At 37.3% G+C, this 65,581-nt stretch overlaps 2 protein-coding genes across 2 annotated transcripts in view; one reads left to right on the plus strand and one right to left on the minus strand.

The window, feature by feature from the left end:
* The window catches only part of LOC121386949 (vacuolar protein sorting-associated protein 45-like), a 42,170-nt gene extending 40,495 nt beyond the window's left edge, over positions 1-1,675 (minus strand). The window contains 1 exon segment of the mRNA XM_041518009.1: positions 1,547-1,675. Coding sequence (XP_041373943.1) covers positions 1,547-1,639 — 93 coding nt within the window. The 5' untranslated portion in view covers positions 1,640-1,675.
* Positions 1,676-3,575: 1,900 nt separating this feature from the next.
* LOC121378922 (structural maintenance of chromosomes protein 5-like) lies at positions 3,576-52,879 on the plus strand. Its single transcript, XM_041507311.1, has 25 exons — positions 3,576-3,854; positions 6,209-6,403; positions 8,225-8,324; positions 9,564-9,689; positions 13,016-13,228; positions 14,467-14,628; positions 17,472-17,543; positions 18,990-19,051; positions 20,710-20,785; positions 23,840-23,957; positions 27,596-27,750; positions 30,730-30,938; positions 32,230-32,413; positions 33,120-33,178; positions 34,421-34,487; positions 35,515-35,616; positions 35,861-35,928; positions 37,271-37,394; positions 43,931-44,053; positions 44,973-45,098; positions 46,604-46,699; positions 47,501-47,728; positions 49,577-49,756; positions 51,416-51,511; positions 52,515-52,879. The coding sequence occupies exons 1-25, from the start codon at positions 3,712-3,714 to the stop codon at positions 52,647-52,649; spliced, it is 3,219 nt and encodes a 1,072-aa protein (XP_041363245.1). The 5' UTR covers positions 3,576-3,711; the 3' UTR covers positions 52,650-52,879.
* Positions 52,880-65,581: the final 12,702 nt, after the last annotated feature.

Consider the following 65,581-nt stretch of genomic DNA (forward strand, 5'->3'; position numbering starts at 1 on the left):
AATGATAACTCTAGATATGATACATGTCTGTAAGCACCAATCACTGGAGATTATTAATAAAATATCAACAGATATATTGGTAGCTGTCAGTGGATTTAATAATGCATATATAAAAACCAACTAGGTTGATGGGTTTGAAAATATTGCATTCAGTGACTTGACATCCAAGCATAGTTCATACCTTGGGTGTTTACCCCACCATGATGTGTACCACATTAATTTACTACTATTTGTGGATACAGTGATGTTCATTTCAGATACCACATGTAATATGGGTTTTTTCTAGTGAAGTTCATATCATATGCCCATTAAAGTCTTTCAAAACACAGGGTCACTGCAATAAATGAGTTTTAAGGTAATTATTTATTGGAAATGAGAGACTAAGCATATACAACCAACCCATAGTATGTATCTTCAAGAGTAGTATTTTTATTTATTATTTGTTTTAAATATGATACATTGCATTTGTATACAACTTTGCATAACACTGATGCTTCCTGAGGTGTACATTAAATCAGGTTGCACTGTAGGAACAACACTTTCAATTATGCTGTCACATCATATCAGAACACAAAAGATCCTGATAGTCATGAAACCACCCAATTGGACACTTTTTGACAAATATATTTTGTTGATATAGGTTGCATAGTACCAAAGAAGAGAGTACCGTGTCAAAGTTCGACGTGCACCGTCAAATATTTGCGGAGTAAAAGCAGCTGTGGGTGTGATTGGTAGTAATATGTGACATTGATTATTTGTGCAAATACTATTATCCATTGACAATAAATAAATACACTTTTATTTGTTATACAGTTGTTATGCAGTATATACCAGAGGTTGAAACTAATGCGGGGTACCCCCAAAAATGGAACTGCAATTTTCAGCAAAAATGACGGTTGCTATTAAAAACATAAATTAAATGTCTTAAATGATACGTGACTCCCCATTTTCTTGCAGCTAGATTAGATGTGAGGTGCCACACATTCTATTGCTGTACTTCCTGGGTGTGTTGAAACGCTGCTTATATCAGTTTTATTAGTAAACGTTAACATTATCGGCAATAGGAATTGATTTGGTCTAATGGAACCTATAATGAGAGAGGAAACCCGCTGTCGCCACTTCATGGGCTACTCTTTTCAATTAGCAGCAAGGGATCTTTTATATGTGCACCATCCCACAGACAGGGTAGTACATACCACAGCCTTTAAATATATCAGTTGTGGTGCAATGGATGGATGCGAAATGGTTTGGAGTTCTTGAGCAAGGTTTTGTGTGTAGAGTTGGAAGGCGGAGATTTATGGAAAAGTCTGATGTTAATTTGAAATCTTTTAATCAGTATAAAGCATAATTAAAAAGTATCTTTATAATTAATGCATTCTGACATGTGATTATAATAAATGTTGTGTCAACACAGCGGCATTTATACATAATTGTTACAAAGATTAGAATCCGGAAATAAAAAACAACAAAATACCACGACTTTCGAAAGTGGTGCGATGTTCGCATACGAAATGCGATTCAATGTTTTGCAAATTCATAATATTACCGTGTCTTTATCCATTAACAGAACCTTCATGCCAGGCCCACTGTCATCTATCATTTTACTAACATACTGCTTCACTGCGAGAATTACGTTCATTTTTGTGTGTTTACGAAGACGAAAAACGAAACTGAAATATATTTATTATCTCCCTTATCTTGACTCATTTCTTACTGGATTTAAATTCCTCCAAAACTTGACGTCTAGTGTGTACTGTTTTAGATTCCAATGTACCAAATCAGTTCTGGTTGCCGACAAAGTTAACGGTTACTAATAAAACTGAAACACGTATAAAATACATAAGCAGCGTATGGAAACACATAAAAACTGTTACACCTCACATTTAATGTACCTGCAACAAAATGGGGGCGGGGGTCACATACCACTTTGAGATATTTTATGAATGTTTTTTGTTTGTTTTGTCTGTCTGTAGCCTATGTATGTGTGCATCTCTCTCTTTCTGTCTCTCTCTTTCTGTCTGTCTGTCTGTCTGTCTGTCTGTCTGTCGTACACACTTTATACAACACCAAATTGTCAAAACGCGGTTCTGGACATCTTTATTTGAATGTAGGCCTATAGTTTATCTGAAACTTGTCCCCGAACCCACACCCCTAGATATCCTCCATTTGAGAGTTCGGCAAACTCAAGCTTGCCTTTTCAGAATTGTGTGATCCACACCCTTTACAAAATCATGGATTTACCCTGCAAGTCCGCACGAAGAATATTTCTTAAACAGAATGGAAGTGCGTATATCCACGTACGCCACACCTACGTCATTTCAATATACGAGATAGTTTGTTGTAAATAAATGTATAATTTGAGGGTTTTGGGTTGTTGTTTTTACCAATTCTATCTAATTAACAGACAAAATATATTTTTAAAAAAACCCCAGATACCCACACAAATCACACACATGCGTTCGCGCGCTCTCCTCTCTCTCTCTCTCTCTCTCTCTCTCTCTCTCTCTCTCTCTCTCTCTCTCTCTCTCTCTCTCTCTCTCTCTCTCTCTCTCTCTCTCTCTCTCTCTCTCTCTCTCTCTCTCTCTCTCTCTCTCTCGCTCTCTCTCTCTCGCACGCACATACAAAACCCGCACAAAACAAAATCCCACACAAACAAACAAACAAGAACACGTTTAACTTAGGGGGGGGGGGTGTCAATATTTCGTATATGTGTATGTTTGTTGATATTCAAAAATGATATATGATGCATGTTAATTTAGTACGACTATTACATGGATGTCTAACATGGCTATATGCTGACATTTTGGTCCAAAGTCTGAGAGAACATTCGCTGTCACCAAATTAATAAGCTACTACTACCGAATAGCAGCAAATGATTTTCTACTTGAACATTACTTTAAAAAACAAAACAAAAGCACACAAAAAAAAAGCACAGCAATTACCAATTAATATCGTCGCCATCATCATTTATTTTATTTTGTATTATTATTATTATTATTATTTTTTTTTTTTTTTTTTTTTTTTTTTTAAATAATCCAATTTAAATGAATTATACCTTGTTCGTCTTTATAAGCAAATCCATATTTTGTATACTTGATGTTCTTTGATTGGACTAACCGGTGTCTGTTCCAGTCCTTAGTACCATACTGAATCGAATGAGGGGAGTAATGACAAGTAGTTCGTAAATTACATTATACCTTTCATATACATCTAAAAATCACAACTCGAATATTTTAACTAATAACTGTATAATTATATAAAATGTCTTATTTTAAAGGTATATTTCGTCAAAATATTATTATAATTTGTGTTAGGTCTAAAGGTCCCGAGTACTATGCAATTATCGGTGTAAGCATATGTCATAATTCTATAATAACAACATTCCGTCAACTTAATTTTAATTTTTAGCTTTTGGAAGCTGGCGTTACTAAATTTTATTTTATTTGTGTTCTTTATTTGTGTTAAGCTCATGGATATTAGCCTCGTGTTGGAACTGGAACAATTGATGAATCGGCATTGGAGGTTAATGTGTTTAGACCATCTCTTGCATCATCAGTTACGCGCGTTCGATTTGATGTTAGTAATCATTGCTAGACAGCGTATTCGATTTATTTGCAGTGAAATAGAATACGTTCTGGAACACTAATCAAACACAATGCTGAACATGAAAAATGGGCAAAAGCTAAAACCGCGAAGTTGAGATTGCAAAAGATGATGTCAAGAAAACGTGCACCGTTGAAAGATAACGATGTTTCCACTAATGTACAGACAGAAACATCGGCCAAGAAGCAAATGGTTAAAAAGTCGCCCTATGTTGAGGGCGCGATTGTTCGAATCCAGCTTCGTAATCTTTTGTACGTAACAACTGCTTTTAATCGTTTTCTTGGCGCGTTATTTCCTCCCATTTACTTTTCTGTCATACATTGTGACAAAATTAAAAAAATAGTAATAATAATAATAATAAAAATATATATATATTAAAAAATTTTATGATAATAATTAATTAATTAATAAGAAAAATAAGAAAAAAGTAGGCCGAAAACCCCCCCCCAAAATAAACAAGACCAGACACCACAAAAACCCAACAAAATGAACAATAAAATTGGAAGTTAAAAAAATAAAAGTACAGTATGAGTATGGGTAACATTACTCGTCCACTCCCGAACATTTAAAAACAAACGAAAAATTCAGTAAAATGCACTCGAATATAAAAATATGAAGGTAAATTAATTAAAAGCAATAGAAAGACATTTGAAGAAAATGCACATAAACTGTAGTTGGTATTGAAAAAAAAGTTGAAAATTATTTTGTATTATTATTATTATATATAATATATGCATGTATATAGCCAATTTGTTCAGAGAAATCTCACCTAATATTAATAACCTCCCTTTTAAGACGATCACTCCACTATAAGACTGATCAATATAGGGCAGTTCCACGGTAACTGATGGTAAAAGTATTCAATAAAATTCTTAAGTCTTTTTGATTGCAGTAAATCTGTCGTGTCAAAGTCATGTCAAAAGAATATTTCATTGCATACAATCTCAAAGCAGCTATAATCACAAATGAAGTGTGGGTAACTGACAACACAAAAAGTCACTTGTATTTGACATGTCTTTGAACTTGCTAAAATTCTCTGAATCTAAAGACTTAGTAAAGTGCATCAAGTTTTCAGGTACGTACAGAAATGTGTAGTGCACAGGTAATCTCTGATCACAAGAACAAGAGACCAATGCTTTCTACAAGGAATTTTTTACTACCTTTTTTTTAATGGCTAACTGACGCAACACTAAAAGTAACATGCAACATTTGTGAATAATAAAAACTTACAAGAGCATATTTTAAAAATGAAACATTTGTCTTTGGCAACTGGTTCATATGAATTGTAACAAATACATAAATTTCAAAAGGGAATTAAAAAAAAGAACAGGGACATATTCAGGGTTGGGGTGTCGACCCCCCCTCCCATCCACACCCCATCCTTACTCTAAGCAAATTAGTATTATTTTAATATGCATATACCTGAAATGTAGAGAATGTAGAATACAAGAAATTGCATTTTAGGACATAAGATTTGTTTACAATTTTTCAACCCACCCACCTAAGTAACTTGGGCACTTACACCCTCAATCACAGCCAGTCAGTCTTGACCCTCCCCTTAAAAATTTCCAGCACACGTGCCTAAACAATGAGACAACAGCTTACGCTTATATGTACATCTTGATTGGAAGTGTAATGATTTCTTTTCGCAATTTCCAAGTATATACACATCCACTTTCTAATGATTTACCAAATGACAGAACTGTGAAACCAAATGTGTCATAAGAAATCGACGTCTTCAGTTTCCATTAACATGTAGTTAATTTTTCATGTATGAAATTCTGAAAACTCAAATTTGTAAAGAACTTGATTTTTATTGTAATTTTGACATATTTATAGAGTGCTAAGCCATATTTTAGACAAATTTGTAGTTTTATGGAAAATTTTAAGTAAATTTGAAGATTCTTTTTACCAAAGACATAAATTAAATTTGTTGTCACTATTGTGCCTTCTGTTCTTATTTATACCTAAAAAATAAGATCTGGGTTTTTTTATTTTAAATAATCACTTAGTTTACTCTCATGAAGAGCATTTTAAGTTTAAATTGTAGTTTTAGAGAGGAAACCCGCTACATTTTTTTCATTTGTAGCAAGGAATCTTATATGCACCACCCCACAGACAGGATAGCAAATACCATGGCCTTTGCTATTTCATTCGCGGTTCATTGGCTAGAATGAGAAATAGCCCAGTGGGCCCAATGACTGGGATTGAGCCTAGACCGACTGCACATCAAGTGAATGTTTTACCAATGTGCTACATCCCTCTCTGTTATAGTATGACATATACATGTATATACTCCTGCATCGCTTGAGCTGCTTGTGTTGCAGGATCAAACCACCTCGGTTGATCTATTCAGCTGATTGGACAAAGACTGGTATGTGCTTTCCTGTCTGAGAAAGTGCATTGCATATAAAAGATCCCTTGCTGCATTAGGAAAGATGTAGCGGGTTTCCTCTGATGACTACAAGTCACAATTACCAAATGTTTGACATCCATTATAACCGATGATTAGTTAATCAATGGTCACTTGTGGTGGTGTTAAACAAAACAAACTTTTAATAAAAACATTTTATATTCCTGCAAGTATTTCTTCTTGTTTTTACAGAACCTACGACAATGTTGAATTTAACCCAGGACCATATCTGAATGTGATAATTGGACCGAATGGAACTGGAAAATCGACAATTGTTTGCGCTATTTGCCTTGGACTAGCGGGAAAGACAAGCTGGCTCGGTCGAGCTAGCCAGCCTTGTGATTTCATCAAATATGGATGTGATAAAGCCAAAATAGAATTAGAGTTGTGAGTAACTTAAAGCAAGGGCAGACAACCAGAATTGGTTTTTAAAAAAACAAAACAAGTTTGGTGTATGTGTGGTATGTTTGGTGTATGTATATATATATATATATTTATCATATATCTTACATTTTCAGTGCAATCAAAGTATGTGATATTTTCAGATCACATACTTTAAGAATTTGATAACTTTGCAAATTAGATGTAAATTAATCGAGGTTACGGCACTAGGTTTATTGACATTTAAGCAAACATACTTTGGTGATACTCCATAATTGACATATGCATTCATATTCCTTAAATAAAAACATTTCAATGGCAATTTGACATGCATTTGGCTACATATTTTCTGATCAAATTCACCAAATTGCTAATTTTCTGCATCCTCTTAAAAATGTACAGTACAAAATGGGTTATTTTGTTTTTGTATAATCCATAAATTGTATATGGTTTACACCAGTTTTCAGTCATCAGAGGCCTGTACGCGCTAACCAATTTTATTATATAACATTTAGTGAAATATCGTAAAATATCAGTGAAATAAGTGTTATTAGTCACTCAGTGACGATAACACACTTTAGAGTGAAAATTTCACTCTCAAATGTGTTATCGTCACTGTAGAAAGTGTTATCTTCACTGTAAAAAAGCTGGAACTATTTGGTGTTGGCATTTTAAAAATAAAGGTAAATTGCCAAAAGTTATATAATAAATAGAAAATTTCATGTTTTTTGTCAAATATGATTTATATCTCATCTCATGAAGTTTGCAATCATATCAAACTCGCGACTCATGAAATATGATTGCAAACTTCACTCGATGAGATAAAAATCATACTTGACAAAAACCATGAAATTAGAGCTGGGCGGTATTGAAATTTGAGGTTCGGTATCGATATCGGTATTATTTTAGGGGTGATTTACCTCGGTATCGGTACGGTATTCGGTATTGACATGATACCGATATCGAGTGCTATTTTTGGTATACTCGGCTTTAAATGCATGCCTGTGTTATGGCTCACCCGCTAATTTCATCTAAATACAATTAAATTCCATACACAAGGCTCTCGTCTGATTTATACCACCCCATTTTTCAATACCGAAATTTCGGTATTTTGAAATTTGCTCGGTACGGTAAATCGGTATTGACATAATACCGATACCGAACGGTATATACGGTATACCGCCCAGCTCTACATGAAATATCCTCTTTATATCACTGGTGATCAAGGATAAAAATCAACTATGACTCCCAACACAAATTATGAGTAATGATCAGTAATAATTATATAAAAAATTATTTTACTACCAGACACTTGTTTTTATCCATTTACCCCCAAAATTGAATGGAAATCTATAGATAACAATACAGTCAACCAAATATACCATAACCCAAAATTAAATTATATTTAATTTTATAATCACCTTGCAATTTTGTGTGCAAAGGCAACTTGGCTTTCGGGCTAAATTTTGGTTCTTACTGACAGTGACAGACAAAAAATTTCAGACCACTTTCCTCAAATATATACATTAATTGTCTGCATTTTATTTTATTTATGAACCATGTAAATTTTTGCTCAAATTTTAAACTAGTGCACATTTGTTTGGCTGAATTAAAATTTGTTTTTAGACTAAATGTATTTCATATTTCTGTCCATCGCATTTCCTCTTCCTCTTTTCCCCTCCTCCTCTTACTATGGGAACAATCCCTGATTTTAATCAGAGGCTGTGCCCAAAATAAGCGTGTTTGAATCCTCGGGATATAAGCTCCTTAATCAAATGCCTACCAAACAAACGAACAGACAGACATTTGTGTTTTTGTAATTTGCAGACACAACCCCAATGGAGATAACTGGTTCGTACAGAGAGAAATCTCCAAGAACAATCAGTCAACCTGGACAGTCAACAAGAGACCCGCAACTCAAAAAGCTGTATGTTTTTATCCTCCCATCTTTTTATTTGTAAGGGCAAACCTCGCCATTTAAGAGGAACTATCACTCCCCTGAGATTAGCTGAAGGAGATAAATTTGTGGCTCCCCTTAGCATGTGAATTCATGTGGTACCTATCAATATTTCATATGACTCCTCATAATCTAATGTAAGTTAGGGAAGGAAGGAAATGTTTTATTTAACAACGCACTCAACACATTTCATTCATGGTTATATGGCATCAGACATATGGTTATGGATCATACAGATATTGAGGGAGGAAACCCACTGTCACCACTTCATGGGCTATTTTCAATTAGCAGCAAAGGATATTTTATGTGCATCATCCCACAGACAGGGTAGTACATACCACAGCCTTTGATATACCAGTCATGGTGCACTGGCTGGAACAAGAAATAGCCCAATGGGCCCACCAACGGGGGTTGATCCCACACCGACCACGCATCAAGTGAGCTCTTTAGCACTGCGCTATGTTAGGGGAGAAATTAATGACTTTTTTTTTTTTACATCAAGGTCTGTAAGGGGGTGGGACCTAGTTCTTTGGTAGAATGCTCACTTAAGCAGGAGACAGGTTTTTAAATATATGGAAGTTGCTTCATATGATTTTGACCTACTAGGTTTGACCAGACATGTCATTCTCAACTTGGACTAATTTTTTTCCAAATTCCGCCCACCTCAAACTTAACCCACTTCCCATTCCTGTCCTGGAATTAGTCACTGGCGAAGTCAGAGGTTGAGTCCGGGATGGGCGTGCCTGAACCTTCACTGGATGTTGGCACATTAAAAGTCCCCCCATACCCATACCTACTACGTAACTGATTGTTCCGTTACATGTATTAATTTGTTTTGTGTTACCTAATCAGGTACCTCATCCTTGCATTGAACTTACATTTGTAACTGATATTATCAGTTTAAAGCTAAATAAAATATTTATATAAAACAAACATTTTATTGCCAATCATTAATCTACTTGAATGTACACCGTTGTCAACCAGATAAACAGTGGTAAAGCTAAATCTGTGTGATTATTACACTAGTAAAATAAAATCTCATTTTAATATTTTTTTCAAAAAACCTTTTTAAGATAGAAGGTTTTTTTAAATATAGGAAAAAATCTGATTGGCTATTATACTTTTTTCCAAGTCTTATTATCCATGTACATTTATGTGCAAAATGTTTTTACTTATGTTTTCTTTACAATTGGTTTCTATTATACTTAGGTTGAAGAAATGGCAGCCCGTCTCAATATCCAAGTTGGAAATCTCTGTCAGTTTCTACCTCAAGAAAAAGTGGCAGATTTTGCTAAAATGACTCAGCAGGAGTTACTTGAAAATACTGAAAAAGCTGTAAGTATGATGAATAATAAAAAAAAACCCCACCCGAATGATAGAGAACTGACCTGACGCGTCTTGGTATGATGATAAAATACCCTTGGCAGGCCTCTCAGAATTGAACATAGAACTGACCTGACGCGTCTTGGTATGATGATAAAATACCCTTGGCAGGCCTCTCAGAATTGAACATAGAACTGACCTGACGCGTCTTGGTATGATGATAAAATACCCTTGGCAGGCCTCTCAGAATTGAACATAGAACTGACCTGACGCGTCTTGGTATGATGATAAAATACCCTTGGCAGGCCTCTCAGAATTGAACATAGAACTGACCTGACGCGTCTTGGTATGATGATAAAATACCCTTGGCAGGCCTCTCAGAATTGAACATAGAACTGACCTGACGCGTCTTGGTATGATGATAAAATACCCTTGGCAGGCCTATCAGAATTGAACATAGAACTGACCTGACGCGTCTTGGTATGATGATAAAATACCCTTGGCAGGCCTCTCAGAATTGAACATAGAACTGACCTGATGCGTCTTGGTATGATGATAAAATACCCTTGGCAGGCCTCTCAGAATTGAACATTTGCGTAAACCATCTATGGGTTATGCAATAACAAATTCAGCTAACCCATTTAGTTTTTACACAACCCGTCACGACCATGTAAATGATGTCATAAATGTGCAAACAAAAACATGGGTGATGCAAAACTATTACTTACGTGAGCGACATGCAAACGGAACTATCGCTCTCACAATTTTCAGAGGCCTGTTTGGTAGACCTATTAGTTTTTTACCAGACCCAACCAGTGCTCCATGTCAGTATATCAAGGGCTGTCGTGTCTATGCAAAATTGTATATAACAGATCCTTTGGTGATAATGCGGGGCGGGTCGTAGCCCAGTGGTACAGTGCTCGCTCGATGCGTGGTCGGTGTGAGATCGATCCCCATCGGTGGCTCCATTGTGCTATTTCTCATTCAGCCAGTGCACCACGACTGGTGTATCAAAGGCCATGGTATGTATTACCCTATCTGTGGGATGGTGCATATAAAAGATCCCTTGCTGCTAATCGAAAAGAGTAGCCCATGAAGTGGCGACAGCGGGTTTCCTCTCTCAATATCTGTATTTCTTTCTTGGTGATAATGTAAAAATGTAGCAGCCCTTTTGTCAGCGACAGCCAGCAACACTAATGTCTGTGGACTATCTGACTGGTCGTCAGTGTGGTCAGTTGGTTTAAACAGGGCTTGTAGAATTTTTATAAAATCCACTAGCCATGGGATCAGTGATTTTTTTTATTTTATTAGCCACAATTAAAAATTCACTAGCCCTACTTTACTCTAAGTTAATACAATTTTACTAAATAATAATAAAAATTGGATATATTACCTAAAGAGGGAGATAGAGTTTAAAAACACTAACATTGGGGTTGGGGCAGGATATTCATATTTACAAAATAGACTTAACTGCAACATTTGACAAATGTTTTTCACTAGCCGTCGGGCATGGTAATAGTAGTTATTTACTAGCCCAACATTGAATATCACTAGCCATGGGAGTAGGGCTACCACAATCTAGAAGCCCTGCACTAGCTGTCTGGCATAGTAATAGTAGTTATTTACTAGCCCAACATTGAATATCACTAGCCTTGGGAGTGGGGCTACCACAATCTAGAAGCCCTGCACTAGCTGTCTGGCATAGTAATAGTAGTTATTTACTAGCCAAACATTGAATATCACTAGCCTTGGGAGTGGGGCTACCACAATCTAGAAGCCCTGCACTAGCTGTCTGGCATGGTAATAGTAGTTATTTACTAGCCCAACATTGAATATCACTAGCCATGGAAGTGGGGATACCACAATCTAGAAGCCCTGCACTAGCTGTCTGGCATGGTAATAGTAGTTATTTACTAGCCCAACATTGAATATCACTAGCCATGGGAGTGGGGCTACCACAATCTAGAAGCCCTGCACTAGCTGTCTGGCATGGTAATAGTAGTTATTTACTAGCCCAACATTGAATATCACTAGCCATGGAAGTGGGGCTACCACAATCTAGAAGCCCTGCACTAGCTGTCTGGCATGGTAATAGTAGTTATTTACTAGCCCAACATTGAATATCACTAGCCATGGGAGTGGGGCTACCACAATCTAGAAGCCCTGCACTAGCTGTCTGGCATGGTAATAGTAGTTATTTACTAGCCCAACATTGAATATCACTAGCCATGGGAGTGGGGCTACCATAATCTAGAAGCCCTGCACTAGCCGTCTGGCATGGCAATAGTAGTTATTTACTAGCCCACCATTGAATATCACTAGCCATTGGAGTGGGGCTACCATAATCTAGAAGCCCTGCACTAGCTGTCTGGCATGGCAATAGTAGTTATTTACTAGCCCACCATTGAATATCACTAGCCATGGGAGTGGGGCTACCACAATCTAGAAGCCCTGCACTAGCCGTCGGGCATGGCAATAGTAGTTATTTACTAGCCCAACATTGAATATCACTAGCCATGGGAGTGGGGCTACCATAATCTAGAAGCCGTGAGTTTAAAGTGAAGCACATAATACAGTCTTGCAAATGTTTCTCTGCTCAGTCTAAGTGACCTCTGCCCAAGTTTCCTGTGAAGACTGTACATGTACATGTCAGAACTATGGTCAAATGTTTGATATCCAGTAGCCGTGGATTAACTAATAGATGTACTCTAGCCGTGTCGGCAAACAAAACAAAGCAAAGTTTCGTGTGATAGCATAGAGCTAATAGAATAATCTGAAACCCAAATAAAAATAAGCTGTACAAGTTAGACTAACCATTTTTCATAAATATTGTCAGAGCTGTAAACAACAGTTTTCTTTGATGGTAAAAGGGGAGTTGGATGGGAGGGAGAGAGTGACATTCCATTAATCATAATGACATGCATTACCACATTATAAGAATCTCATATTCGTATATAATATCCAGCCAGTGAACTATGACTGGTATATGAAAGGCTGTGGTATGTGCTACCCTGTCTGTGGGATGGTGCATATAAAAGATCCCTTAATTGCTGCTAATTGGAAAGAGTAGCTCTTGAAGTGGCGACAGCGGTTTTCCTCTCTGAGTGGTCCTTAACCGTATGTCTGACACCATATAACCGTAATTAAAATGTGTTGAGTGTGTCGTTAAATAAAACTTTTTTTTTCTGTTCGTATATAACATGAAAGGCTGGTGATTATTATGAACTGGTTAAAATTTGCAAACCATACCACAGGCCTTCCCTCTGGCATAATCTGCCGATAGAAACACTGGTTGCAGGATAATATTCATTAATGTTGGAATTGTGTCACTGGTGTAGATTGGTGCCCAAGATCTGTATGAGAACCACCAGAAGTTGAAGGACGCGAGAAGCAACGCACGGAGAATTGAAACCTCGGTGGACAGCCTGACGGCCAGGCTGGAGCAGGAGAAACAGAAAAACGTGCGCCTCGAACAAGACGTGAAAAACTACGAGGATCGCAGACATCATCTGGAGAAGATCAAGATCATGCAGATGAAGAGACCATGGCTGGTACGTTATTGTAGTCCAATTGATGAGGTGGGGGTTGGGAGGGGTATGCAGCGTGATTAGATGGGCAGTAAATGAGTGGATAGGGTGTGTGTGAGTGGGTAGGTTGCAGACATCATCTGAAGAAGATCAAGATCATGACCATGGCTGGTACATTATTGTATTCCAGCAGATGAGGTGGGGGTGGGTGGCCTAGGTGGAGATGCGGCATGAATAGATGGATATCAAACATAGTGGATAATATGTGTTTTAAAGGGTAGGCTTTTGTAACGGATCCAAATACTACATCAAGGCTTGACATTGACACAGCGTATTATAAGAATGCTCATTTCCGTACTTCTAAAACTGCTTGTCAATAGGGGCGAGACGTAGATCAGTGATACAGCGCTTGCTTGATGCATGGTCAGTTTGGGTTCAATCCCCATCGGTGGGCCCATCGGGCTATTTCTCACTCCAGCCAGTGTACCACGACTGGTACATCAAAGGCCGTGGTATGTGCTATCCTGTCTATGGGATGGTGCATATAAAAGATCCCTTGCTGCTAATCGAAAAGAGTAGTCCATGAAGTGGCGACAGCGGGTATCCTCCCTCAATATTTATGTGGTCCTTAACCATATGTCCGACGCCATATAACCATAAATAAAATGTGTTGAGTGCGTCGTTAAATAAACCATTTCCTGTTCCTGCTTTTCAATATGTAGCAGTTACTTTTAAACTAAAATTTGAGAAGCAAAGATTACCTCTCACTCTACAAAATGCATTTCGTGCCTTGTGCAAATGACGAAATGATGGCTGGTAGGTTATTGTGGTCCAATAGATGGCTAGATACAGCTGTGTTTGGTTTTATGAATTGCAAACATGCGACTGAGTTTAGGGATTGCACACATTTTAAATGGATCACGATCATGTATATGAATAAACTGCGACTAGTTACGCAGCGAACATTTTGTTTTCACAATTGTGATTTGGGACATTTCTAGTCAACTGAAAGTTGATTAACAACTATTGTTTAATGTTTTAAAATTGTGTAGCGATCTCTGACACCTGTGCAGTAAATCGTGATGCGATACTGATGAAAACATTTCCTGGTATGTCTAAATTATTGTTACCCAGTAGACACTGTTTGATGTTCAGATGTTCTGTGGAAAACTAGGGTCTGGGGCTTTAAGTAAGTGAATGACCGAATGACCGAAATATTAGGTTACAGTATTTGACTGGGTGTTTTTTCTTTCTTTCTTTAGGAGTATGAAGAGAAACGAAAACAGTTTAATGCGGACAAACTTGAAAAGGAGGCGAAAGAAGAAGAATTTAAAAGGGCACAGGCGGAGAATCAGCCGATGAGAGACAAAATGGAAGAAGCGAGAGGCAAGAAGGAGTCGCTTGATGCTCACATTAAGAAAAAGGTAATTCTAGTATCTGTAATCTATATTTGTCGGGTTTGACTCACTGCCATTGTTGGGACTCGTACCTCACTAGTTTAGACATGATAAGGTAATTCTAGTATCTGTATATCTATATTTGTCGGGTTTGACTCACTGCCGTTGTTGGGACTCGTACCTCACTAGTTTAGACATGATAAGGTAATTCTAGTATCTGTATATCTATATTTGTCGGGTTTGACTCGCTGCCGTTGTTGGGACTCGGACCTGGTTACTGTAGACATGATAAGGTAATTCTAGTATCTGTATATCTATATTTGTTGGGTTTGACTCACTGCCATTGTTGGGACTCGGACCTGGCTAGTGTAGACATGATAAGGTAATTCTAGTATCTGTATATCTATATTTGTCGGGTTTGACTCACTGCCATTGTTGGGACTCGTACCTCACTAGTTTAGACATGATAAGGTAATTCTAGTATCTGTATATCTATATTTGTCGGGTTTGACTCACTGTCATTGTTGGGACTCGGACCTGGCTAGTTTAGACATGATAAGGTTATTCTAGTATCTGTATATCTATATTTGTTGGGTTTGACTCACTGCCATTGTTGGGACTCGTACCTCACTAGTTTAGACATGATAAGATAATTCTAGTATCTATATTTGTCGGGTTTGACTCACTGCCGTTGTTGGGACTTGGACCTGGCTAGTGTAGACACGATACGGTAATTCTAGTATCTGTATATCTATATTTGTTGGGTTTGACTCACTGCCATTGTTGGGACTCGTACCTCACTAGTTTAGACATGATAAGGTAATTCTAGTATCTGTATATCTATATTTGTCGGGTTTGACTCACTGTCATTGTTGGGACTCGGACCTGGCTAGTTTAGACATGATAAGGTAATTCTAGTATCTGTATATCTATATTTGTCGGGTTTGACTCACTGCCATTGTTGGGACTCGTACCTCACTAGTTTAGACATGATACGGTAATTCTAGTATCTGTATATCTATATTTGTTGGGTTTGACTCACTGCCATTGTTGGGACTCGGACCTGGCTAGTTTAGACATGATAAGGTAATTCTAGTATCTGTATATCTATATTTTTCGGGTTTTTGACTCACTGCCATTGTTGGGACTCGGACCTGGTAATTCTAGTATCTGTATATCTATATTTGTCGGGTTTGACTCACTGCCGTTGTTGGGACTCGGACCTGGCTAGTGTAGACATGATAAGGTAATTCTAGTATCTGTATATCTATATTTGTCGGGTTTGACTCACTGCCATTGTTGGGACTCGGACCTGGCTAGTTTAGACATGATAAGGTAATTCTAGTATCTGTATATCTATATTTGTTGCGTTTGACTCACTGCCATTGTTGGGACTCTGACCTGGCTAGTGTAGACATGATACGGTAATTCTAGTATCTGTATATCTATATTTGTCGGGTTTGACTCACTGCCATTGTTGGGACTCGGACCTGGCTAGTTTAGACATGATAAGGTAATTCTAGTATCTGTATATCTATATTTGTTGCGTTTGACTCACTGCCATTGTTGGGACTCGGACCTGGCTAGTTTAGACATGATAAGGTAATTCTAGTATCTGTATATCTATATTTGTTGGGTTTGACTCACTGCCGTTGTTGGGACTCGGACCTGGTAATTCTAGTATCTGTATATCTATATTTGTTGGGTTTGACTCACTGGCATTGTTGGGACTCGTACCTCACTAGTTTAGACATGATTATGGTAATTCTAGTATCTGTATATCTATATTTGTTGGGTTTGACTCACTGCCATTGTTGGGACTCGGACCTGGCTAGTGTAGACTTGATTATATGGAATTAGTTGAATCACACCTGAATTTTAATTGCTTGCAACTTACGTCCACTGGTGTAGCCAGGATTTTATATTGCAGGAAAACCACCATTCAATCTATAAGTCATGTTATAGGGTGACATACAAATACAAAAGATGGGGGTGGGGGGGGGGGGGGGGGGTGACTGGGGAGCACTAACTCCTGCTGTGGACAGACAGGCTAGATAGCTGTGGGCAAGCAGAACATTTTGTCAAATTATATATTAAAGTTCAAAAATGGCAAAAATCGACTTTATTTTCCAACAAATTATTAATAATTACATTGCAGAGGAGCTTAATTGGATATAAGCATGAAAATCAGTTAAAAAGAAATGGCTCTGACTGAATTGTCTTTTAATAAAAATAATTTAATCCATGCATTTTATTTATAATTTTAATTGAGTGGAATACTGACATTCAAAGCTTATGTTATGGATTACACATAAATAGTTACAAAATGTTTGAGGAAAACAATATTTAGATTTAGGTGTGAAATACAGGGCTCGAACTTAACAATTTGTCTCCCATTGCAATTTTAAAAAAAATTGCAGTTAGTGAAATGGACCATCAACGGCAATTTAATGGCAGTTAAAAAAAAGAGAAGACTTTTGCAGCTAAATAATACTGAAAGGTTATTTTGCTGTATGTAGACATTTCAAATGTACTAATGTTATATTCTGGCAACTAATGTACGTCAGATGTAAACATTTTGCCATTATTGGGGAGCTTTACTGACGGCACTTTTGTGTCATCGGTGATGTTCCCAGCCTATGGCAATTTATATCTCAACGATGGCAATTGCCGTCTGTGCCGTCATTGAGTTCGAGCCCTGGAATGTATGTAAATGTACATTGTATGGCTTTTGTTCTGAACCAGTTCATAATTAAATTTTCCATGTACTGGTAATATATTCTGTTTTAGTTCATTGTGGGAAAAAGTCATTAATATTTTGTAATGTATATTTGTTTTCGTCTACAAATATTTGATTTGTTTTTTTCCAGTCAAATGCTATCCGTGAACATGCCAATAAAGTACGGGACTGCAGTGAGGAGTTGGAGAAACTAACTGACAAGGTATGGTTAAAGGGACAGACCCTAGTTGTTAAACACTACGGCATATTTCTCACTATTACAGCCGTTCATGATCACTGAAATTAAACATTACTTATATTTTATTGTTTAGATTATCCATTTCCGTAGAACCGAAGTGTTTCTGGTCATCCTGGTGTTTCTAATTAAAAAAAGAAGCATTTTTTCATATTTTTAAAAATGCATGTGTGTGAGAAATAGCGGTTTATGTTATATAGATAACACAGATATTGAGAGAGGAAATCTGTTGTCACCACTTCATGGCTACTCTTTTCGATTAGTGGCAAGGGATCTTTTATATTCACCATCCCACGGACAGGATAGTACATACCATGGCCTTTGTTATACCAGTTGTGGTGCACTGGCTGGAGCGAGAAATAGCCCAATGAGCCCACCGACCGCATATCAAGCGAATGCTTTACCACTGGGCTACGTCCCACCCTCTATGGAACAAGGAATGAATATCTATATTAACAACTTTCCTCATCGAAATACGGTTGGGATTTAGTTTAGTTGGTAGACTGCTCGGCTGAGGTGCTTGGGCCAATGGATCAAACCCCCTTGCCGGACTTACCGTTTTGTTTACCATCAAGTATATTTGTTGCCATCTCAAGTGTATTAAAAGCTGTGGTATGTGCTGTCCTGTCTGGGAAAGGTCCAATAAAGATCCCTTGCGGCTATTGCTTTGAATTGAATTGGAAAATGGAGCAGGTTTCCTCTAAAGGTCATGTTTCAGAATTACCAATAGCTGATTATAATTAATCAGTGTGCTTCTAGACCAGTGGTATCATTAAAGAAAACACACTTTCACTGTTTCTCCTCTTTTAAATGGTGGGGTGGGACCTAACCCAGTGGTATAGCGTTCGCTTGATGCATGGTTGGTCTGGGATCGATCCCCATCGGTGGACCCTTTGCGTTATTTCTCGTTCCAGCCAGTGCTCCACAACTGGTGTAACAAAGACCGTGGTATGTACTATCCTATCTGTGAGATGGTGCATTTAAAAGATCCCATGCTGCTAATCGAAAAGAGTAGCTCATGAAGTGGCGACAGTGGGTTTCCTCTTTCTATATCTGTGTGGTCTTTAACCATATGTCTGATGCCATATAACCGTAAATAAAATGTGTTGAGTGTCGTTAAATAAAACATTTTCCTTCCTGGTAGGAGTAAATGGTTACAAGCATTATAATTTCAGTTTCCCAGACTGAAACATCGCTGCTTACTGTTTGCCCATCCAACAGTGAGAAGCACCACTATTAGATGGACCACCTATTACTTGAGGGGTTACTGTCACAGATATCTTGAGCCAATAATAGTAATACTAAATCTGCCATTAGTAAAGTTATAAATCTACGTGAACATCAGCAAATTGAAAAACACTGGAGTTATCTCGTAACTTTTATTATATTTTCTTAAATTGTTTGTTTTTCCAGATTTCCGAAGTACAAGATGAATTGAAATACAAACAACATGAAGAAGAACAGAGGAAAAAGAAGTGAGGACCCAGAGCAGTGATAAATGATAGAACTACTTGTTGATTTATTGTAATCTGGGACACCAGTTGAGCAAAAACCGAATGTAGCTCAGTGGTAGAGCACTCGCCTGAGGTTTGATGGGTCATAATGCCTGACATTGCTGTATCTAAATCGGTGGTATGTGCTGTCCTGACTGTGGGAAAGCGCAGATCTCAAAGATCCCCAACTGCTATAGGCCTCTGAGAACGGAACATTTTCATAACCCATTTATCATTTACGCAAAAATAATTTTGTTTTATTTTATTTAACAACACCACTAAAGCAGATTGATTTATTAATGCGCAAAGATAAATCGTGATAACCTATTTTCTTTTTGTGTGACCTGTTATACCTACGTAAAAGATGTCCTTAATTTAAAACACAAACTAAAAATGGGTTATGCAAAATTATGTCTGCGTGATCGACAAGTGAATGAAATGTTCTCGCAGTTTGCGTAGGCTTACTGCTGTTTGCTTAAAAATGGAAGAAGCCGGTTTTTGTAGCACACTAGTGTCAAAACAACTTTGTTAAACAGCAAATAGCTATATGTATATTTTAAAGTGAACCGAGGTGTCATTAAATGAATATTCATTTCTTCTCTATTTAAGCAGTGAGTTGGCCATTGAAAAAAAAACCCCCCAAATATGGCCGAATTTACTGCTTAAACACAGGCTTTGTAAATGTGGTCCAGCTCTTTGATTAATTAATTATCAGCTAGTGGATGTGACACATTTGGTAATTCTGTCGGTTTTCAGAGGAAACCGTCAAACCCGCTACATTTTTCTGTACACTTTCCCATACACAAGACAGCACATACCAAACACTTTAAAATACCATGGGCCCTGGTTGGGGATGGGGGAAAAGTTAGTTTGTTTCATTTAATGACACAACTAGAGCACATTGATTTATTAATCATCAGCTACTGGATGTTAAACATTTGGTAATTTTGACATATAGTCTTAGACGGGAAAGCCACTACATTTTTCCATTAGTAGCAAGGGATCTGTTATATGCACCATCCCATAGAAAGGATAGCAAATACCACAGCTTTTGATATACCAGTCGTGGTACACTGGATGGAACGAGAAATAGCCCAATGCCCACCGACGGGGATCGATCCCAGACTGACCACGCATCACGTGAGCACTTTACCACTGGGCTACATCGCGCCCCTCCACAAAGGAGATTCAATCTACTGTACGAACTGAACCCCCTTCTCAGGGTTGGCCGTTAAACACTAATACATAGTACTATTCAAATTGTCTGGTAGAAGTCGTCAATATCGTATTTCCCAATTCATAAAGTTGTGAAGAGCATTCGTTGGCGAAATAACCCGTGAACACATTTTTTGAACTGAGGTAGGATTTTCAGTCTCAATCTTCACAACTCGTGAACAAAAATGACAGAGAAAAAAACACAAATCATTTGTGCAATTTTGAGTTGTGGTGTGTGAGATTGAAGTTAAGTACTGATTGTCTGTAAATCACCTGAACGCTCTCAACTTGGTGAGGTTGTGTTCACAATTTGGAATTTGTGAAGTTATGAAATTCATGATCACCACTTAAATGCAGTATTAGTCCCGAGTGAAGGAAATTAAAAATGAAATAAAATGACAAATTGTCTTTATCTTCTCTTCCAGGCTGAATGACTTGCATCATCAGTTAGCAGCACTTCAACAAGAACTTCAAGAAGTGGATGAGACTGAGGATGTCCAGGTTATCTTCTCTTGATTTGCCTCTCTCCTTGATTTCTTAGTCTTGATCACTGAATATGTTTCTCAGAACACCGGCCTCGATAACTAGAGAGCTTAAAGTGCTGTTCCAGACCATACACTAAAATTTCAAATTCAACAATTAAGTGCCTTCTTAATTCAATACAATAATATTTTACACCGATATGTAAATCAATAATTATGAAAATGGCCCATAAAAGTATTTTAAAATCACTCCTGTAGAACACTGTCAGAAACAACCGAGTAAAATTCTACTTAGTAAAAACATTTGCTTGTGACGTTATGAAGGGAACTCATTTCACAGAAACCAACCACAAGATTACTTCCAACACAAGAGAATGTAGGACAGACAGCAGGCATCAAAATAAGCATTGTGTCTGGTAACCCATTTACAGGTTACCACAAAATATAGCCTGGTAACCTATAGGTTATCACATTGGTACGAGAAATGAAATCTGGAAGTAAATTTATCTAGTGGGTGCTGCTTAAATGTGGATTGCCGAAATTGCTTGCAATTGCATAAGTGCACACGAACATCAGTGCAATTTCGTACGAGAAAACTAAATGCGAAAGTCCAGAATGCATTGCCTGGTTTAAGTTCTCGACTTTTCTTACATGTGGTAACCTCCGGTTACCTGAACGACCGTTCTCAACTTATTTCAATGCCTGAAACAGCGACTGCCAGGCTCATTTATCCTGCAATTTTTCTTGTTTCAAGGATGAATATTGTAGTGATGACGACTGGACTAATACAAGAAATAATACCATACCAGTTTGGCCAGGAATGTCTTCCAAAGAACCACCTGCCTGACAGATGACGATGAAAATGGTTGTGGGAGACCACTTACCACTGAATGACAAGTTTTATTCTTGTCTTGTTCTTTAGCTTTTCGTGCAAATTATTTTGCAACACTGTAGGTTCTAGTATTTGTTATGTGATAGAAAAGACGATAAATAACACTTGAATTCTACAAGTCAAGTGGACCCGATATTTGTAATTTTAAGGAATAAACCAAAACGACTACACTCCATTCCATCCTCCTATAAAGAAAAAAGGCGTTCCCTGTGGGACAGACTATAAATACAAAACTTTACAAACTCCTAAAACCATTCATTTTACTATACCTTCCCACAGGGAACACCTTTTTTCTTCATACTATGGAATCTACTACAAGTTATTTATTTGTGAGTCGATTGTTTTTAAAATTGCAAACCAAACTGAAATTATTCACAAAAAAACATTTTTGAAGAAGGATGGGATGGATTAGGCTATACTTATTTGTCTGAACTATATTGTTAATGAAAATTTTCTCGAACTGTAAAGAAAAACCTCACAAATGAACGAGAAGCAGACAACAACAAATCGAATGTTGATTGCACGGACGGTGCATGAGAAAACAAACTGAATGGAGTTGGAAGCATAACGCAGTTAGGGACTATGACAGTATGCACCCCTAGGTCGTTTCGGTGTGGATAGCGTCGGCGAGTGGTCACTTGTTTTGTGTAGCAGAAAAATTGTTGGCATGGTATCTTTTTTACAAAACATAACACATGGTATTCCCATGTCTCGCTTAAGCAGACAAGCCCAGTTCGATCGAATCAGAACTAAAGTGTCCACTGGTGTTGCAATGGTCTCGGACATTTCTTTCTGTCCAGTCATTCCACATTGTTTTAATCGCATTCACATACAGCTTCCTTACAGCAACATTACTAGGAAATGTGTGAAGACTAAATCCATAAGCTTTTGTATTGTTGCAGCCACCAAAAACACACCGTTTAACCAAAATAAACACAAAAGAAGCAGTTGGCTGTCGAAAGAAGTTCCCTGCGTTACGTTACGGGTCAAATCTTACAGAAATTCCCAAAATGAATGCAGCTGGTTCTGTTTTACAGGGGAATATTTTTAAATCGGAAATATATCGGTATCTAATTTTAAAAAAATTATGAATTTTCTAATCATATTAAACAATATGTTGATTGATATTGCTCAGTACATCATATATCTGGAACAGCACTTTAAAGCTACGGTCTTAGGTTATTTTGTTATTAATTAACCATTTGGAAGAGACCATCAGCATTAATGTTCTTATTGCCAAACTCCATTGTACGATGTCGTTAGACTATTCTTACTATCTATGCGTCAGGCCTTGTGTTTTAAGGTGGGCTGTTGCATGCGAACGCCATCGCCCACTAAGACACCACACCACCACTTGTCATGTCGTTACTTGTAGCAATAGTCCAGTTTAGGAAATGGTATCTCATAAACAAAGTACTACACAATTCTGATATGCCTTTTGAAATCTTGCTTTGATGATTACACTTATGTTAACCTTTGTAGTTTTTAAATAACCCATTGGCTTGAAGTTACTTGTTATATGTAGTACTAACTGATAACAACTGTGTAAGTGGCATGGTGCCACTTGTATAACAGCAACACAAGGCGGTGCTCTGGCACGGGGGTGGTAACTGAAACATTTTGTGGTCGACATACGTTGATTTTTAACACGGTACTTGTCAGTTGAGAGCACTCCCTAAAATTAGTAGTCACATGACCCTCCCAGTAGTGTTGTAATTTTCACAGAATATATTCCGATATAGAAATTGTATTGAACAGCATGGAGTAATTAATGGTGGTGTGTAACCTTTAAAGGGACATTCCTGAATGTGCTGCAATTTTTAAGACGTTATTGACCAATAGAGACTTTTTAATGATTGTAATTACATATCAAATATATTTTTCTGGATAAAATATTAGTGGCTATATATTAAATGTGTTTCTGATCATTCTAATATTTGTACTAGATTAAATTTCATTTTATTTCCTAAAATATTGTTTTTTCGTACCTATGAAATTATTTGAAGACGAAATCCAGTTTGGGCTTAAGACGACCAGAAACACATGAATATACAGACACATGATATTCTAAGTTTAATCGTAGAAATATTAATTTTTTTTAAACATCTTACAATGCAGCAAACTCTGGAATGTCCCTTTAAGACTAATGTTGAGGGTTGGGGTGTTTTTGTGTGTTTTCAGCCAGCTCTGGACAAGTTATCTCAAGATATGCGTATAGTCAATCAAGATATGACTCACGTACAGCAGGAGGGAAACGTGACTCGGATTAGTAGGGACGCAATCCAACAAGACATGAATGGTAAATCTCTTTAAAAAAATTTTTTTTTAAATCACAGTGCATGGTTAACCCCTGCAATTGAGAAAATATCCACAGCAAAAAAACAACAACATGCAATTGAAAAACCCCCTGAATATAGTCCAAAGCAAAAATGTACCATGGAAAATGATAAAACTCCACGACATTGCTGATTGCTGTGGGCAGTTGCAGGACTTGATGGTCCAATAAGTACTGCATTCACAGGGGTGCAGAAAGTACTTGCCAAATTCATCTAAACATTCTGACGGACAAGTTAAAAATGATAAAACTCCACGACATTGCTGATTGCTGTGGGCAGTTGCAGGACTTGATGGTCCAATAAGTACTGCATTCACAGGGGTGCACAAAGTACTTGCCAAATTCATCTAAACATTCTGACGGACAAGTTAAAAATGATAAAACTCCACGACATTGCTGATTGCTGTGGGCAGTTGCAGGACTTGATGGTCCAATAAGTACTGCATTCACAGGGGTGCAGAAAGTACTTGCCAAATTCATCTAAACATTCTGACGGACAAGTTAAAAATGATAAAACTCCACGACATTGCTGATTGCTGTGGGCAGTTGCAGGACTTGATGGTCCAATAAGTACTGCATTCACAGGGGTGCAGAAAGTACTTGCCAAATTCATCTAAACATTCTGACGGACAAGTTAAAAATGATAAAACTCCACGACATTGCTGATTGCTGTGGGCAGTTGCAGGACTTGATGGTCCAGTAAGTACTGCATTCACAGGGGTGCACAAAGTACTTGCCAAATTCATCTAAACATTCTGACGGACAAGTTAAAAATGATAAAACTCCACGACATTGCTGATTGCTGTGGGCAGTTGCAGGACTTGATGGTCCAGTAAGTACTGCATTCACAGGGGTGCACAAAGTACTTGCCAAATTCATCTAAACATTCTGACGGACAAGTTAAAAATGATAAAACTCCACGACATTGCTGATTGCTGTGGGCAGTTGCAGGACTTGATGGTCCAGTAAGTACTGCATTCACAGGGGTGCACAAAGTACTTGCCAAATTCATCTAAACATTCTGACGGACAAGTTAAAAATGATAAAACTCCACGACATTGCTGATTGCTGTGGGCAGTTGCAGGACTTGATGGTCCAGTAAGTACTGCATTCACAGGGGTGCACAAAGTACTTGCCAAATTCATCTAAACATTCTGACGGACAAGTTAAAAATGATAAAACTCCACGACATTGCTGATTGCTGTGGGCAGTTGCAGGACTTGATGGTCCAATAAGTACTGCATTCACAGGGGTGCACAAAGTACTTGCCAAATTCATCTAAACATTCTGACGGACAAGTTAAAAATGATAAAACTCCACGACATTGCTGATTGCTGTGGGCAGTTGCAGGACTTGATGGTCCAATAAGTACTGCATTCACAGGGGTGCACAAAGTACTTGCCAAATTCATCTAAACATTCTGACGGACAAGTTAAAAATGATAAAACTCCACGACATTGCTGATTGCTGTGGGCAGTTGCAGGACTTGATGGTCCAATAAGTACTGCATTCACAGGGGTGCAGAAAGTACTTGCCAAATTCATCTAAACATTCTGACGGACAAGTTAAAAATGATAAAACTCCACGACATTGCTGATTGCTATGGGCAGTTGCAGGACTTGATGGTCCAATAAGTACTGCATTCACAGGGGTGCAGAAAGTACTTGCCAAATTCATCTAAACATTCTGACGGACAAGTTAAAAATGATAAAACTCCACGACATTGCTGATTGCTGTGGGCAGTTGCAGGACTTGATGGTCCAATAAGTACTGCATTCACAGGGGTGCAGAAAGTACTTGCCAAATTCATCTAAACATTCTGACGGACAAGTTAAAAATGATAAAACTCCACGACATTGCTGATTGCTGTGGGCAGTTGCAGGACTTGATGGTCCAATAAGTACTGCATTCACAGGGGTGCAGAAAGTACTTGCCAAATTCATCTAAACATTCTGACGGACAAGTTAAAAATGATAAAACTCCACGACATTGCTGATTGCTGTGGGCAGTTGCAGGACTTGATGGTCCAATAAGTACTGCATTCACAGGGGTGCAGAAAGTACTTGCCAAATTCATCTAAACATTCTGACGGACAAGTTAAAAATGCAAGTACCAGTCCGACGGGCGATCTGTCTTTTTTCTTCTTTTTTTGCCACATGATCACTTACAAGGTGTTCTTAATAATGTTTTGTCAATATATTCATATATATCATTTGAAGTGAAGACACTTACATTATAATATTATTAATAATATATTATTCTATAGACTGGCGGACTAGTAGAAATTATTGCGGGCTAGTAAATTTTAGTTGGTTCTGGTCCGGCGGGCTAGTGAAATATGTTCCATTTCTGCACCCCTGCATTCAGAGCTAGTTTTAGGTGTTCAGACGACCTCACCATATTTTCTAAAAACAAAAAGCAAAACCTAAAGCTATTTTTCAACAAACGATCAATCATTACACAAATTATTTTGCCAAATTAAAGTAAAATTTGTCAGTTCATAAAATTTGCAATTGCTAATTTGGCGAGTGGCCCTGGAGGTCTTAAATGTCCCACGTCGAAGTGAAGTAGTTGATTGAGCCAACAGTGGAGTTACTTAGGAGTTGCATACTAGTAAAAGAAGGAAAGAAAGGAAATGTGTTTTGTTTAATGACACCACTAGAGCACATTGATTTATTATTTATGATTTGTTATTGGATGTCAAACATTTGGTAATTTTGACATGGTCTTAGAGAGGAAACCCGCTACAGTTTTCCATTAGAAGCAAGGGATCTTGCATGTGTGCCATCTCACAGACAGGGTGGCACACACCATAGCCTTATGATATACCAGATGTGATGCACTGGTTGGAATGAGAAATAGCTCAATGGGTCTACCGGCAGGGATCAAGCCCCGAAAGGCAACAATGTTGTATTTAATGATGCACTCAACATGATATATGGCATCGGACATAATATTGTGCCACTTCATGGGATACTCTTTTTTTCATTTAGCATCAAGGGATCTTACAAACCTACAAATAGGATATTACTTAGCACAGCCTTTGTTACACCAGTTGTGGAGCACTGGCTGGAATGAGAAATAGCCCAATGGGGCCACCGACATGCCGGGTAATGGAGATGTCACTGGTGGGTGATTACTGACTTTATAACAGGATGACTCGTTGTCTTCATTCTTTATCTGTGTCACATGCTGTACATGTATGTGATATATTGAGAAAAGAATCTTTATGTGTTTTACTTGGAAAATATTGAATTGTGAATGGTATGTGTATATGTGAAATTCTAATGTGTTATGTTTTATTGGAGGTCAAAATTTTGGTAATTCTGACATGTAAACTTAGTAAAAAAATATATATATATTATTAGAAAGTGCTGTTCTGTAAGCACTTTCCCACAGACAGGACAGCCCATTCAATAGCCTTTGATATACCAGTTGTGAGCCACTGGTTCAGATAGGGGAAAACCCAATGAGTTAGATCCAATGATCCTAGCATCTCAGGCAAACATTCTACCTACCGAGCTGTTTATGTATGTGCACGATAGAAGATCTTAATTTTATCGTGTTTTTTATATTTTATTTTATTATTTTTATTTCAACAGAACACCAAGTAGCACTTAGACAAATCCAAGACATATCTAACAGACGGCTTGAATTGCTGCGGCAACGACACAAGCACACCTACGAAGCTGTCACGTGGCTGAGGCAGAATAAAAACAAATTCAAGAAAAACATTTACGAACCGATGCTCCTCTGTGTAGGTTTTGTATGAATTTTTAGACTCAAAGCCATTTAGTTGTTTTAGATCTGAGGTGGGCATACTTATATAGGTCCTTTATTAACTATAGGTTTCGTCTCCAACCGTCTATCTGTCTGTCCCACATATAGATTTCCTGGATGGGTTTTTTCTCAGCTGAAATTCTTTGTATAGTTTTATCATGTACTGTTAGTAGATTAAGTTTTGACTTTCATGGTGATTTACCCATTGTTAACAGCATTATGGCCCTTGAATTTAGGAAAAACAAATAATAGGGTTTTTGTACTTCTTTTTTTTGATGCCTCAAGATATTCAGCTTAACTTTTGTCTATAATTTTATCATATACTGTTACAGATCCAGTTTGATTAGAATGGCGATTTACCCATTTTTGACAGAGTTATGGCCCTTGAACTTTGGAAATACGACAAATAGTTTTTTGGACTTTTTGTTTTTAATACCTCAGGATATTGAGCTGATATTTTGTGTATAGCTTTATCATATACTGTACTGTTACAGATTTTGTCCAATATCTCAGGATATTGAGCTGATATTTGGTATATAGCTTTATCATATACAGTACTGTTACAGATTGTGTCCAATACCTCAGGATATTGAGCTGATATTCTGTGTATAGCTTTATCATGTACAGTACTGTTACAGATTGTGTCCAATACCTCAGGATATTGAGCTGATATTTTGTGTATAGCTTTATCATATACTGTTACAGATTTTGTCCAATACCTCAGGATATTGAGCTGATATTTTGTGTGTAGCTTTATCATATACTGTTTTAGATTGTGTCCAATACCTCAGGATATTGAGCTGATATTTTGTGTATAGCTTTATCATGTACAGTACTGTTACAGATTTTGTCCAATACCTCAGGATATTGAGCTGATATTTGGTATATAGCTTTATCATATACAGTACTGTTACAGATTGTGTCCAATACCTCAGGATATTGAGCTGATATTTTGTGTATAGCTTTATTATATACAGTACTGTTACAGATTGTGTCCAATACCTAAGGATATTGAGCTGATATTTTGTGTATAGCTTTATCATGTACAGTACTGTTACAGATTGTGTCCAATACCTCAGGATATTGAGCTGATATTTTGTGTATAGCTTTATCATATACTGTTACAGATTGTGTCCAATACCTCAGGATATTGAGCTGATATTTTGTGTATAGCTTTATCATATACTGTTACAGATTGTGTCCTATACCTCAGGATATTGAGCTGATATTTTGTGTATAGCTTTATCATATACTGTTACAGATTGTGTCCAATACCTCAGGTTATTGAGCTGATATTTTGTGTATAGCTTTATCATATACTGTTACAGATCAAGTTCAACTTTCTTGGACATTTACCCAGTGTTGATAGAGTTATGGCCTTTGAAGTTAGGAGATACAAAAATGTGTTGGACCTGGTAGGGGACATGTATTGCTTTATCAGTCCTCGCAGAAAGCTTGTTTGAATATGATGTGGGTTTTCAGTTGTATTGCATCCCTTAATCTTACATTGTAACTGTAAACCTGATTACTCTAGGGTGAATATTTACACAATTGTGATAAAATATAGGTAAATCTGCTGATTCAGATAAAAATTGTTGTCACCGTCATCCCTCTTTCCTGCTACACCCTGACCCCAACAAGCCATTCCATTTACAAGTCACGTGCTGTAATTTCATGGTGTGTGGGTTTTTTGGGGGGAGGGGTCCTTAATTTTTCTTACGATTTTATGTTTTTATCACAGAGATCTGATTTTTCATCTTTTGATCTGATTGTAGCTCATTTTGCATGAGATAATTTCACCGGTGAAAATAGATTTGATATGATCTGCAGTGTTCGAGATTTAAAATTTTGTGCAGTATCCTAGTTGGATACAAACATATTAAAATCTGGTACCCAACTGAGAATTTAGTATCCCACTTTTGGATATGGTAACCTGATATTCAAATATCACGCAAGCCAATTTTAATTTTCATAAATAGAAAAAGGCTGTATTGGTTGAAAACATTTTATAATGGCTACTTGCCTTTTCGGTGTATTTCAGTGAGGAAATATTGTTATGGCGTAGCATTAGGTATGAGTTTAAAACTACTGTTACTTAACTTAACGTTAAATGACGACTTTTTTGTTTCAACGAAAAATAATAATTACAAAACAACATTATATGGTATCCCGGCGGAATGCTGCGTTCTTGAAGTCTGGTATCAAAAATTAAAATCTGCTCTCCCCGGGATATCAAGATACCGTTAATCTCAAACCCTGATGTGAGATTGTGAAAAACAAAGGTCTTTAGTGTGGTATTTCTGGGCTTCTAGAATTTTATAAAAATCCACTAGCCATGGGATCAGTGATTTTAAAAATCCACTAGCCATGGGATCAGTGATTTTAAAAATCCACTAGCCATGGGATCAGTGATTTTAAAAATGTACTAGCCATGATTAGAAATTCACTAGCCCTACTTTCAATAAATACAATTTTACTAATAGTAATAATCCGATATGTCACCTAAAGAGGGAGACAGAGCTTAAAAATCCTTAGATTGGGTGCGAAAATGGGGGCAGGATATTCATATTTACAAAATATGTAAATGTAGCATTTGACAAGGGTTTTTTTTTCACTAGCCATCAGGCTAGTTATAGTAGTTATTTACTAGCCCAATACTGAATATCACTAGACATGGGAGTGGGGCTACCATAATCTAGAAGCCCTGTATTTTTTTTACAGCTTTAAAACACTGGGATACATGTGATTTGTTTAGCTTTTTAATTTTACCTGACTTCAGCTTATTTTTCATGAGATAATGTTCATAAAATAGACAGGATTTGATCTTTAATGCTAAAAAACAGATCTTTATTTTAGTATCGCATTTTCAGCTTTTAATTCATAATTTCAGTTTCTTCTTTTTATTTTTTATTTTTAAATGGTTAACATCGCCATTAATATAATTTTTTGTTTACAGTTGAATGTAAAGAACCCTGATCATGCCAAATACATCGAGAGTCACATAAGCTTTAATGATATCCGTGCGTTTGTGTGCGAGGATCCCGACGACCTTGAACTCTTCATGTCGGTGATGCGTGACGAACAGAAGTTGAAGGTGAACATTGTGCGGAGTCCACAGCAAGCTCCAGACACTTTTAATCCATCAAAGAGCATCGAATATTACAGGTAGTTGTATAGTAAATTGTATCCCAATGGGTCAAAGTTTGAAGTGTACCTATCTTTGATTGTACCATTAAATATGGCCAGGGGGTGGCATTTAGCTTAGTGGGTTGAGTGCTCACTTGAGGTGCTTGCGTCGCAGGATCGAACCACCTCGGTGCATCCATTCAACTGATTTTGGGTTTTTCTCTTTCCAGCCAGTGCACCACAATTGGTCAAAGGCCATGGTATGTGCTTTCCTGTCTGTGGGAAAGTATATATATAAAAGATCCCTTGCTACATTAGGAAAACTGTAGCGGGTTTCATCTGATGACTACGTGTCAGAATTACTAAATGTTTGACATGTATTCAATAGCCGATGATTAATTATTCAATGGGCTTTAGTAGTATCATTAAACAAAACAAACTTTAACTTTTTTAGAAGTCAGAATTCAAAGAGCACCTAACTTTGAATATCGCATTAAATTTATCCATGGCTGTAATCGGTGAGATAAGTCTCAGACCTCAACATGAAAAGGTGGGTAGGACGTAGCCCAGTGGTAAAGCTCTCGCTCGATGCTTGGTCAGTCTGGGATTGATCCCCATCAGTGGGCCCATTGGGCTATCTCTCGTTTCAGCCAGTGTGCCACGACTGGCATATCAAAGGCCATGGTGTGTACTACCCTGTCTGTGGGATTGTGCATATAAAAGATCCCTTACTGCCTATCGAAAAGAGTAGTCCATGAAGTGGCGACATCGGGTTTCGTCTCTAAATATCTGTGTTGTCCTTAAAATGTGTTGAGTGCGTCATTAAATAAAACATTCCTTCCTTCCTTCTGTTTCCTTTTGTAAGTCAAATCTCTGAAAATTGTGCAAATGATCATGTCAATCGCCTGTGTCTCGCACTTATATAATTTCAGGGTTTCTGCCAGAGGGTAAAATGGGTATGGCGCCATACTCACAAATGTTTGCAGATTTCCTTTTTTTAGGTTAACCTTTTGACCAAATTAATTACTCTTATCATTACTGTATTAATTTCTTAACTCTAACCCTAAACTTAACCCATTTTCTTTCTGGAGGAGTTCCCCCTCCCTCCCCCCCCATACCCCCTGTTGACTGTGGCTACATTTAATTCCATAGTGCCATACCCAAAGATTTCTTTGCGGCAGAAACGCAGAATTTTACTTAACAAAAAGTTTTCATGCATTAAATTTGAAACATTTACATATTCATGACGGGTTATCTGAAAATATGTGGCTTGTGCAAATGTTCAACAATCAGGCCTGTGAGTGGACAGACACTGTGTGTTTATTTACAGACAGTACGGCTTCAAGTACTTTCTACGAGACCTCATAGACTGCCCGGCCCCCATCATGAGTTTTCTCTGTGCCCAGTATCACGTGTTCGAGATTCCCGTCGGTGCCAAGCTGGTCGGCGGGAAAATCAACCAAGTGATTAAAGAGAATCCACACCTCCGAGTATTCTACACCGAAGATTGTCAGGTGTGGTCTGTTTGTCTATCTGTGTGTGTCTGTCTGTCTGTCTGTGTGTGTCGGTCAGGCTGTCTGTCTGTCTGTCTGTGTGTATGTGTCTGTCTGTCTGTGTGTGTATGTCTGTCTGTCTGTCTGTCTGTCTGTGTGTGTCTGTCTGTTTCTCTCTCTCTCTCTCTCTCTCTCTCTCTCTCTCTCTCTGTCTCTCTCTCTCTCTCTCTCTCTCTCTCTCTCTCTCTCTCTCTCTCTCTCTCTCTCTCTCTCTCTCTCTCTCTGTATTTCTGTCTGTCTGTCTGTCTGTCGGTACATTTATGCCATTTTAAAAGACAGTAGGCTTCTTGGACACTTCTCTTTTAAATAATGTTTCACAAATTTATATAAAAATTCATTGAAAATAATATGACAAATTGGATAGAAATAATGTGTACAAAAATTAATGATATACAATTATTGTAGAATTTGTATATACAGTATACAGTATCTGGATAGTATTATGAATATTAAATTAAAAAAATAATATGAGATTTGTACAAAAATAATACAGATATTAAATGAAATTAATACACAAATTGTATCAATAAAATAAATATTAAATGATAAAACATAATATGGAAATAGTATGGATACGGTATATATTAAGAACACCAAACTGGTTACAGGTACATGATCTTTTTTATGCAAACTCAATTGTACTAAAGGATTTTTTTTTCTTTTTCAGTACAATGTGAAGAAATCCAAGTATACTGGTGATATTTCTACAAGAAATACACAGCTCAGGTTTGTCCTTGGGTCATGTGTGTTATTGCTTGCTTTCATTGCTTAGCTACTTACCTTTTTATGACACCCAATAGCTGATGTGTATTTTTGTGCTGGGGTGTTGTTAAACATTCATTCATTCATTCATTCATTCATTGCTCAGCATTTGGTATATGGTGGGGGAAAGTGCATTTGAAAGAGCCTTTATTGCTAGTTAATAATTACAGGCCTTGGTTGTGTAGTGTTTAAAGTTAAAGCTTGTTTTGTTTAACGACACCATTGGAGCACATTGATTAATTGATCATCAACTGTTGGATGTTTGATGTTTGATAATTCCGACACGTAGTCTTCAGAGGAGGTGCTATCCTATTACCGAAGCACATCAGCTGAGCACACTACCCACTAAGCTATATCTCCCCACATGCAAGATAAAGCTGATATTCTAAAACAGTGCCGTGTTATTCTCGTGACAACAGTCAAAATACCATATATGTTTATAATGATATTTGAGTCAAAAGTAATAAAGAAATGTTTTATTTAACGACTCTCAACATTTTATTTATGGTTATATGACATCAGACCTATGGTTCAGGACCACACAGATATTGATAGAGGAAACCCGCTGTCGCCACTTCATGGGCTACTCTTTTCGATTAGCAGCAAGGGATCTTTTATATGCATCATTCCACAGACAGGATAGCACATATCACGGCCTCTGTTACACCAGTTGTGGAACACTAGCTGGAATGAGAAATAGCCCAATGGGGCCACCGACGGATCAATCCTAAACTGGCCGAGTGCTTTACCACTGGACTACGTCCCTCCCCTAACCACACCATAAAAGCACATTGATTAATGAATCATCGGCTGTTGGGTGTCGTACATTTGATAATTCCGATACGTTTTTCAGAGGAGGTTCTATCATATTACCGAAGCATATCAGTTTAATTTCATTTCAGCATATTTTTTCGTGCTTATATCCAATTAAGCTTTAAGCACGCTGTCCAGGGCACACACCTCAGCTATCCGAGCTGACTGTCCAGGACAGTGGGTTAGTTGTAAGTTGCTAGTGGTTAGTGAAAGAGAAGATGGTGTAGTGGTCTTACACCTACCCATTGAGTCGTTAAAACTCGCTCTGGGTGGGAGCCAGCACCGGGCTGTGAACCCTGTACCTACCAGCCTTATGTCCGATGGCTTAACCACGACACCACCTGGGCCGGTATTCTTTTCTAACCATGTTTTCTCTCTGTCTGTTGTTTTCAGGAGGGCCCAACTGCTGTCTGTATCTGTCGATGTGACACGCCAGGAAGAACTACGGCAGCAAATCAGGGTTTGTTAAAATATTCGGTGGCCATTTTCACCACTCATGTGGATTGATTTATATTTTCACTGTTCAGCATATGACATGCAAGCCATCATGGCTTTGCCATTCTAGTTTATAGTTGTGATCACATATATGCAACATTTATGGCTAATCACCAGAAAAAAAATACCCATAAAACAAAATACTTCACCTTGGAACATAATATTTATCTGGCCTGCGGCGTACTTAAATTTAGGCCCTAATCTCGAATTGAAAAAGTTAGAGAAGTGACTTTTCCCTTCCCAGGAGAAGGGGGAGAAGTCTGAGAAAAATAGTCGAAGAGAAAAATGTTTGGTACCTTTCGCCATTTGCGAATTTCAAAAACAATTAGCAAATTTTATTTTAATTTGAGAAATAATTTCATGAAATAATGAATATTTTGTTAAAAAATAACTGGATTTTTGTGTTTTAAAGTTTGATAGATAATTTGGAGAAATTTTCTGCTGACCAAGAATTAGCTCTACTTTCATAATGTTTTGTCAGGTTCCGCGTTCATTCAGAAAAATACACTTGGTTCAAATTATCATATTTTGATGTAAAATACTATGAAATTTAAGCAAAACAATTGTATGTTTTTATTTAAAATGCAGTATTATTAAGTAGACAGCTAGATTAGGGCCAGAAATTGTAAAATGTATCTTTTCACTAGGGGTGAGGCAGCGAATGGTTTTTTCTTGTGTTCCTATTAGACGTTTCTCGCTCCAGCCAGTGCACCACGACTGGTACATCAAAGGTCATGGTATGTGCTATCCTGTCTATGGGATGGTACATATAAAAGATCCCTTGCTGCTAATCGAAAAGAATAGTCCATGAAGTGGCGACAGCGAGTTTCCTCTCTCGATATCTGTGTGGTCCTTAACCATGTCTGACGCCATATAACCGTAAATAAAATGTGTTGAGTGCATTGTTAAATAAAACATTTCCTTCCTTCCTTCTTCCTATTAGATGCATTCAGCACTGTTGTCCGCACATGCAATGTGATTTGTTATTTCAGGGGTGCTCGGAGAGGCAGCAGGAAGCAGAGAACCAGTACCGAGCCCTTCAGATGAGGAGTAAGGAACTGGAGGTCAGGATGAACCAGCTGAGAGAGACAAAGGTAATACAGAGAGGATTAGTCATTCAACACCTACTAACCACTTATATATGAAAATGTAATTTCTTAAATAAATTTGCTTTTTTTGTGCTTGCATTTTACTTACAGATCGTTAACAAGAGTATAATATTTTATATTTTCCATTTTTAATGCAGCAGCTATGCATTCATTCATTCATTATCCATTCATTGATTTGTTCATTTGTTAATTCATTCATTTATTGATTCATTCATTTGTTCTGTTCTAGAAAAATCTAATGAAAAAGAAGGACCAGAAAAACCGTCTTCTGACACAAATGAATTCCAAAAAAGAAAGGTAACTCTTATCTCAGTGTTTTTTTATCTTTCTAAATGTCCTTTGACCAAACACTGCTTAAATCTCTAGTGTATAGTTAAGTTAATATTCAAAATAATTTTATGTCACCTGTTTAAATTGACAGTTTTCAACTTATATCAAAGATTTGTCTGTGGTGGAAAATGCTTGCAGCCATATTTCATTTCATTTCAACTCATTTTCGTGCTTATATCCAATTAAGATTCAAGCACGCTGTACTGGGCACACACCTCAGCAATCTGGGTTGTCTGTCCAGGACAGTGGGTTAGTTGTTAGTGGTTAGTGAGATAGAGGAGGGTGTGGTGGTCTTACACCTACCCATTGCGTTGTTAAAACCTACTCTGGTTAGAGCCGGTACCGGGCTGCAAACCCTGTACCTACCCATTGAATCGTTAAAACCTACTCTGGGTGGGAGCCGGTACCAGACTGTGAACCCTGTACCTACCCATTGAGTCGTTAAAACCTACTCTGGTTAGAGCCGGTACCGGGCTGCGAACCCTGTACCTACCCATTGAGTCGTTAAAACCTACTCTGGTTAGAGCCGGTACCGGGCTGCGAACCCTGTACCTACCCATTGAGTCGTTAAAACCTACTCTGTGTGGGAGCTGGTACCGGGCTGCGAACCCTGTACCTACCCATTGAGTCGTTAAAACCTACTCTGGGTGGGAGCCGGTACCAGACTGTGAACCCTGTACCTACCCATTGAGTCGTTAAAACCTACTCTGGGTGGGAGCCGGTACCAGACTGTGAACCCTGTACCTACCCATTGAGTCGTTAAAACCTACTCTGGGTGGGAGCCGGTACCAGACTGTGAACCCTGTACCTACCCATTGAGTCGTTAAAACCTACTCTGGGTGGGAGCCGGTACCAGACTGCGAACCCTGTACCTACCCATTGAATCGTTAAAACCTACTCTGGGTGGGAGCCGGTACCAGACTGTGAACCCTGTACCTACCCAATGAGTCGTTAAAACCTACTCTGGGTGGGAGCCGGTACCAGACTGCGAACCCTGTACCTACCAGCCTTATGTCTGATGGCTTAACAACGACTCCACTGAGGCTGGTTAATTAACCATATTTTATACACCTACTACCTCTAATTTAAAATATGGTTCGGTCTTGGTAAACAAACATTCAGTTCTTTTCCTGGTGATGTTTAACCAAATTTAAGTTTTTCTTTGTCACTTTCTAAACCATGTGTAGTAATTACTCGGTTTTAGACACGGACTAGCCATTGATTTAAACGTGTGTGGGGGGGGGGGGGGGGTCATTAAACATTCCTTTCCTTTGTTTTATACATTAGAACACTTTGTTGTTATTTTTAGGCTCAAGAGAGTTGAATTGGAGGCCAATGATATGGCTGCTGAAACGCAGAAAGCTGCCAAGAAAGTGAAAGACATCACGATAAAGAAATGTCAGTTACTAGGTGTACTTGTTGCAAACACAAAGGTAAAGAAATGTCAGTTACTAGGTTGCAAACACAAAGGTAATCTATTGTGATAAAGAAATGTCAGTTACTACATGTAGGTATACTCACAGCAAACACAAAGTAATCTATTGTGATAAAGAAATGTCAGTTACTACATGTAGGTATACTCACAGCAAACACAAGGTAATCTATTGTGATAAAGAAATGTCAGTTACTACATGTAGGTATACTCACAGCAAACACAAAGGTAATCTATTGTGATAAAGAAATGTCAGTTACTACATGTAGGTATACTCACAGCAAACACAAAGGTAATCTATTGTGATAAAGAAATGTCAGTTACTACATGTAGGTATACTCACAGCAAACACAAAGGTAATCTATTGTGATAAAGAAATGTCAGTTACTACATGTAGGTATACTCACAGCAAACACAAAGGTAATCTATTGTGATAAAGAAATGTCACTTACTACATGTAGGTATACTCACAGCAAATACAAAGGTAATCTATTGTGATAAAGAAATGTCACTTACTACATGTAGGTATACTCACAGCAAACACAAAGTAATCTATTGTGATAAAGAAATGTCACTTACTACATGTAGGTATACTCACAGCAAACACAAAGTAATCTATTGTGATAAAGAAATGTCACTTACTACATGTAGGTATACTCACAGCAAACACAAAGTAATCTATTGTGATAAAGAAATGTCACTTACTACATGTAGGTATACTCACAGCAAACACAAAGTAATCTATTGTGATAAAGAAATGTCACTTACTACATGTAGGTATACTCACAGCAAACACAAAGTAATCTATTGTGATAAAGAAATGTCACTTACTACATGTAGGTATACTCACAGCAAACACAAAGTAATCTATTGTGATAAAGAAATGTCACTTACTACATGTAGGTATACTCACAGCAAACACAAAGGTAATCTATTGTGATAAAGAAATGTCACTTACTACATGTAGGTATACTCACAGCAAACACAAAGGTAATCTATTGTGATAAAGAAATGTCACTTACTACATGTAGGTATACTCACAGCAAACACAAAGTAATCTATTGTGATAAAGAAATGTCACTTACTACATGTAGGTATACTCACAGCAAACACAAAGTAATCTATTGTGATAAAGAAATGTCACTTACTACATGTAGGTATACTCACAGCAAACACAAAGTAATCTATTGTGATAAAGAAATGTCAGTTACTACATGTAGGTATACTCACAGCAAACACAAAGTAATCTATTGTGATAAAGAAATGTCAGTTACTACATGTAGGTATACTCACAGCAAACACAAAGGTAATCTATTGTGATAAAGAAATGTCACTTACTACATGTAGGTATACTCACAGCAAACACAAAGTAATCTATTGTGATAAAGAAATGTCACTTACTACATGTAGGTATACTCACAGCAAACACAAAGGTAATCTATTGTGATAAAGAAATGTCACTTACTACATGTAGGTATACTCACAGCAAACACAAAGTAATCTATTGTGATAAAGAAATGTCAGTTACTACATGTAGGTATACTCACAGCAAACACAAAGTAATCTATTGTGATAAAGAAATGTCACTTACTACATGTAGGTATACTCACAGCAAACACAAAGGTAATCTATTGTGATAAAGAAATGTCACTTACTACATGTAGGTATACTCACAGCAAACACAAAGGTAATCTATTGTGATAAAGAAATGTCACTTACTACATGTAGGTATACTCACAGCAAACACAAAGTAATCTATTGTGATAAAGAAATGTCACTTACTACATGTAGGTATATGTAGGTATACTCACAGCAAACACAAAGTAATCTATTGTGATAAAGAAATGTCACTTACTACATGTAGGTATACTCACAGCAAACACAAAGTAATCTATTGTGATAAAGAAATGTCACTTACTACATGTAGGTATACTCACAGCAAACACAAAGGTAATCTATTGTGATAAAGAAATGTCACTTACTACATGTAGGTATACTCACAGCAAACACAAAGGTAATCTATTGTGATAAAGAAATGTCAGTTACTACATGTAGGTATACTCACAGCAAACACAAAGTAATCTATTGTGATAAAGAAATGTCAGTTACTACATGTAGGTATACTCACAGCAAACACAAAGGTAATCTATTGTGATAAAGAAATGTCAGTTACTACATGTAGGTATACTCACAGCAAACACAAAGTAATCTATTGTGATAAAGAAATGTCAGTTACTACATGTAGGTATACTCACAGCAAACACAAAGGTAATCTATTGTGATAAAGAAATGTCACTTACTACATGTAGGTATACTCACAGCAAACACAAAGGTAATCTATTGTGATAAAGAAATGTCACTTACTACATGTAGGTATACTCACAGCAAACACAAAGTAATCTATTGTGATAAAGAAATGTCACTTACTACATGTAGGTATACTCACAGCAAACACAAAGTAATCTATTGTGATAAAGAAATGTCACTTACTACATGTAGGTATACTCACAGCAAACACAAAGGTAATCTATTGTGATAAAGAAATGTCACTTACTACATGTAGGTATACTCACAGCAAACACAAAGGTAATCTATTGTGATAAAGAAATGTCAGTTACTACATGTAGGTATACTCACAGCAAACACAAAGTAATCTATTGTGATAAAGAAATGTCAGTTACTACATGTAGGTATACTCACAGCAAACACAAAGGTAATCTATTGTGATAAAGAAATGTCAGTTACTACATGTAGGTATACTCACAGCAAACACAAAGTAATCTATTGTGATAAAGAAATGTCAGTTACTACATGTAGGTATACTCACAGCAAACACAAAGGTAATCTATTGTGATAAAGAAATGTCAGTTACTACATGTAGGTATACTCACAGCAAACACAAAGTAATCTATTGTGATAAAGAAATGTCAGTTACTACATGTAGGTATACTCACAGCAAACACAAAGGTAATCTATTGTGATAAAGAAATGTCACTTACTACATGTAGGTATACTCACAGCAAACACAAAGTAATCTATTGTGATAAAGAAATGTCAGTTACTACATGTAGGTATACTCACAGCAAACACAAAGTAATCTATTGTGATAAAGAAATGTCACTTACTACATGTAGGTATACTCACAGCAAACACAAAGGTAATCTATTGTGATAAAGAAATGTCACTTACTACATGTAGGTATACTCACAGCAAACACAAAGGTAATCTATTGTGATAAAGAAATGTCACTTACTACATGTAGGTATACTCACAGCAAACACAAAGTAATCTATTGTGATAAAGAAATGTCACTTACTACATGTAGGTATACTCACAGCAAACACAAAGTAATCTATTGTGATAAAGAAATGTCACTTACTACATGTAGGTATACTCACAGCAAACACAAAGGTAATCTATTGTGATAAAGAAATGTCACTTACTACATGTAGGTATACTCACAGCAAACACAAAGGTAATCTATTGTGATAAAGAAATGTCAGTTACTACATGTAGGTATACTCACAGCAAACACAAAGTAATCTATTGTGATAAAGAAATGTCAGTTACTACATGTAGGTATACTCACAGCAAACACAAAGGTAATCTGTTGTGATAAAGAAATGTCAGTTACTACATGTAGGTATACTCACAGCAAACACAAAGTAATCTATTGTGATAAAGAAATGTCAGTTACTACATGTAGGTATACTCACAGCAAACACAAAGGTAATCTATTGTGATAAAGAAATGTCACTTACTACATGTAGGTATACTCACAGCAAACACAAAGGTAATCTATTGTGATAAAGAAATGTCACTTACTACATGTAGGTATACTCACAGCAAACACAAAGTAATCTATTGTGATAAAGAAATGTCACTTACTACATGTAGGTATACTCACAGCAAACACAAAGTAATCTATTGTGATAAAGAAATGTCACTTACTACATGTAGGTATACTCACAGCAAACACAAAGGTAATCTATTGTGATAAAGAAATGTCACTTACTACATGTAGGTATACTCACAGCAAACACAAAGGTAATCTGTTGTGATAAAGAAATGTCAGTTACTACATGTAGGTATACTCACAGCAAACACAAAGTAATCTATTGTGATAAAGAAATGTCAGTTACTACATGTAGGTATACTCACAGCAAACACAAAGGTAATCTATTGTGATAAAGAAATGTCAGTTACTACATGTAGGTATACTCACAGCAAACACAAAGTAATCTATTGTGATAAAGAAATGTCAGTTACTACATGTAGGTATACTCACAGCAAACACAAAGGTAATCTGTTGTGATAAAGAAATGTCAGTTACTACATGTAGGTATACTCACAGCAAACACAAAGTAATCTATTGTGATAAAGAAATGTCAGTTACTACATGTAGGTATACTCACAGCAAACACAAAGGTAATCTATTGTGATAAAGAAATGTCACTTACTACATGTAGGTATACTCACAGCAAACACAAAGGTAATCTATTGTGATAAAGAAATGTCACTTACTACATGTAGGTATACTCACAGCAAACACAAAGTAATCTATTGTGATAAAGAAATGTCACTTACTACATGTAGGTATACTCACAGCAAACACAAAGTAATCTATTGTGATAAAGAAATGTCACTTACTACATGTAGGTATACTCACAGCAAACACAAAGGTAATCTATTGTGATAAAGAAATGTCACTTACTACATGTAGGTATACTCACAGCAAACACAAAGGTAATCTGTTGTGATAAAGAAATGTCAGTTACTACATGTAGGTATACTCACAGCAAACACAAAGTAATCTATTGTGATAAAGAAATGTCAGTTACTACATGTAGGTATACTCACAGCAAACACAAAGGTAATCTGTTGTGATAAAGAAATGTCAGTTACTACATGTAGGTATACTCACAGCAAACACAAAGTAATCTATTGTGATAAAGAAATGTCACTTACTACATGTAGGTATACTCACAGCAAACACAAAGTAATCTATTGTGATAAAGAAATGTCACTTACTACATGTAGGTATACTCACAGCAAACACAAAGTAATCTATTGTGATAAAGAAATGTCACTTACTACATGTAGGTATACTCACAGCAAACACAAAGTAATCTATTGTGATAAAGAAATGTCACTTACTACATGTAGGTATACTCACAGCAAACACAAAGTAATCTATTGTGATAAAGAAATGTCACTTACTACATGTAGGTATACTCATAGCAAACACAAAGGTAATCTATTGTGATAAAGAAATGTCACTTACTACATGTAGGTATACTCACAGCAAACACAAAGTAATCTATTGTGATAAAGAAATGTCACTTACTACATGTAGGTATACTCACAGCAAACACAAAGTAATCTATTGTGATAAAGAAATGTCAGTTACTGCATATAGGTATACTCACAGCAAACACAAAGTAATCTATTGTGATAAAGAAATGTCAGTTACTACATGTAGGTATACTCACAGCAAACAAAGGTAATCTATTGTGATAAAGAAATGTCAGTTACTACATGTAGGTATACTCACAGCAAACACAAAGGTAATCTGTTGTGATAAAGAAATGTCAGTTACTACATGTAGGTATACTCACAGCAAACACAAAGTAATCTATTGTGATAAAGAAATGTCACTTACTACATGTAGGTATACTCACAGCAAACACAAAGGTAATCTATTGTGATAAAGAAATGTCACTTACTACATGTAGGTATACTCACAGCAAACACAAAGGTAATCTATTGTGATAAAGAAATGTCAATTACTACATGTAGGTATACTCACAGCAAACACAAAGTAATCTATTGTGATAAAGAAATGTCAGTTACTACATGTAGGTATACTCATAGCAAACACAAAGTAATCTATTGTGATAAAGAAATGTCAGTTACTACATGTAGGTATACTCATAGCAAACACAAAGTAATCTATTGTGATAAAGAAATGTCAGTTACTACATGTAGGTATACTCACAGCAAACACAAAGTAATTTATTGTGATAAACAAATGTCACTTACTACATGTAGGTATACTCACAGCAAACACAAAGGTAATCTATTGTGATAAAGAAATGTCAGTTACTACATGTAGGTATACTCACAGCAAACGCAAAGTAATCTATTGTGATAAAGAAATGTCAGTTACTACATGTAGGTATACTCATAGCAAACACAAAGTAATCTATTGCCTTCTTCCCCTGTTTGTCTGTCTATTTGTCTGTACCATATATATACATATAGTTTTCCAGAATTTATTTTTACATTGCATCAAAATATAGAGCAGAATTTTTTTGAAAAGCTTTATGTAGAGTCACAGTTCAAGTTTGACTTTCATGGCATTTACATAGTTAAACTTTGTTGTGCTCTCTAGGGGACAGGATTTGCGTTAGCAGTACTCTTAGAACGAGCTTGTTAATTATTCTTGTGTTCTAAAATATGTTTCAATAATTGCAAGTATATTATTGTGAGTCCAGTATTTAGCTGACTAAGACTGTTTATTATTGTGCGTTTCAGAAATGTTTTGAACTCAGTAAGGAGAAGATTCGCCTGGCGTTACAACATGCCGAGTGTTTGCACGAGTTTCACAGTACGGAAATGTTACTGCGGGACCGGTCAGCCTCTCTGCAGACGTTAGAAGTAAGTTATGTTGGCAAAAAGAACCATTTTATGTTGATACATTCATCATGTCAGGAGTATATTTATACGTTGTTATTTACTATTTGACATGCATTTCAGTTTTGTCTCGCTTAATTAAGAAAGTAAGAACTAAGATTACTTTAATATTACTTTTCTGTCTGCGATTTTTCACAAACTGTAAGTCCTAGTTCAATGTAACTGTTTATAGTCACATTCATGAATGTTCATCGCAATGTATGTTAAAATAATTTTAAAATGTATTAAATTACAAAAACAAATTTCTAAAAAAAAGTATATATATTTTAATGTGTTTTATTAAATATTTTAAAAGAATAAATTAATCATAATTTTTTTATTATAATTTCTGTTTAAAAATATTGTTTTTCTTTTTTTTTAAATTAATTCAGTTGTTTAACATACATTGAGATGAACATCCATGGATGCAACTGTGAACGACATTGAATAGGTTTATGGTAGGCGATATATGTATAGAGATTATTATACAAGCTTGTGTGTTGTACTGATTTTACAAAATGACTGTCAGTATTCTTGTGTTGCATGAGCGAAAGCGAGGGTAATACATATATCCTGACACAAGTTTTGTAAAATCAGTACAATTCAAATGCAAATTCTTTATTGTCCACATTATCCATTTTATTTTTATGAATAACAAAAACCATGTCAAAGTGTTTCAAATTAAGGAGACGACGAAATGACGTCGTTTTGGTAAGCGATTACCCAGAGCTAAGACTGGGGAAGCCATGTTATGTTATGATGTCACTTCCCAAAATTACATCATTCGTTGTGCACGTGAAACCATTATGACACAATTTGTGTCATATTGGTTATATGTTCCTGTATACCTTGAACTATGTGTATAATAATAAAACTGTGATATTACTGTTTTTGTCTTCTCCAGAGACAGCTGCATGAGATGAAAGAAAAGTTACGGAACACGAGAGGGATTGCTAAAGGCTTGCTAGAGAAAGCCAAACAAGCAACAAACACAGCTCACGATGAAGAACTCTCAAAGGAGTACAAAATGGTCAGTCCCCGAAGCTTGTGTTTGGTGTTTACTACATTCACTCTCCACAGTCGTGTCATATACCTCCAGGGCTGGGAATTCTTCTCGGATCCGCAGTTTTCCTCTCGTGGAACATTGCGTTTCCTCGCATTTTAATCATCCTTTCCTTCAAAATGTGTCAGATGGCACAGATTTTAACCTAGGATTTCAAGAATTTTTAGGACTCCTCTAGATTTCCTCTTTTTCACAGTTCACCAGTTCCCACCCCTGACCTCACAATATGAATTTGTGCCTAAGGTTGATATTTGTACACTAAGTTTAATTGCTTTAGTCAGAACACAGATGATGGTAAATAGTAGGTGTTTTGCTCAGATGGGCATTAGTACACCACAACTGGTGAAAGGGCATGGTATGTGCTTTCCAGTCTTTTGAAAAGTGCATATAAAAGATCCCTTGCTGCATTAGGAAAAAGTGCTCACTTGATGTGTGGTCGGTTTGGGATCAATCTCCATCTGTGAGCCCATTGGGCTAATTCTCATTCCAGCCAGTGCACCACGACTGGTATATCAAAGGCCATTGTATGTGCTATCCTGTCTGTGGTGCATATAAAAGATCCCTTGCTACTAATGAAATTTTTTTTAAATGTAGCAGGTTTCGTCTCTAAAACTATGTGTCAGAATTACCAAATGTTTGACATCCAATAGCCGATGATGAATAAATCAATGTGCTCTAGTGGTGTTGTTAAACAAAACAAACTTTAACTTTAGGAAAAATATAGCAGGTTTTCTCCAATGACTCTGTGTCAGAATTACCAAATGTTTGACATCCAATTGCCGATGATGAATAAATCAATGTGCTCTAGTGGTGTTAAATAAAACAAACTCTTTTTTTAGAGACAAACACCTGTCTCAATGTTATAGACAAGACCCAGGGTGTGGAGGTGAACAGCCAAAGAAATTGAGAGATAGGAGCAGTTAGTTGAGAAAGAAATAAGATGGAATTAAAAGCAGAGAAAGAAAAGGGAAAGTGGGGTAAAGAAAATGAATATGTAAATAAAAATATCTGACAGAAAGACCAATAACTCTCCATTTGAATAGAGTGCAATAAAATATAATTAAAAAAAAAATAATAATAATAATAACAGCTATGAAAAACCTGGAGGATATTTTGGGAATTCCAGATTTTTAGTGCCACCTAAAAACTGATTCTGTAAAGAAAAATTCACAATAAAACACACATAAACACTTTAATTTTTATCTCGGAAACGAAATCCAATTCTGTAAACTAGAGATTCAGCAACCACATCTGAACAAGTGTTCATTTAAAAAAACAAAATCTTTTGCTAATAGGATACAATTTGAAAAAGCTTCATCTGAAATACCATCCAATCAAATTTTTTAGCATTCAGTTACATTTTTCAGCATCCAGTAGCAATTTCTTGTGTTAAAAACTGGAAATTACTATTTGATCATGTGTAATGAACAGGTATGTACATGTAGATGTTATTTTATTTTGTTTATTTTCAGGCGTTTGAGTGTTACCCGAGCAGTGTTGAAGAGATAGATGCAGCCATCCACGAACGACAAGCGCGAGCTGACTGTACATTCCAGTCTGATGAACGGGTAACTACAAAAACACAGTTCACATACAACACTGAAACAGACCTCACCATTGAAGGGAAACTTTCACTATCGCTCCCGTTCACGTCCCTGAGATTAGTTCCAGGACAGTAATTTTAGCTCACCTTTGCATTTGAATTTTTATATTATTAGTATTGCAGTTGCCATTTAAGGTTATATGAATATCTTAAATGTCTTTCCGTTATCTAAATTATGAGAGCAAAAATCACTCCTCTCAAGTTTTGTTCATGTCGAGGTCGTTAATTAATTACAATGGTATCTCAGAACTGAAATTTAGGAGATAACTGTACTGTGTTTTTCAGATTGCTGACTTGGTTGCATGTTTTTACTGTTGCATATTTTTTAGTGTGTGTGTGATGTGTTGATGGAAAAAATAATATGGGAAGTTTGTAACAGTAAAACCAAAGATCTACATCAGCAAAGTGAAAAATACAGTTGGGTTATCCACATTCTAATTTCAACTGTTTGCTGCTTTTTTTTCTAATAAGAAATCCATATTTTAATAATAGTAGCCATTTCTTAAGTTACAGTAGATTGACTTTGGAAGTTTGTGTTGCCAGTAAAACAGGTTGTGTCATATCTGGGGAAATTGCAATAAATTATCTCTTACTGCTAATGGGGAAAATATAGTGGGATTCCAGTGGCTGGTGATTAATAAATCAAAGTGCTCTAGTGGTGTCGTTAAATGTAACAAACTTTTTAAGTGTAAAAGCACTAATCTAAAAGTCTAGTAAAGGTGTATGTCTAAACAATTTAGTAAAACGTAAAACATGTTGTGTTGAGGTGATCTGTGAGTACCGGAAGAGGAAGGAGGAGATTGCACGGCTGGAGGCGGAGCTGGAGAAGAAGATGGTTGACAAGACGAGCCACCAGGCGGAGATCGAGGACGCCAAACGGCAGTGGATGGAGCCGCTCCAGCAGAAGATTGCCCAGATCAACAACAACTTCGGATACTTCTTCACCTGCATGAAGTGCACGGGGGAGGTCGATCTCAACATTCCACCTAACCCGGTAAGTTAATTATTATTTTTATTTATTTATTTTTTATATCCCACTGCCCCCTTTCATTTCTCTTCCCTGAATTTTATCTCATTTCTTCCCGATCTGGCAACCACTTCTATCTTTCAACTTCTTTCACTGTCGACCTGCACATCCCAGTCCTTGTCTCTCCAATCGTGACAGGTGTTTGTCTCTTGTGGCTATCTCTCTCACCTGCCATTTCACATCAGCTTTTGGCTATGGGCGTAACTCTGACCACTTCAGAGAGTGTTCATTATTTACTTTGGCATTGTAAACCATCTACTATACTCCCCTACTACTGGCAGTCATTAGTGCCGTGGGTCAGACCAGCTTTATTAGCAGCAGAGAACGAGGATGCCAGGTGGGTGCAGGGAAATACACAGAGATTGCACCCGTGGAGGAAGTGCTCAGAACACAGAGTACCAGGTAGGTTTGTTAGTAGTCCTTTACCAGTCCAACCCGAGGGGACTATAGGTTTCATCTCTCTGTCTGTCTAGGCTCACTGAGAATCATTTTGTTTTGGCCAATTTTCAGATATTTAGATTGTTTTTTGAAAAATATTACAAAATGGCTAATTTAAAAAAAAAGAATTATTAGCCAAATGCGAAATGTAGTCACTTTGTATAAAAATTAGCAATTGGCTGATTTGGCAGTGGACAGAGTGAACCCTTTGTCTGTCTGTCTGTCTGTCCAACTGGTAGGGGACATGTATTGCCTTGACAGTACTCTCAGATTTATTGTTTTCAAAATGTTTGTGAAATGCTGTCAGTGGTTTGTAGAAAATGTATCTCAGTTGTTAAATGTTGCTGAATGTTTTTTTTTTAAATGTGTGGACTGCAACTTGGTTGTTTGTGAACAGCAGCTTGAAGGTTTGAGAAATATAATGCAGTTGTTTTATGAACTGTAGCTCGGTAGTTTGTGAACTTCAGCTTGGTTAATTGAGAAATATAATGCGATTATTTTGTGAATTGCAGCTTTGTGGTTTGTGAAATGCAGCTTAAGTTTGTGGTTTATGAAATAATGCAGGTCAGTCTAACAGGAAAATGTCGTTGAAATTGACATTTGAAGTTTTAAGGGACATTTCTTTATTAGTACATATTTCCACCATAACGGACATGCTCATTACAGTGGATATTTTAGTATAACTGACATTTTTATTGCAATAGATATTGCAATACAATAGATATGTTTTGCATTACAGTGAATTGCAGTGTAACAGACATAGGGACGGGACATAGCCCAGTGGTAAAGCGTTTGTTTGATGCATGGTCAGTCTGGGATCGATCCCCGTCGGTGGGTCCATTGGTCTATTTCTCGCTCCAGCCAGTGCACCACAATTGGTATATCAAAGGCTGTGGTATGTGTTATCCTGTCTGTGAGATGGTGCATATAAAAGATCCCTTGCTGCCAATTGAAAAGAGTAGCCCATGAAGTGGCGACAGCAGGTTTCCTCTCTCAATATCTGTGTGGTCCTTAAGCATATGTCCGACGCCATACAATCGGAAATAAAACGTGTTGAGTGCATCGTTAAATAAGACATTTCCTTTCCATTTTCCTGTGTAACAGACATTTTTTTATTATTTTCTAATTATGTGTTTTTAGACTATCCATGAATTTTTTATGGAAGTGATTAATTGTTCCCCATACTTACCGGTAGATTATGGGGACCCATTTAAGATTACCATATTGATACCATATAACTTGCTAAGGGGAGATAAACATTACTCTCCTTGAACTATTTTCAGCAGAGTGATAGGAAGCGAGAGTGATAGCTCACCTTGGACTAATCTGCATAATCTTTTATAAAATGCTGTAATGTGGGTATTGTTTTAATTGCAGGAAGATTATGAAAAGTACGGTGTTCGGATTAAAGTGAAGTACCGCGATGGAGAGCAGCTAAGGGAGTTAACTCAGCACCATCAGAGCGGTGGAGAACGCAGTGTTGCCACGGTTCTCTATCTGATGGCCTTGCAGGAAATGGGGAAATCTCCTTTCAGATGTGTCGATGAGATAAACCAGGTATCATAGGCTCATTTTTTCTTCTGTTTTTTTTCGTCTATTAAATGCTGCAGTACCTGGTTTTTATGTTCAGTCTTTTCTTGATGATGTTAATAGTATATTAATGAAATGTTGAGAAAATTCAGCGGTTCACCCATTAACATTAAAGACACTGCAGAGTTGCTTGCCAACATTAAGATGTTTCAGACTAACAGAACCTTTTAATTGACTACATTACATATAAATACATTTCTTGATTAGACTATTATTGTTAGGTCTTTATGCAGTCTAAGCTTTCTGTTCCTATAAAAGCTCAATTTCTAACAGTTACCCATTGGTACTGGGGGCGGGACGTAGCTCAGTGGTAAATATCTCGCTTGGTGCACAGTCGGTGTTTAGGATCGATCCCTGTCGGTGGCCCCATTGGGCTATTTATTATTCCAGCCAGTGCTCCACAACTGGTGTAACAAGGAAGGAAGGAAGGAAGGAAATATTATATTTAACGACACACTCAACACATTTTATTTACGGTTATATGGCGTCCGATAGGTGTAACAAAGGCTGTGGTATGTACTATCCTGTCTGTAGGATAGTGCATATAAAAGATCCCTTGCTGCTAATCGAAAAGAGTAGCCCATGAAATGGCGACAGCAGGTTTCCTCTCTATATCTGTATGGTCCTTAACCATATGTCTGACGCTATATAACCATAAATAAAATGTGTTGAGTGCATCGTTAAATAAAACATTTCCTTCCTTCCATTGATACTGACGTTGTGGGAGTTAGATCAGTCAGTAGAGTGTTCGCTTGAGGTGATTAGGTTGTAGGATCAAACCACCTCGGTGGACCCATTGTGCTTTTTTTTCACCGTCCCAGTAAGTGCTCCAGGACTGGTTTATTCAAGGCCATGGTATGTGCTGTCCTTTCTGTAGGAAAGTACATATGTAGCAGAAAAATCAACCTCCACTTAAGGGATTCGAACAGCGCTCTACCAAATGAGCTAATAGGGAATTCCGACTAGTTACTGCCAGTAGGAGCACTTTATACCAACACTGCTACACATATAAAAGGTCCCTTGCTACTAATGGATAAAATGTGGCAAGCTTCCTCTGAAGACAGCGAGTCAGAAGTATTGAATGTGTGACATCCAGTAGTCAATGATAAATACATCAATGTGCTCTTGTGGAGTTGTAACAAATAACATTTTGTTACCCAGAGATGAAAGTAATCCGGAATTCCTCTGTTTGTCCAGAGAAGCTACGTTCCGGAGCTGTCAGTTGAACTGTTACATGGTTATAATTGTATTCTTGTGTTAAGAACACCCCCAGTCCCTACATCGGCTCCAAATGTAACGGAAAAATCAACCTCCACTTAGGGGATTCAAACCACAGACACTCAGTACGACAGCGAGTCAGTCAGAAGTAGTCGATGATAAATATATCAAATTCTTGTGGTGTTGTAACAAAATGCTAACAATTTGTTACCCACAGATGAAAGTAATCCGGAATTCCTCTGTGTGTCCATCAACACATGATTTCAATAAGAGACCTTGTAAACAGTATTTTCTAAATTAATAATAACTTACTAAATAGTATTTTATATTAAAATAGAGTATTAAAATTGTAAATTTAGATAGTAAATACTTATTATATTGAGCTACAAAGTACACTGTATGTTACAGGGGATGGACCCTATCAACGAGAGGAAAGTCTTTGAGCTGGTTGTGCAGACAGTTTGCAAGAAGAGCAATTCACAGTATTTCCTCCTCACACCCAAGGTAGGTCGAAATATTAGCAATCCTACTATTAAACTTTGAGGAGAAAGACTTCTTGTTTTTTTAACCTTTCTGACTTATGTTTCCTCTCTGATATTTTGTTTGTGCCTTATTGACTTTTTCCCATCCCAACCAGTGTGCCGCGACTGGCATGTCAAAGGCTGTGGTATGTGCTATCCTGTCTGTTGGATAGTGCATATAAAAGAACCCTTGCTGATAATGGAAACAAATGTAGTGGGTATCCTCTGGACTATGTCAGAATTACCAAATATTTGATATCCTGTATAGCCGATGATTAATAACTCAATGTGCTCTAGTAGTGTCTGTAAACAAAACAAACTTTAACCCTCCAACTATCCTAAAACATTTGTCATATTTACCACGCAAGCTTTTTGCCAGAAAATAATTTGAGGGTACGTAATAAAAACGAAACAGATCATAAATGTCCTTAATAGGTGGTTATAGGTTTGAAATCTTTTGAAATGTGCTTTGATAAATTTTAAACAGCCGTTCTCTTTCAATAATCTTTTTAAAAATTATAAATATTTATTGATTAATTTCCAAAATTTTAGGGTATGTAATTTTACCATTCGTACCCTCCGACAGAAACCCTGCCTTTTACTTTTAATTGATTGTTAATCAGTAATTGATCTGTTTGTGCACACTAATGCTCAGTTACAAGATGTTGTCTGAGTTCCAGTACCGTCCTCGGTGGTGTGGTTAAGCAATCAGACATAAGGCTGGTAGGTACAGGGTTCGCAGCCCAGTACCGCCTCCCACCCAGAGCAAGTTTTAAGGACTCAGTGGGTAGGTGTAAGACCACTACACTCTTTTCTTTCTCACTAACAACTAACCCACTATCCTGGACAGACAGCCCAGATAGCTGAGGTGTGTGCCTAGGACAGCATGCTTAAACCGTAATTGGATATAAGCACAAAAATAAGTTGAAATGAAATGGGTTCCAGTCAGTACAGAGTTTGAGGTTTTATCTCCGTGTTTCTTTCAGCTCCTTCCAGACCTCGACTACGCTGACAACATGTCTGTACTCTGCATCTGCAACGGCCCGCAGATGATGGCTCACACGGAATGGAACCTCCGCAAGTTCCAGCGCCGTCGACAGCGGCTGTCGGAGGAAAATTGATAACCAGTGGACTTACACGTGTGTGTGTGTTGTTTTTATCAGTTTTATTTATGTGATGAATGGCTGTGTGGTATATAGATAGTGTTCTTCAGGCATAGTGTATACATGGTACACTCAAGGTATAGTGTGTGTGTGTGTACTATCAGTGTTCTCGCTGGGTGAAAATTAAAGGAGGGCGGACGTGCAGCACCACACCCTTCAAATTTTTTTTTTACAAAAATGGGGGGGGAGCTTGGTGGTTACCATGTCGTTGTGTGTTGATAGACTTTGTGGAAAGACATGCTCCTTATTTTGATTACAAAAAGTTTATACGAAATACAAGCAGACTCGTCTTTTAACTGAACCAAAGATGTTATCGGTCTGATATTCACTGGCAGTTCCGGTTTTGCTCAAACCGATCAAAGTTTTAATATTATTATTTTAATAAAGATTTCAAGATATACGAAAAACAAAAAAGACATTTGTGTGATCCCTTAATGTCGAAAACATTTTTTGTTATTCCCATCTTCATTGAATGAATCGATCACTGTTATAAAATATTATCGCCAACTGATAAAAAGTAGTTTCGTTTTTGTAGTGGCAGTGTATATATTATTTGGCACCCAAGATGAATGATTTTAATGCCAAACACTACCACTTCCGTTGATTTTATAAGCAGTGATATCCCCCCAAAATGAAAAATTTACAATATGTTATAAGAACTGCTGAATAAACAGAATGACAGAAAGTAAAAATCGTCAGTTACAATCAATTATATCTGTAACTGAGAACAAAATATCAGACGACAGTTAGTGGAAACAAAAGATAGAGTTACCATTCTGATCACGTGACAAATTTGGCGCCAAATAAGTGGGGGTTTTCCAGTCGGAGATTGCCGAATCCATAAAAAAAATTAAAATGTTTTCATTGCTCAAATAAAATATAACTTTTATTGTTTGTATTAAACATACAAATGGATACAGGTGTAGGACAAAATAGAGGCTGTTAAAAATACTATTAAATTATGTTACGGTAACCGTCGTAAATGTTTCGTCAGTTGCTTTTTCGTACACAACGCGGCTTGTTTCCTTTGATGTCCAGTGGGCAGACCAGGGCTCACCCTGGATCAAAAATACCTGTAGCCAAAATATTAGCCAAATGGAATTTTTATTAGCCATATTGAAAATGACGTGGCGTGACGTATATTCGCACTGAGAGCTGTCCTCAGTTCAGCCAAAGAACGTTCTTCCAAACGTTCGCGAACTATTTGATTGGTGTTCGTCGTGTCCATTTGGTTTAACGTGAAGCACACAAACCAGTCTAGCGAATGTTCGGTCTGGCTGAACTCGGCCCTGAACTGGCATGTGTATTCAAATTGATACATTGTCGGTCTGTTTTTATTACTTTGGTTCAAAGATTTTACAAAGTAAAAATAACAAGTTACAGATCTTCCAGACATTGCTGTCATACATATTGAATGCATGCCGTTAAAATTAATAACCGTGATTATTAACATAAGAAAACATTATAAGGCCAACGCTGTATTCTGCATGACACCGTTTCTCGTTACCGGTCGCGAGATGGCTATTACGCTAATTGAATATTTGGTAGTATTATTATGTTTGAGGTGTCGGATAGATTATGTAACCGTTTGTTCACATCAGAAGACAGAAAATGGCTTAGCCAAAATTTTAGTCACTTGCAAATTTTATTAGCCATTTGTTTTAAAAATTAGCCAATGGCTGATTTGGCTACCGACAGCGCGAGCCCTGGCAGACTGATCGTTGTGGTTTTTTATGTGTGGAAAAAAGTGTGCATTTGATAATAGCGGAGATAGGTGCTGGAAAATATAGTAGGGTGCTGGAAAATAAAGAGGGGCACAGAAAAATAAAGGAGGGCGAGAACGTGGAAGGAGGGCGAGAACGTGAAAGGAGGGCGAGAACGTGAAATGAGGGCGAGAATGTGGAAGGAGGGCGAGAAAGTGAAAGGAGGGCAAGAACGTGAAAGGAGGGCGGAGAACGTGAAAGGAGGGCGAGAACGTGAAAGGAGGGCGGCAAAATGCAATAGCAGGGCGGGCCGCCCCGCTTAAATGGAGCAGCGAGAACACTGACTATGTTGGTACAATGTATGCAAAGTACACTCAAGATATATTGTGTACTGTGGAGGTAGAGTATGCTAAATACACTCACAGTATATATAGTGTACACAAAATACACCGGTGGTATAGTGTACGCAAGATAAACTCAAGGTATTGTGTGTGTACTATGTAGGTACAATTTACACAAAATACACTCACGGTATAGTGTGTGTATGATGTTCATGTAGGTAAAGTGTATTCAAGATACACTCCAGGTATAGTGTACTACGTAGGTACTGTGTCTACAAAATACATTTGAGGTGTATAATGTATTCTGTGTAGGTATAGTGGTATGCAAGGTACACTCGAGGTATAGTGTGTATACTGTGTAGGTACAGTCAGTGGACTGAGTCTTGAGTATAGTCAGCATCATGCACAAGAACAATCAGTGTACCGTTAATTACAGTTGGTGTACTAAGTGCATGTTAGTGCAGCCTGTACTTTGGGTAGACACACCATCACTGGTACAGTAAGTAGGTACAGTCAATGTACTTTGTTGGAACTGAGTACTCATTGTACTATTTAGGTACGGTCAGTCTACTTGAAATACACAGTGTACACTGTCAGTACATTCATATACCATTGCAATCGGTGTACTATGTATTCTAAGTACATTTCGGTGTACTCTAGGTAAAAGTATTATGTGTAGCAACGGAGGTATATTCTATTAAGTCAGTCGGCATATGGTGTAGATAGAATTAGTGTACTATGTATTCTATTAAGTCAGTCGACATATGGTGTAGATAGAATTAGTGTACTATGTATTCTATTAAGTCAGTCGGCATATGGTGTAGATAGAATTAGTGTACTATGTATTCTATTAAGTCAGTCGGCATATGGTGTAGATAGAATTAGTGTACTATGTATTCTATTAAGTCAGTCGGCATATGGTGTAGATAGAATTAGTGTACTATGTATTCTATTAAGTCAGTCGGCATATGGTGTAGATAGAATTAGTGTACTGTGCAGGTACAGGTGTGTACATGTAGTGTTAAAACATGCATTGTACAGTGTATATATAGAGAATGCATGCATTTTGTGGTGTATGTACAGTGTACCATGTGTGTATCTATAGTGTATTATGTATGTTACGGTCGTATAATGTGTTTGTACAGTGTACTGTATGCACATTGTGTACAGGCAGTGTACTGGGGATATTCAATTTACTGTGTGTTTGTGTGTAAAAATACTGGGTGTACTTTGTATGTAAGGTGTACTTTGTATGTAAGGTGTACTTTGTATGTAAAGTGTGCCATAAGTGGATTGCATGGTGGATATAGACACTACATTTTATGCTTTGTGTGTACTGTATAGGTACTGTTGGTGTACTGTATGCATACAAATGTTATTCAGACTGTAGGTCTCTGTGTGAGGTAAATATTTGTTTTAACTGTGTGTGTGTGCATGTTTGTGTTGTGTTGTGTTGTGTTGTGTGTGTGTGTGTGTGTGTGTGTGTGTTTGTGTACATAGAAGATTGCAATGTTGAACCGTGTGTCATTGTGCAATTGACTATTGCCAGAGTACAATATTTTATACGAACCGTTGTTCTTTTCCCCCCGAGTCTGTTACGCATCATTAAATTTGTGTGAACTGCCAATCAGTTATTTGTGAATCATAACATTCTCATCTTTAACAGCCCAGTGAATGGCAGCAGCAGGTTTCCTCTCGCTCATTATTTCTAATCAGTTATTTGTGAATCATAAGATTCTCATCTTTAACAGCCCAGTGAATGGCAGCAGCAAGTTTCCTCTCGCTCATTATCTCTAATCAGTTATTTGTGAATCATAACATTCTCATCTTTAACAGCCCAGTGAATGGCAGCAGCAGGTTTCCTCTCGCTCATTATCTCTGTGGTTCTCAACCAAATCAGGGCTTGAAATGCCGGCCTGCGAAAAGCTGTCCATTTTTTAGATCTAGCAGGTGAAATAAAAATCCACCTACTAAATTTACTAAGACATTGTTGGTAGGGTTTTTTCAAGAGACAGTGTATATACGATCATATCAACATTTTATTTAGCCGAGGCTGGGATTGTAATTTTGTTATATTTAAATTTTTATAATGCTCTAAAATACATCTCGGAGAACGTAATTTCCCACACACTTTATCAAACCCACTACTCACCGTGTGCTATCTTTATTTCCAGCAGGCCATATGTTTTCTAAGTAGGTCATATTTTACTTCCTATTTGGAGCCTTGCATATATGTCCGATGCCATATAACCGTATTGAAATGTATTGAGTGCAAGTGTGTTATTAAATAAAACATTCCGTCCTTTCTTCTGAACTTAACATTGCAAAAATCCAAGTGCTCAAACATGTTCCAGTCTTAATTGTTGAACACTCAGTAGGCCTTCATCGCTAAACAAATTATAAAAATTAATACTACCTCATTGCGAAATTAGTTTATTAATAAAATATCTGGATCGTTTGTGTCGTATAGAACCATAATACAATGCCTTCAAGTTAAGTAATTCACCATAAATGTAATTCATGTACCTGTAACTGAACCAGTGGTTACATTACAGTAAAAATCACATGAATTGACATCCTGTTACCAAAGATTTTAAAGTATTGTCCTGTGCATTTTCACACATATTTTGTGAGAAGTTATAAACAATTGTTGTGAATGATTTAGGCCTATTAATATTACAGCATGAGTGGAGGAACACTTGACAGACCAACTAACAAACTGGTGGTCAGAATGTTACAAAGTTAACCCTTTGAACACTGTGAATCACTTTGTCTCTGATGACTGGTCAAAGGACGTGGTATGTGCTATCCTGTCTGGAATGGTGCATATAAAAGATGCCTTGCTACTAATGGAAAAATGTAGTGAGTTTCCTCTCTAAGACTATATGTCAAAATTATCAAATGTTTGACATCCAATAGCCGATGATAATAAATCAGTCTGTTCTAGTGGTGTCATTAAACAAAACATCTGTAACTGACCACTTGTATGTGTCCAAAACAAACCTTAAATATATTAATTTATTTAATCTCTGCTTCCTCCGTCTCATTTTACTGGTTTGGTTTCCAGGAATCCGACCCTTCATAGAGAACATTCCCACTGGTTCATAGAGAACATTCCCACTGGTTCATAGAGAACATTCCCACTGGGTTTTTTAAATGTGGCGTAGCCCAGTGGTAAAGCACTCACCTGATAAGTAATTGATCTAGGATTGATCCTCGTCTGTGGGCCCATTGGCTTATATCTCATTGCAGCCACTGCTCCACAACTGGTGTAACACAGGCCATGGTATGTACTATTCTGTTGTGGGATGATGCATATAAAAGATCCCTTGGTGCTAATCAAAAAGAGTATCACGTGGAGTGGTGTAACAGGTTTCCTCTCTCTCATTTTCTTGTGGTCCACAACCATATGTCTCACAGTATATACACATGTAAATAAAAATGTGTTAGTGTCGTTAAATTAAAAAAAATGTATTTCTTTTTTCACCACTCCATATCCCAGTCCTTGTCTCTCCAACTGTGATGTATTTGCATCTTGTGTTCAGTTGTGCTACATCTTGCATTCTCCACTATTTTTTAAATTATTATTTATTATTATTATGAACTCTGTCTGGTCACTTCGGACAGAGATCAGTGATCTCTCCATGCATTAAGAGGAACTTGCAATCACCGATTACATTCCTGTACCACTATTGGTGATTTGTTAGGGCCATGGAGTAGGCTAGATTTATGAGCAGCAGATGACAAGAAAACCAGTTATGCTATAGAATAGCCAGAGTACTCTATCTTTCGAGAGCTAGACGGACATTTGGACAGTTTATGGTCGCTAACGAATGGTAGAGTACAATGGCTAGGCATAAAAGAGACAGCTTAAAAGGCAGGGGACTGAAGGAACTATTAAAACGGACAGATTACAGTAGGAAATCAAAATGATATTACTTTTTAAAATGCATAATTAAGATGAAGAGAGTGATAGGAAGATTGTGTTTGACGAGAATGGTGAGTAAGTAAAATACGTGCCAGCCTGTTTAGGGATTTGACCCGATGTGTCTAGTTTGAGATTCCTGTGTTGTAGCAGTTTCACATCATGTGATATATTATTTGAATCAAAAATTCTGTTGATAGAATATTATAATAGAAGAAAGTATGGCATGTGAAGAGTTCATTTCCGAAAACGTGATATATATCCATTTTGGTCATTTTGAGAAAAACATGTTTTTGTTTCAGCTCAGTTATTACATGAGGCACAGTTTAAAGATTCTGGGTTGGAGGGGTTTTTTGGGGTTTTTTTTTTTACATAGATGGTGTTTTAGAGACTCTAGGTTGTACTAAACCAAATAACTTCCGGCTGGGTCAAAGTTCAAGGTGCACCCAACTTTTGATAGAGAAGTGAACACCACAAGTCCTGTGATTGGTGATAAATGCAAGTGTGTTGATTGTAAAAAAATATAGTTGGATCTGGGCCAAAAAAATTATGCAATTTTATTTCTTCTAGTACCACTCTGTCAAGTAGCCTTGTGCTTGAAACGTGTGGGGTACCTGTAAACAAAAAAGAGAACTCGAATTTTGTGCGGAACTAAGGTAGTCATAGACACTACCCGTTGTCTCAGAAATGAGCAGTTTGACCTCAACTCTTTTCGATTGACTTTAAGGGTGAGGGGTGCTAGTTCATATCCGTGGCGTTTATTCCGATTGATACGTTACAGGTAGGAGTTTTAGCCACATATGTTACTACTGTCGTCTATGAGATTTGATTTGGTAGTATTTATATCCGTGGTGTATATGATGATTGATACGCTGGAGGTAGGAGTTTTAGCCACATATTTTACTAATGTCGTCTATGGTATTTTATTTGGTAGTATACCATATTGGTTGTCATATTGGTGAGCTGCATTAACATCAGTATACCTCCACTGTTGACTCCAACAACTCTGGGGGTTTTGGACATAGATAACACTTCAAAGACCAGTGTCATATTGCTGAGTAGCACTAACCTTTATTTCATTTCCACTTATTTTCGTGCTTATATCCAATTAAGGTTCAAGCATGCTGTCCTGGGCACACATTCACACCTCAGCTATCAGGGCTGTCTGTCCGGGACAGTGGATTAGTTGTCAGTGGGTTAGTGGTTAGTGAGAGAGAAGAGGGTGTAGTGGTCTTACACCTGCCCATTGAGTCATTAAAATTCACTCACGTGGGAGCCGGGAAAAGGGATGTGAACCCTGTACCTACCAGCCTTATGTCAGATGTCTTAACCACGACACTGCTGCTGTCTCCAAACATTGTGTTTTGTAAATTAATTTCACTGTCAGTGGGAGCCGGTACAGGGATGTGAACCCTGTACCTACCAGCCTTATGTCAGATGTCTTAACCACGACACTGCTGCTGTCTCCAAACATTGTGTTTTGTAAATTAATTTCACTGTCGGTGGGAGCCGGTACAGGGATGTGAACCCTGTACCTACCAGCCTTATGTCAGATGTCTTAACCACGACACTGCTGCTGTCTCCAAACATTGTGTTTTGGAAATGAATTCTCCAATTTATGTTTTGTTTGTTTTTTAATCATTTTTAAAGTAGTTTTTAGTCATTAGATTTGCATGATTATTTCTCTCTAAGAATTTGTTTCATATTCTATTAAATGCTGCCTCCATGTATAATGAGAACTTAATTGTTTCCTTTTCATAATACTTATCCTAACCTAAACCTTAGTGCAATTTCCCATGCATAAAATGGACCTACGGGTCATACATATGTATGCCATGTTAAAAAAAAAAGTATTTCAGATTTATAGTTTCAGCAAACATAAACCACAATTAGTAAGCACAGTAATTAATTAGAGGTTTTTACTTCTCTTGTTAATATATGTACTCCAGTTGTGTGAAAGTTTGTGTAATACTGCTATTGGAAGGTGCTAAATTATATTCATGATATCTGAGTGTGTATGCTTGTTTTTATGTTTCTTAAATGTGAATATTTTGTTTTGTTTTTAATTGTTACAAATGAAAACGTGAGTGAACTTATTTTAACATATCTCTGAGCTTGTGGAGTCAGGTATGTTCGTTTTCTACTTTCACAACAAAATGTTACTCATAATAAATTATGTTAATATTTTACTAGTCATTCTTGTGTTGTTGTTTTTTTATGGGCAGTTTTGAGATGTCTGTGTCTGCATGTTCTTTACGTTTTCAGCACTCACGGAACTAGTACATCTTCGCAAATATAAGGTACGATTCTGTATGGGGGAGGCGAGACGTAGGCCAGTGGTAAAGTGCTCGGTCTGAGATCAGTCCCCATTGGTGGGCCCATTGGGCTATTTCTCGTTCCAGCCAGTGCACCACGACTGGTATATCAAAGGCCATGGTATGTGCTGTCCTGTCTGTGGGATGGTGCATTTAAAAGATCCCTTGCTGCTAATGAGAAAATGTAGTGGGTTTCCTGTCTGTGACTCAAAATTACCATATGTTTGACATCCAATAGCCGATGATTAATTAATTAATTGCTCCAGTGGTGTCGTTAAACAAAAGAAACTATTGGTGTCATTAAAGAAAACAAACTTGACCGTACTTCAGCTTCACTAACCACAGAGTTCAACGTCTTGTAGGTCTTCGTTAAGCCCCGGTCACACTGTCAAGGATCAGGACGCCGGGTTAGCCACGGATACGATCCGGCATCATTCGTGACAATCCGTTTATGGTCCGTATTAAACTGTACCGATCCTCAGCGATCCGTAGCGACTTGTAGCTCTCCCCGTCGTTAACTAACCCCTATCCTTAATAATCCTTGGTTTATCCGTCAAAAATCGTAGTTAGTGGATCCGGCCAGACGATCCTTGTCAGTGTAACCAGGGCTTTACGGTGCTGTTCCTTCAGGCGAGGTTTACCTCAGAACTTATTAGTAAATGGGTTTTTTGGGTTTTTGTGTGGATGTTCCATCAAGTATTTGTTTTTCATCTTCGCTTTCCTATCCCATGAGTATGGGTGCGCTCCTTTCACTCTTCCGGAGAACCAGAGTATTCCGCAAAGCAATGGAGTGAACGGGAACACTGTCCAGGACTTACTCCAACTCTGCCAGTCGATGACTTGGTGCAGCGAGAAGATAAGATGGCGGACAATTCAAGTTTTGTTTTTCAGGGAAGCAGAAATTACTAATCAGCTATCCAAATGCAGGTATAAAAATTACAAGGACTAGTTAAACAAATTAACTACCAGTCAAAGAGGTGACATCGTTATTCTGATTTGGTGTAGTGTATAAGTTAAAGCGTTTATTTTATGTTTAATAATTGAAACAATCGAATGCTTGACCACAACAATAGAGGCAGCCATGTTGTTGAAGTAACTTCCTGTTCCAAAATCGTTCCTTTCGCTGTCCAGGACAGAACAGTTGGAGTATGTCCAGGAGAGGTGAAAGGAGCGCACCCTATGACTCCAGGTCAAGGTCATTAAAACATTTCTCCGATTCCTTTTAACTCTGGCATCATAATGGACGATTGCTACGTTTGATACCAACAGATGACAATGTCTCGAGCCAGATGTATGTAACCACGGGTAAGGTGAAGGTTATTTGGAACTTATTTAAACGTATTTTTACTATATGCTGATAACGTCATTTTCATACTAGCCAATATATTTACACCGCAGCAGAAGGTCCGTCAATATTTTTCTTGAAAACTACTTCCGAGAGGTCTCTCTCTCTCTCTCTCTCTCTCTCTCTCTCTCTCTCTCTCTCTCTCTCTCTCTCTCTCTCTCTCTCAAATTGTAATTGATGTTAACATTGAAATTTTCTCTTTCATCTAGACATTTGATTAGATTTGTAACGTTTGCTACTCGAAAGAATATGTTCGTTTTTGTGTGTGTGGTGTTTTGGGGTTTTTTAGTTTTTTTTGGGGTGGGGTGGGGGGGTGGTGGTGGTCTGTATTCCATTAAAAAGACACACGTATTCAAGCCGACAGAAGCGATATTCATAGTGGTGAGAAGGGGACGTGCACAAGCCATATTTTTACCTTTATATAGAGTTCGACAAAAACAGAAGTAAATGTTCGTCCTTGAGTGTGCACGCGCACACACATGTACATAATTATAATTATATTATAGGCGTGTATTATTAGCAGATCAATGACTTCTGGATAGTTTCCAATCTTTCTTAGGTTCACTGGTTTCCCAAGTGCTCTAAACTACCACAACATCTAACGAAGTAGACGGCAAGGTGTTGTTTAGTTGATTAGTTCAATGTTAACACATATTGGGCGTACCTGGCTAAACATTAATAAGTGTATACCCGATAAATTGAAACTCGGTTAATCAGGTTATGTCCGTTATTCACAGTATCGTAATATGCATGTAGCATAATTATCACCAATATTTTGCGACTTAAAATGTAATGTAATTTTACTGATTTATATTATATTTGCCTTGTGGTTTATGTGTCGTACACGAGTACGATTTTGAATTTTAAAAACCTCACTTTGTATTGTAGTCCAGAGGCTAAGCGGAACAATTGTTCACTTTTTTTAGGAAAGCATGAAACTTGGCACAGGTGTTCTATAGCATAGTGAGGTTAATTTAAAAACGGGAAACCGAAACCGATATGTATTAACATTCTCAAATACCACTCGAGTTTCGAGCATGTCTGTCACGGGTCCGGTCTCTGGATAAATAATTGGGACAATTTTGAAATTTACCGCCAAATAAATACCAGGACTTTAAAATTTGTTTGCGCAATGTAAATAAATATATTTTACTTACTTTTATTATAAAATTTATTAATTTTAGCGCTTTTTAGACTGGGCTATCTAAACCAATATTAATAATATTTATCCTTAAGCCCTTTAAGTGGAGAGGAGTAGGAGGTTGGTAGGAGAGGTTAGGTCTAGGCCACAGGAAGTTACTTAATATATGTTTGAAGTGAGGGGCAGCAATCATATCAGTAACGTTGGTGTGACCAACCAGAGAAGGAAAGGAGGGGGGGGGGGGGGGGGTGAGGCAGGTCCCCGGACAAGCCTAAACTCACCCTACGGCCGAAACCGCCTACGCCTAAGCGCCCTACCTCTAACCTCCGGTGGAATACACCCCCCCCCCCCCCATGGCGCCCCCAAGTCAATCCAACCGCAGTGCCCTCCAGTCATGGTGCCCCTCGAAAAGAAATTCAATTATGAATACATCGTTGTTGTCACTAGTAGAGTGACATTGCCAATAGCAGAGTGAAATAGTGTTTACCTCAACGTAGGTACTGATGAAAGTGAGGAGGATTAGAGGAAAGACTTTGCGTCTGGCCAGTCGCTGGTGGTGAAACGTATTCCAGTTGATCCCTTGGGGCCGAGGAGCCTCGCTGTCACCTACGAGAACAAGAACGTTACGTCATCCAACAGACTCCGTCACCACTTTAATATTTAAAAACCGAATATGGGGGGGAGGGGGGAGACAAAACCAAACTACCAAGTCTCACCCGACGGCATGGGTGCTGCCTCATTAATTTCAAAATGGCCGCCATCAGCAATCATTTAAATTGTATATCATGAAATTTGAGACAGACAGCATCATAGTTCTGAAGCATACATTCATATTACGGTGCTATATGTAAAATAGGTCATATGTCCGTACTATTGGATTTAAAGATGGCCGCCATATGTAAACATTTTCAATGAATATCTCGAAATCTAAGCCAGATACAACCATTGTTCCAAAGATTAGAGACCTATGACACTAATGGTTGATGTAAAACGTAGGTTATATCTTAGCCTTATAGAATTTAAAGATAGCTGCCATATATAAATATTTTAAATTGCACAGAATCGTGATTCCAAAACATTATCATGAATATCTCGAAATCTAAGCCAGATAGAACCATTGCACCCATGGCTATAGCCATAGTTTAGGGACCTATAAAACTATTGGTGCATGTAAGAAGTAGATTGTATGTTTGCCATATTGGTATTCAGATCGCTTACAGAAAATAGAACATCGAAACATTTGGAAGTGTAATCTTGTCCCTAATGTGCACAGGAAGCTATCAAGAAATAGTTTATGTGATCTAATGCAAGCAATCTGGGTACCAGTTTTCACTGACTACATTTGGTAATTTTGACATATATAGTTTTAGAGAGGAAACCCGCTACATTTCTCCATTAGTAGTAAGGGATCTTTTATATGGCACCATTCCACAGACAGGATAGCACATACCACGGCCTTTGATATACTAGTCGTGGTACACTGGCTGGAACGAGAAATAGCCCAATGGGCCCACCGACGGGGATCGATTCCAAACCGACCCGCCCTTCTCAGTATACATGCATTTCTAAATATTGTTTAGCAACCTTAAACATATAATAATCATACTCACTGGCTGGTGGGTTCACGAAATAAAAATAAAAGCAATTATACAACAATGTTTTTAAAATTCCTTTTTCTACATCTTATATAGTCGAGTACATTTATTAATCTCTGAGATAAAATAACAAAGTATATTTTAACATGGTACAAGAATATAATTAAATTTTCTTTGCGTCTATACACTTTACGGCAATCTGAATGGTCCAGAGGTGTTCTTTTTTTTCGTTCATACCTCGATGAACCCAAAAAAATTAAGCCACGTCTACTAACCCCCCCCGCCCCCCACCACCACCACCACCACCACCACCCCCGCACTACTTTAGTGCAACAAGCCGGATTATTCTGGCAATCATATTTAGATATTTTGAAGAAAACACACGTGAAAGCTACAAAAAATGTATACCATAAATTAATGGAAACTGCTATAGCAGAGTAGACATATGGATCTATACGCACTGTCGGTCTACAGGCTGGTAGGTACTGGGTTCGGATCCCAGTCGAGGCATGGGATTTTTAATCT

This window comes from Gigantopelta aegis, chromosome 2 (genome assembly GCF_016097555.1).
Source record: "Gigantopelta aegis isolate Gae_Host chromosome 2, Gae_host_genome, whole genome shotgun sequence".
In the NCBI taxonomy this organism is placed as follows: domain Eukaryota; kingdom Metazoa; phylum Mollusca; class Gastropoda; order Neomphalida; family Peltospiridae; genus Gigantopelta; species Gigantopelta aegis.

What these genes read in the sequence shown, in the direction of transcription:
- LOC121378922 (XM_041507311.1), top strand. Translation starts at nt 3,712, where the DNA reads ATGATGTCAAGAAAACGTGCACCGTTGAAAGATAACGATGTTTCCACT. An exon ending in AATCCAACAAGACATGAATG is followed by an intron (nt 23,958 to 27,595) that starts GTAAATCTCTTT and finishes TTATTTCAACAG; the next exon opens with AACACCAAGTAGCACTTAGA. An exon ending in ATTTCCTCCTCACACCCAAG is followed by an intron (nt 51,512 to 52,514) that starts GTAGGTCGAAAT and finishes TGTTTCTTTCAG; the next exon opens with CTCCTTCCAGACCTCGACTA.